This window comes from Musca domestica, unplaced genomic scaffold (genome assembly GCF_030504385.1).
Source record: "Musca domestica strain aabys unplaced genomic scaffold, Musca_domestica.polishedcontigs.V.1.1 55, whole genome shotgun sequence".
Classification (NCBI taxonomy): domain Eukaryota; kingdom Metazoa; phylum Arthropoda; class Insecta; order Diptera; family Muscidae; genus Musca; species Musca domestica.
Window position 1 is genome coordinate 5,652,570 of NW_026712355.1, and position 72,089 is coordinate 5,724,658.

Sequence of the window (72,089 nt, forward strand, 5' to 3'; positions counted from 1 at the left end):
TTGGTCCATTTTAACCCCTAAAAACTTTGCGATCACCTAAAAAAGCCTATAACTAGATCGACTTAGCTTAACAAGATAGGAAGATCCTTATACAGGGTGAGAAGAAAAAACTGCAACCAACATAAGACTGCTGTCATTTCTCAGCCAATCGTCCGATAGCCGTTAAAATTATTCCAATGACAGCTCATTATATTGTTTATAAGCGTACAAAAGCATTTTGGTGAGAATTTTCCAGAAAAAAGTTATTCGTGAAGTAATTCAAGCGTGATGGGTGATTTCTTTATATTTGGCTGGAATTCCACAAGTGCCCATCGTTAGAGCACTCCAGAATTTAAATGTGAATAAATCTTTTGTGTCTCGTACCATCCCTCGTTACCGTGATAGCGTAGCCCGACGTCAAGGAAGTAGACGGAAGAAAACAATATCAGCACAAATGGTTCGAAATGTAAAGAAGCGACTTGATCGAAACCGGCGTCGCAGTGGCCGAAAAATGGCTCGTGAGCGGATCATATCGGAATATTCAATTCCATTGAAATACCAAAATGTGAAAAAACTTACACAGCAATAGAAAGAACAGAAAATAGACACAAAAGAGTTAAAGAGTTGCTTCGCTTGGCAGAAAGTAGTGAACTGCCGAATTTAGTTTTCTCCGATGAGAAAACATTTGTTGATCGTGTCAGCTGAAAATGTGCACCTTCGGTTGGCCACCAGAACTCTAGCGCCGGCTATGGTGGGCCGCCATAACAGCCGATTGTCGCTCTCCGCTCGTATTAATCGACTGTGGCATCAGAATAAATGCCGAATATTATCGCGAAATTATTCTGGAGGGTGTATTAAAGCCTTGGGCGCGCAAACATTTTGGTCGTTCACCTTGGATATTTCGAAAGGACTCAGCACCATCGGACTCAACACGCGCCACCAAGGATGGTTACAAAATTAGTTTCCTCGCTTCATTTCCAGCGCACAATGGTCACAAAAATCTCCGGATACCAATCCGTTGGGCTACTGTGTCTGGAGTATGTTTGAAAGCAAGGTTGGTACTAAAAAATACAAAAGTATCGATCACCTCAAGCAAGCGCTTCGCCGGAAATGGGCCAAAATACGGCATGTTGACATGGAATGTATCGGTCCACTCCTTTTGGTACCTCCCCCACAATGTGTCGAAATTTTTAATACCCATGAAGCTCATAAAACGCCAAATTAACATCCGATTCCATTTAGACTTGGTACATCTCAATATTTCTATCAACACAAGATCTGTTATAAAGGTGGTATAGAACGAACCATTTCTTCTGGTACCTCCCCCATACATAGGGTGCAAGATTTTGAAAAACACAACACTCAAATAAAGCGAAATAAGCATCCAACCCTCTTCAAATTTCACACATACAAATATTTTTGCTAACACAAGATCTGTTGTGAAGTTGATATAGATCTGCGAACCCCTTACCTCACCCACAAAGGGTCAAAATTTTCAATAATTTTATCTGTCATAACTTTCGAAACAATTTAGCAATTCTTTACTACTTGCTATGCTCAGATATTTCTCTCAATAAGAAGCCTGATATGAATATGAAATTTATCGGAATTTATGATTTCGCATAAAATTGGACATTAATATCCAATATTTTGCTCAATATTTTTTATTTGTATCAGATGAAGTATAAAAATGGAATATTTCGGTAGACCCTATCAGATAAATCACGCACATTTTAACATTTTCTTTTTACATATTTCATATAAAGTGAAAGAGTGAGTCGATATAATCCATACCAACAACGTCGGAATATTTATATAATATTTTTGGGTCCGATACGAAATGAACAATATTGGCCCATTCCTTTGGAACCTGCTCCATAGAAGGTCAAACGTTTGAATAATTGTAATACTAGTCAAATATATTCCGATTATTTAATCGAACATAGGCTGAGGGTATATATTTGTCGGCAATGCCGACTGATACTTTTAACTTGTTTTATAAAAACAACAACACAGCCTGACCATTTTGCAACAACAAAACTACAAATTTTAGTGATTTTGAGGATAGTCGTAATGAATTAATGCCACTTTCTTTTGCTTTTTTATTTTAATTATCAGAAAAAATATTAAATATTATAAAATAACAACGTTCAGAAAAAATATTCTTCTACGATTTTTTATTTTAATTATTCCAACGACCATCCATTAAACTCCACATCTTTAAAATTCCATTAAATTATCTGCCATCAAGCAAATGTGTGTAGACGATATTTTATGTGCAGCTTGAAAATGATTTTCATCAGATTCTTAAGTAGCATCTTTATCAAAGAAATTAATCGTCGATAACTTCTTGATGAGCATCTGGTAGTTGCATTTAAACACTTCAATTCTAATCTACAACACCTGATGGCACAAGGAAGGACTGGAGGAGTTAGCGTTGAAGCAGTTTATCATCCAGCAGCGCACACCAAATGCTGCTACACACACACATACATATACGTATAAGCTGATGAAATATGAATTGTGATTTGCCGTTGTCTAAGAAATCACAGGCAATTTAACTTGTGTGTTAAGTGAGTAGGTGAGTGCGGTCGTGTGGCTGTGTGCGTGTGCGAGTGTTTGTGCATTAGATATAAACGCCTCCAGCAAATCATTCAAGAACATCAACAACTCACTAATAATCTAAACAACATCAACGACAACAACATCAACAACAACTACAAGAACATCCATAACTATGAACATGACAACCAGCTAAAGACTGCATAAACTTCCGTTTCCGGATGCATTAAACACTTGTCAAAAGATGCCATGGACAATGGCTTAACGGCCAGACATCCGTAGCAGTCAGCCATCCAACCCAGCCAGCCAACCAACAACTCAGTCATGACATCCGCCTTCACCATAACTTTGTATTGAGAGTTGATGAGAGTGAGAGAGAGAGAGAGAGAGAGAGAGAGAGAAGTGGAAACGGATTATATACCTATTGATGACTGAAACTTGTTGTTGTTGGCCACCCGGATGGCTGGCTGGCTAGGTAAGTGGTAAGGTGTTCCGAAGAAGTGGACGTAGCAATACAAAATTCAAGAGTTACGATTTTATCCGGAGGATATTGTGAAATGCTTGATTGAGTCCATTTGAACTTGATGAGCATAAGGCCATGTTGTGTGTGTGTGCGTGTGTGGGGAAACATCCAAAGCCTACCTTGACATTTTAATGACGACAAACACGACGAATTGAATTGCAACTCTTGGCAACGGAAATAAACATAAACAAAGGCCCTGAAGATGTTGCTGTGCAATGACTAAGTGGCTTAATTATGCTCTCAGCCATTAGGTAGCAATTCAATTCCATTCGAAATGGAAGGATGACAGAGGGTTTGAAGGCGAGATATTAAATTTGGAAATTGTTGGAAATTTGAGAAAATAAGGGAATCTTAAACCAGTAAAGAAATGTCAAAAGTTGGGCTGGTCCGACAATATGATACCCTACACCGCTATGCATAGTTAGTGGGGCTACCCGGAAAACGTTTATATTGGGAATTTATGTGAAGTAGATCATGCCAACTATGAAACTTTTTTGAACGTATATTATGACGGCAGAACAGTTATAACTTAAAATCGAAAGGAAGTAATATATGGGAATTATATTCCACTACGAATCGGTTTTCTTCAAATCTGACGAATACGTATTTAAAATTTTGACCCCCTGTAGATAGCTCCCCCTATCAAAAGGAGAGGATTGAAAATTCCATACTCGCATCAGATCTCAAGTTTAGTTACACATTAACATATTCAAACTTAGTTTAAACAAGTTCATAAGTAGTAAGTTCGGCCGGGCCGAACTTTGAATACTCTCCATCATTTGGAACGAATTTGGAAATTTTCAGAAAATAAAATCATTAATACATTCTGTTAAAATTTTAAAAATACCAAATATTGCCGTTATATCGAGGAGTATACGACGTGGGCCTACATAGGCATTGTTTGCACCGTTATATCGGAGCTGTGCGAAGACCTGGACCTGCATAGACAACTTTCTGTCACAGGCTGTAGCATCCATTACGAACTTCAAATACCACATCTCAAACAATTTCGGTGGGTATTGTACCTAAAATCGTCAAAATACCTAATATAGGGATGTACTGATATATGGGGCCTATACGAAGACCTGGACCAGCATAGACAATTTTGTGTCTTAGGGTGTAGTATCCAATTCGAACTTCAAATACCAAATTTGAATTTGAAAATACCGAATATAGGGGGGTACCGTTATATGGAGGCTATACGAAGACGTGGACGTGGACAAACAAATGCACAAAGACATAATACCCTGACCACCTTGTGGTGTAGGGTATAAAATTGTTATGGATTCCATGTTATGCCTTGGTGGAAATAAGATAACAAATCGGATTAACATAGATATCTCAACCGATTTGCACTAAATTTGACATATTTGTTTCCAAGCTCAATTTGGTTGCAGGTGCCAAATTCCATCTAATATGGCGTAATATTACACATTTGGTGCACAATAAATGTCAAATCGGAAGAGCATATATATTAGCGAATCGAATCGAAATCGATTACCTCCAATTTCAATAGGATTCGTCCTTGGGTCAATCACATGTTCTGTGTAAAATTTTATCCAAATCGTATTATAAATGTAACCTGCATTTTGTTCACAAAAATACATGGACGGACAGCGGGCCGTACATGCAAAAATTGACTCAGAATGTCATTATATGCAGATCATCAAAAGAAACTACAAAACTCCATTCAGAGGATCTTTGGCTACAGCTCATAAAGAATTCCTGAACCTGGACATCGAGGAAGAATCGGATTAATCAGTCAATAAACCACGGAGAACGTAATCACTGTTACAACTACAACAACGGGTCTACCTCGCATCCCTCTCCATATTATAAACAAATGCACAAAGACGTAACACCCTGCAGCACTGTGTGGTCAGAGAGAAGGAATTTTCCTGGGTACAATCTGTGCAAATGTTACCCATTACCTGGTAAGGTAAAAGTATGTCATTTTGTCTTGTAGATTTTATAAGAATTACCTTTTTTAAGCTTACTGGTACCACATGTCCCTCGAAATCCAGCCCATACTTGGTTGTCAGATTTAGACTAAGTTTTCTCCAGAAATTAAATAATAATTTTTACATAAATTTAACAATCGCCCTTTCCATCTGCAAACAAATTTCTACAAGAATAAAACATCCTTACGGCTCCACAGAAATCCATTGTGTTACCTGTCTACGTTGTTTTCAATTATATCGTCTGGAAATTACCTCCAATCTCTTTGCAATATTGATACATTTCAGCCCATTTCTTGGCAGCTATTGAAATTCCATTGTGGATAGATTCAAATGAAAGCTAATTTTCCTCAAGCATTCAAGTCTCATGGCAATTACCTAAACATTCAACAATGTTTCCCCCGCCTCCTCAGGGCAATTGATTTGGAAGGCATGAATTGAATACGATTATATTTTCCAATGTCAATTTCAGTGCGGATTTACTTGAAAACATAAATGATTTAATGTGATTCAACTTTGAACCTGAAAAAGAGAGGGAGAGAGATTTTTAATTGGAAAATTCTAAGAATTTGGGAATTATTTATGGAGAAGATACAGAACAGTTAGCAGAGATAGGTAGGGAGTTGGCAAGAGTCCAATGTGAATTCTCTGTGTTATATATGTGTATAGTCTAAATCTTCCTTAAAAATCTTCCCATAAACTTTAAGGGTTTCTGCTATTCCGAATGATGTGGTCGATTTTATGATACCATTATCCCGTCTAATTATTCCTGTCCATGATTCTGCGAAACCATCTTTTCCATTATTTCGCAACGATTTTACAACAACCTTAAACTCCCATTCTCAATTTAATGACTTTAATAAACTTCTCATCCCATCGCCAGGAGCCCACTCTCTTTCCTCTACATGTTGCCACACAAAAATAACAATACACTCACTCGTCATCAGGTGTAGCGAAAGTGGATAAAAGACATAACGCTTCCTGCATTGCACAAATGCGTATATCTGGCTGACATTCGCTGTAAAAGAAATAATCTTAAATTGTAATCGAAAAGACGTAAATTATTTACGACGTTCTTGTGGCATTTAATTTCATTGATTTTTTTTGTTTTGGTTCGTGTTGATGATGTTGGTGTTGTTTTACGTACGCACGCACACACCGATACATGAGTACTCAATAAAAACAGCCGTATAAAGGAGTTAACTGGTGTGTTGTTATGTCTATGGGAAGAAAATATACGAGGGTAGGTTGCGAAAATTTTCTAAGGCAAATAACTGGCCCAACAACTACAGGCTGCGTGGCCGAACAAATCTGCGATGGAGACTCGCTGGCCCAACATCTCGTCCAAGCTGACAAAGACGCTTGTCTATATAGGCTCGATGACCTGATAGCTCTTTAATAGAGGCTCGCTGATCCAATAGCTTCTCTATGGCGGCACGCTAACCCCATAGCTCCTCCACAGAGACACGCTGACTCAACATCTTCCCAACACCGGTTGGGTGAACCAACACATCGTCTACAGAGGCATGATAGATAACTCCCACAGGGACTCGCTGAATCCCAAGTTGCTCTAAATGGAGGCTCTCTATTTTAAAGATGAGCTGGCAGATCCAATAGCTCTTTCACAAAGTTTCGCTGACCCAACAGCTCTACTACAGAGGATTCCTGACCCAACTGCTCTTCAATGGGGGCTCGCTGATCCACCACCTCTTTTATAGGGGTTAGGTGATTAAACAGCTCCTGCACAAAAAATCTCTGAACCAACAGCAATTCAATAGATGCTCGCCTACCAAACTTCTTCTCTATAGAGGCTCGCTGACCCAACAGCTCATCTATATAGGCACGCTAATCCAACAGCTCCTTCACAGAGACTCGTTGACAAAATAGCTCTTCAATAGAGGTTCGCTTACCCAACAGCTCTCTTTTAGAAGCTCGATGATCCAACAGTTCTGTAGAGGCTGGCTGACCCACTAGCTTCTCCCCAAGGGATCGCTGAACCAATAGCTCTACAATAGAGGCTCGCTGACTCAAAAGCTACTTTACAGATACTCGTAGAACTAATAGTTATTTTGTAGGGGTTAGCTGACCCAACAGCTCCCCCATAAAGTATCGTTGACCCAACAGCTTCTCTATAGAGGCACGATAATCCAGCAGTTCTTCAAAGGCTGGCTGGACCAATAGCTCCTCAACAAAGGATCGCTGTCCCAACAGCTCTTCAATAGAGTCTACAGATCCAACAACTCTTAAGCAAAAGCTCGCAGACCCAACAGTTATTTAAAAGAGACTCGCTGATTCAACAGCTACTCTTCATAGACTCCTTGAACAGCTCTTTCAATAGAAGCTCGCTGACCCAACAGCTATTTAATAGAGACTCCCAGATTCAACAGCTACTCTACATAGACTCGTTGAATAGCTCTTTAAAAAGGGGTTAGCTGACTCAATATCTCCTCCATGAAAAAGGACACAATAATCCATCAGTTCTTGAGGAGAGGCTGGCTGACCAACCAATAGCTTCTCCACAAAGGATCGCTAACTCAATAGCTGATCAATAGAGACTCGCAGATCCATAGCTCTTAAATAGAAGCCCTGATCCAACAGCTACTCTCTTTTATGGAGACTTTCAGACCCAACAGAGACTTATTGACCCAATAGCTCTCTTATAGAAGCTCGCTGACCCAACAGTTCTTCATTGGAGCCCCGCTGATACAACCGATACAAAAGTTGCTGAAACAACAGCTCTTCAATTTAGCTTCGCTGACCCAACTTCTTTTCTACAGAGGCGCACTGTTCCTACAACTCTTCAATAGAGACTGGCTGGCACAATAGCTCCTCCACAAAGGATCACTGACCTAATAGCTCTTCAATAGAGGCTCGTGGAGCAAACAACTCGTTTATAGGGGTTAGCTGACTCAAGAACTCCGCACAAGGGATCACTGATCCAACAGCTTTTCAATAGAGGCTTGCTGACCCAACTTCTTCTCTAAAGAGCCTCGCTGACCCAACAGCTCTTCAGCAGCTGGTTGACCCAAAGCTCTTCAATAGAGGCTCACAGACCCAACAGCTCTTTTATCGGGGCAAGCTGATCCAACAGCTCCTTCACGAAGGATGATACCAGTTTTTCTCTATAGAGCTTCGTTTACACAACTTATTTTCTATAGAGGCTCGCTAACCCAACATTTTTTCAATACGAGTAGAGGCTGGCTGGCACAATTGCTCCTTCCCAGAGGATCGTAAACCCAACAGCTTTCCTATGTAGGCTCGCTGATCCTTCTTCTTCAGAGGCTCGTAGAGCCAACAGCTGTTTTGAAGGCTCAATAACACAAGAGTAGCAGAGACACAAGATTTACAGAGACTAGTGGATCTAACAGTTCCTGTATAGAAGTTCGCTGACCATGTAGGCTACCAACAGCTACCATGTAGGAAATCGCTGGATCAGCAGTTCTACGGTGCAAGTGCTAAAAACTCGTTCAAATTTGTTCAAAGAGTAAAACTCACTCGAGTTCGAGAGAGTGCGTTCCTGGGAGCAGGAAAAAAATTGAGCAAACTCCCCTTTTCGATTTCTATCGAATATGAGTAACCATATTTTCCTCGATTTTGAGTGGGATCAAAATTTATTCAAAAACCGAGCAGATTCTATTCTTGCCGAGAACTTTTGGTATTTGGGTTATATCGTTGTTGTAATTTAATGTTGGTGCATTTTTCTATACAAGAATATATCCCAACATCACCCACTTACCGCCCTCATCCTTCCAACCTCTTCTACAGTACAAAGACAACATCGAAATTCGTCAGAAAACAAACTATTTTTTCCACTCATTTCCACTTTTAGAGCAAATGCTTCGCTCTATTTTGAGCTAATCTGCACTCTAATTTTGCAAACAGAAGTGACTCGGGAGTGCCACCACATAAAACAAAAGAGTGAAGAGTAGAATCTGTAAAAAAAACTCCCACCGTTCAAGAAATCCTGCTCGCGAGTAGGTTTCGCTCCCTAGTGAATGAGCAAATCTTTGCTCTACTATAGACTCATTTTCTTATTAGCACTCCCTATTAATCCTGTACTTAAACACCACCCCCTCTGTTATCCCGTCTTAAGGCATTAAATTTCCTGGAAGTAATTTTTGCTGAGCAGCCTAGCCATAGTTAACGATAATAAACTCTTACGGCGACATTTAAAATATATTAACTGTAAAATGAAAGTAATGTGTGTAACACACCACCGAGCGAACAACCTGCAAGAAAATGTAACACGTAACCAACAGCTGCCAAATGGGAATCCAGTTAAAATCCCATTCGAGCAGAAAATCCTTAAAGTACGTTTGTCCGCCACCTACCTCCTCCTCCTCCTGCTCTCTCACACTTAATGTTATCCCCGCTTTCGTTATACGTTTGGTATTCGTTTGAGTGTTGATGGGTGGTTTGACCAACATAACAGTTGCCAGCCTTCTGTGATTGATGGCTGTGCCGGGTTTGACAAATTGAATTCTTATAAATTAAGTCATATGTTTTACAAAAAAAAGTGAACACGCACACACAACATCACATTCACACACATACACATACACATTTAAACGTTACACACATATGACTGCCAACATATCCTTGTACACACCCATACCGATGTTAACATGACAGTAATGACGACATGAGGGTACACCATAGGACATCAAAAGCAAAAAAAAAGATGGAACGATAATAAACAAAGAGGTTGATAAGTCAGTAAATAGTCCTACCCGATATGCAAAAGTTCAGCTTGTTCTTCTTGTCTTTTTGTCTTGTTTTTTGGCCTTACATTTTGTTGCCATTTATCCTTTGTGTCGTCGAGGCGAAAGACTTACACATGAGGAACTACATTTGAGTGGACACAAAAGTATTATGGAAGACTTTTAGCACAGAAACAGATAAGAATCGATGTCCATAGGCCATTTGACATTAAATAACTTGTAAATTTACCAAATGATTGATATCTATGAAAGGGGTTCTAATTGCGGTTTACGAGAAATTGGTCTTTGAGGAACACCTGATAACTTAATAAAGATAAAAGCCATTGAAAATAGAATAGCCTTTACGCCATACTCTTCAAGTTTTTGGAAAATAAATTTCTTTAATGGAAATTCAACTTAACTGATGTGTATATTCAAATGAAAACTTCGAAAGGATTTGGGTATTATGACCTTAAACATAAGGAGCAAAACCACTTATTGGTATTAATAGTGGGTTTCATCGCTAACAACTTCGAAGGGGGTAGCTGGGATACAAATGTAAGAAAAAAAAAGTAAAAAAGCTATTAGCTTGGCCGTCCGAACTTTGAATACCCTCCAGCATTTGGTACAAATTTGGCAATTTTCAAAAAAAAAAAAAAACCTTTAAAAATTTGTTAAAATCTTAAAAATTCCAAATGTGGCTGTTATATTAGGGTCTATACGACGACATGCACTTGCGAAGGTAACATTTGTCATAATCCATTACAATATTCAAATGCGAAACTTAAAAAAAATCACCGAATAATGTAGCTAAAAACAAATCAAATACCAATATCGTGGTACCGTTATATGGGGGCTATACGAAGACGTGGACCTGCACAGAAAATTTTCTGGCATAAACTGTAGTATCAATTTCGAACTTCAAATGCGTAATTTGAAAAAATCCGTGAATAATGTCGGTAAAATCATCAAAATACCGAATATCGGGGGTACCGTTATATGGGGCTATACAAAGATGTGAGGCTCAAGTCTGGCTTCAGTAAAAATCATAAATTTTCGAGTTCGTTCGATGAAAAAAATTGAGCAAACTCCCCTTTTCGATTTCTATCGAATATGAGTAACCATATTTTCCTCGATTTTGAGTGGGATCAAAATTTATTCAAAAACCGCAGATTCTATTCTTGCCGAGAACTTTTGGTATTTGGGTTATATCGTTGTTGTAATTTAATGTTGGTGCATTTTTCTATACAAGAATATATCCCAACATCACCACTTACCGCCCTCATCCTTCCAACCTCTTCTACAGTACAAAGACCAACATCGAAATTCGTCAGAAAACAAACTATTTTTTCCACTCATTTCCACTTTTAGAGCAAATGCTTCGCTCTATTTGAGCTAATCTGCACTCTAATTTTGCAAACCAGAAGTGACTCGGGAGTGCCACCACATAAAACAAAAGAGTGAAAAGTAGAATCTGTATAAAAAAACTCCCACCGTTCAAGTAATCCTGCTCGCGAGTAGGTTTCGCTCCCTAGTGAATGAGCAAATCTTTGCTCTACTATAGACTCATTTTCTTATTAGCACTCCCTATTAATCCTGTACTTAAACACCACCCCCTCTGTTATCCCGTCTTAAGGCATTAAATTTCCTGGAAGTAATTTTTGCTGAGCAGCCTAGCCATAGTTAACGATAATAAACTCTTACGGCGACATTTAAAATATATTAACTGTAAAATGAAAGTAATGTGTGTAACACACCCACCGAAGCGAACAACCTGCAAGAAAATGTAACACGTAACCAACAGCTGCCAAATGGGAATCCAGTTAAAAATCACTGCTCTCTCACACTTAATGTTATCCCCGCTTTCGTTATACGTTTGGTATTCGTTTGAGTGTTGATGGGTGGTTTGACCCACATAACAGTTGCCAGCCTTCTGTGATTGATGGCTGTGCCGGGGTTTGACAAATTGAATTCTTATAAATTAAGTCATATGTTTTACAAAAAAAAGTGAACACCGCACACCACAACATCACATTCACACACATACACATACACATTTAACCGTTACACACATATGACTGCCAACATATCCTTGTAACACACCCATACCGATTGTTAACATGACAGTAATGACGACATGAGGGTACACCATAAGGACATCAAAAGCAAAAAAAAAGATGGACGATAATAAACAAAGAGGTTGATTAAGTCAGTAAATAGTCCTACCCGATATGCAAAAGTTCAGCTTGTTTCTTCTTGTCTTTTTGTCTTGTTTTTTGGCCTTACATTTTGTTGCCATTTATCCTTTGTGTCGTCGAGGCGAAAGACTACACATGAGGAACTACATTTGAGTGGACACAAAAGTATTATGGAAGACTTTTAGCACAGAAACAGATAAGAATCGATGTCCATGCCATTTGACATTAAATAACTTGTAAATTTACCAAATGATTGATATCTATGAAAGGGGTTCTAATTGCGGTTTACGAGAAATTGGTCCTTGAGGAACACCTGATAACTTAATAAAGATAAAAGCCATTGAAAATAGAATAGCCTTTACGCCATACTCTTCAAGTTTTTGGAAAATAAATTTCTTTAATGGAAATTCAACTTAACTGATGTGTATATTCAAATGAAAACTTCGAAAGGATTTGGGTATTATGACCTTAAACATAAGGGAGCAAAACCACTTATTGGTATTAATAGTGGGTTTCATCGCTAACAACTTCGAAGGGGGTAGCTGGGATACAAATGTAAGAAAAAAAAAGTAAAAAAGCTATTAGCTTGGCCGGGCCGAACTTTGAATACCCTCCAGCATTTGGTACAAATTTGGCAATTTTCAAAAAAAAAAAACCTTTAAAAATTTTGTTAAAATCTTAAAAATTCCAAATGTGGCTGTTATATTAGGGTCTATACGACGACATGCACTTGCGAAGGTAACATTTGTCATAATCCATTACAATATTCAAATGCGAAACTTAAAAAAAATCACCGAATAATGTAGCTAAAAACATCAAAATACCGAATATCGGTGTGTACCGTTATATGGGGGCTATACGAAGACGTGGACCTGCACAGAAAATTTTCTGGCATAAACTGTAGTATCAATTTCGAACTTCAAATGCGTAATTTGAAAAAAATCCTGTGAATAATGTCGGTAAAATCATCAAAATACCGAATATCGGGGGGTACCGTTATATGGGGGCTATACAAAGATGTGGACCTACATGGCTCATTTTCTGTCTTAGGCTGTAGTATCTATTACGAACTTCAAATACCAAATTTGAAACAATTCCGGTAAATAATGTCGCAAAAATCATCAAAATACCGAATATCGCGAGGTACCGTTATATGGGAGCTATACGAAGATGAGAACCTACATGGCTCATTTTATGGCATAGGCAGTAGTATCCATTACTAACTTCAAATACCAAATTTGAAACAATTCCGGTAAATAATGTCGCTAAAATAATCAAAATACCGAATATTGGGAGGTACCGTTATATGGGGGCTATACGAAGACGTGGATCTGCACAGACAATTTTCTGGCATAGGCTGTAGTATCCATTACGAACTTCAAATCCGAAATTTGAAATAATTCCGGTAAACAATGTCGCTAAAATCATCAAAATACCGAATATCGGGGGGTACCGTTATATTGGGGCTACACGAAGACGTATACCTGGCCCATTTTCAATATCAAAAGTCCTGAAGACATAATACACATTTGAGTAAAATTTTATAAATCTATTTCATTTTGTTCGGAAGATAGAGTGATTTCCACAGACGGACAGACGGACGGACATTGCTAAATCGACAGAGAATTTTATGCTGATCAAGAATATATATATACTTTGTGGGGTCTAAAATGTATATTTTGAAGTGTTACAAACGGAATGACAAACTTAATATACCCTCCATATGGTGGAGGTATAAAAACAATAATGCAAAGAAAATGGTCGGGCAAGGCCGATCATATGATACCCCACGACAACACTACCATTTGCGATAAAGTTTCTGCAGATCGGAAACTCTTTTGACTAGAATTAAAATTCCCCTAAGAAACCTCCCCATATAATGAAATCAAATGTTGATGTCCGTTTATCTGTCCGTTTATCACCTTTCGAACAAATTGATATAGAAGGCTAAAATTTTGCACACGTGTGTATTTTGCCAGTAGGCAGACCATTTCGGTTCACGTCATCGTAAAGCCCCTATATAACGGTATTATCATGATTTTAGAGACATCATTTGAAGTTCGGAATCGGCGTGTAGCAAGAAATCACTGATGTATGTCCACGTCTTCGTATAACTCCCATATAACGGTTTTCATTTAAGCGGTGTTTTTCGCCATTGGAGTCGATATTGGATATTTGGAGTCGATCTAATGGTGTCCATCTGTCTGACTAGCTGGGGCGCATGATATCTCTCGAATGAAGTATCCAAATGAGCCCAAACTTGGTACATCGTAATATTATTGTCAAACTTAGATTGAGTTCGCAAATCGACCCACTCCTTTTAGTACCTGTCACACAAAAGGTCAACAATATCATCCAATCCTTAACACACTTTGCAAATCTCAATATTTGTATCAGTGGTAGGTAATTTAACACATTCCAATATTTGTACTAACCCAAGATCTTATGTGAAGATGATAGATATCGGCCCACTCCTTCTGGTACCTATCCCACAACGGGTAAAATTCTTGAATAACCATGAAGATCATAAAAAAGGAAATAAGCATCCAATTCCATTCAAACTCGGCACATCCCAATAGTAATATCACAACACAAGATCTACTGTGAATGCATATTCAATATATCAACCCCACAAGGAATCAATATTTTGAATAATTTTTACTTCCTGTGAAATGTGAAATAAAAGTCCGATTTTCTTCGAAGTTCGCATATCTCAATATTTTTATTCCGTTTGTAACTCCTGGAAATATTCATAATAGACCTTACAAAGTACATATATTCCGAATCAGCGTAAAATTCTAAGACAATCTAGCGATGTCCGTCGGTCTGTCTATTGTAATCACGCTATCTTTCGAACAAATTGAGATAGAAGGCTAAACATTTACATATATGCATAGTTTACCAGTAGGCAGGTTAGGTTCGTAAATGAGCCATGTCGGTCCACGTTTTCTTATATTCGAAACATTATTCACGGGATTCGTTTCAAATTTAGTATTGGGAGATCTTAATGGTTACTACAGCCTACGGCAAAAAATTTCATATGCAGATCCACGTCTTCGTATAGCCTACATAACGATACCTCCCGATACCTCCTGGTATTTTCGTGATTTTTGCGACATTATTTACCGGAATTATTTAAAATTTCGTATTTGAGGTTCGTAACGGATGCTACAGCCTATGATAAACATTTTTATATGCAGGTCCACGTCTTCGTATAGCCCCCATGTGTCGGTACGTCCCGATACTCGGTGTTTTTATGATTTGTGCGACATTATTCGCCGGAATTGTTTCAAAGTTGGTATTTGAAGTTCGTAATGGATACCACAACCTATGACAAAAATTTCGTAAGCAGGACCTCGTCTTCGTATAGTCTCCATACAAAAGTTATCATTTAAGTCGTAGTTTCCGGAAGTTTTTGAAATACCCTCTACCATTTGCAATGCATTTGGAATTTTAAAAAAAAATAAATAAATAAATAAATAAATAAAATAAATGCATTAAAAATTCTGTTAAAATCTTAAAAATACCGAATATAGCCGTTACATCGGGGCTGTACGAAGACCTGTATCTGAATGGACAATTTTTTGTCACAGGCTGTAGTACCTATGTGGAACTACAAGTACGAAATTTCAAATAATTTCTGTGAATATTGAACCTTAAAACGTCAAAATAATAAATACAGGAAGGTACTGATATATGCGAACTATACGAAGACTTGGACCTTCATGGATAATTTTCTATCATAGACTGTAGTTCCAATTGCCTATTCTAAATACGAAATTTGAAACAACTACGGTGAATAATGTCTATAATATCGTCAAAATATCAAATATCGGAGGGTACTGTTGTACGTAGGCTATACGATATATTGGACCTATGTATATAAACATTTCTCTTTCAGGAAGTAAAGTACTCAGAAGGAACACCTTGTGTGGATTTTCAGACAATTTCATGGACAAATTTGGTTACAATCATGAAAATGAAAAAAAAGTTATAAAACCGAATATCGGGGTACCATTTTATGAAGGCAATACGATATCGTGGATCTAATATACCCTTCATGCTATGTATTGTGGAGGGTATAAATGCTTGACTATTTTTATGCTTGACTATTATTTGTAGGTATGTATGGAAGGTGTAATTGGGAAGCGGGGCTCTAAAAAATTGGAAATTTAAGACCGAAAGGGTCAAGGTTGGGCGGACTAAGTGTGGATGTGACTTCCATCAAACATTCCTGTCACCGGTGTATGTGATGTTTGTATTTGTTTGTATGTTTTGGTCCGTTCCATTTTTTATTGGTCTAACAGTTAAAAATGGAACAGATCTTGATCTTTTGGTGTCAGGGTTGGGCAAAATGCTCCCCCTGAGTTAGGTGGATATCCAGCACAGTACCATTTAATTCCATACAAATTTCAGAGCCTCATTTTAGTTAACAATAGCATTTAGTTCATTTTTGCTACCCTCCAAAATTTAGTCGCATTCCAAACATTCAGATTCTAGACTTCAAGTCTATCAACATTTTACAAAACCTTCAGCTACTCCTTCCCACTCCAACTTCAAATTCGCTGACGAAATTAATGCCGGGTTTTCTTTCCTCCTTTTTTTGGTTTCTTAAAAATCTCTGTCATCACCAAATCAAATCGATTTGCAAATAGACATGGAATGACATGACGAAAACCACTTAATTTTATCAATTTCAGCGTGTGAGATAACCAAAGAGCAAATATTTGCAGCAACAGCACACATTGTGGCTGTTCGAAATGAAGCAACGGTTCCTTTGCCATCTTCAACATTTCCGGTACGCCATACACGGCAAAGCACGTTGTGGCGCAATGTCCGCCTAGCCACAAAAGCAAAACAATTTTCAAGTGGGGTATTCATTTCCTTCTTCGACGACTTGCTGTGCTCGCTCTCTCTCTCTCTCTCCTTATCGCATCTAACTCAAATTGCCGTTGCGACATCGGTAGTGGTGGTGGAGAGGGGAATCCGAGACCTTAAGTGGAAATTGATTGCAAGGCATGATGATTGTAATTGTAATTAAATGCTTGCGATATTAAACAAAAGAACGATGGAAACGTTGGGAAAAACGATGAAGAACAAATCTATGGCAGGAAAGATGGAACAGCGAGAAAAAAAAGAAAAACTTAAAACGTCAATGAAACCCAACACAAAACAAATACTCGTGGCATTTAAGGGCTTTTTACCTTCCATATCGAATGCAGGCCAGCAATCACAATCTTTCTTTTAACAGCAGCAATAAAAACAACAACAACAAAATCAACTACGAACGACGACGACAGTGTTGACTAATGTTTTGGTCACAATGACTGTAACTAAGTGTTATATATGTGTGTAAAGTGTAACAACTACAATTGTAGAACGGAAACCGGAAACGGTTCTACTAACAGCCAGTCAACCAGCTAGCCAGTCATTCACTTGAATAGCCCCCTAAACGGCAGCACGGTTGCATTGTATGCCAAACTCATACATGCACACACATCCACACAAAACGGTAAACGTGTTGTACGTGTGTGTAAACGTAAGTTAGCTTACGACGTTACAAATGTTACCCGTAACGAAAATAACTTCGATAGACAATTTAACTGCTTTGAGTGGGGTTGATGTTTTTTCCTTTTTTTTTTGGTTCGTAAGTCCAGTTATCATTCGCCTAGCCTCGTCGAGAACAAGAGAGAGGGGGTGGGAGAGAGAAGATACAATAACAACAATTGTCCCATTTTCGATTTAATAGGCCATCGTAATGATCGTAACGAAACGTGAGGCAGAGATGGGAGTAAGGAAATATTAGGGGTGTCTTTTTATGGGATAATTTTTACAGGCCTAACATGGTATTCTATCGACAAGTGGCCTTCCACAGATATTCTTAAAAAAGTCCTGAATGAAGATTTTTTTTCTGATTTTCCTTGGGCACAGAATTCTAAATATCCTCCACTGGTAAAAAGTCCTTTAGAGGTATTTTATGAACGGGGCACCTCCACTTTACAACTCCTCCTTGGGGAGGGAGAAACTATTAAAGATATATATTAATATATTGTATTTTTTTTGTTGTTGCAAAATGGTCAGGCTTAATCCCATTATTGTTGTTTTTATAAAAACAATGTTTATTTATTAGTGGAGAACGATGGTAACGTATACCATGGGGTAAGGCAGGGAATACCTAGGTTTCGGAAAGAGCCACCAATCCTCATCCGTTCCCTTGTTTTTTGTCTGGGATATTCTCCCCAGAAGTTATTTTTTTTTTAATAACTTCTATGACAAAAAACATTTTTTACCCAGGTGGCGAGATCGTAGGCTCAATAGAAGAGGAACCAAAGAATTAAATAAAACTAAAATTCTTTTGGAAAATCTTCTAAATCTTACAACCGCACTTATGAACATTTACATCTTTCTCCACTTGTTATGCTTTCGTCCTTCCTGAACGAAGTAGGGGAGAATATCCCAGACAAAAAACAAGGGAACTGATGAGGATAGGTGGCTCTTTTCGAAACCCAGGTATTCCCTGCCTTACCCCCTGGTAAACATTACCTTCGGTCTCTACTAATAAACAAACGTTGTTTTTATAAAAACAAGAATAAAGGGATTAAGCCTGACCATTGACGACAACAAAATACTATGGTGTCCCGAACAAACAAGTGAACACTGTTCTATATTGTATTCTAATCTTTACTAGCCACCTACAACTCGCATGTATATTAACCTCTTTTTATAGTTCAAATGTGTATGTTTAGTAAACATTTAGTACTGAAATAATTCGCATTGACTTCGTTGTTCGAATTTAATATAATGCTTAATTCTCCACAAAAAACGAAATATGAATAGCTTCGATGACAAGTACCGCCCGTTCCAAGCTTTTTACAAGCTCCATGCACCTAGCTCCTAGTAACTCCATTTACCAACAGCTATCGTTGTATTAAACATTGACTTATCGTTTATACAACGGAATTATTCCCATTTACTTCGTAAGACAGCCCGAATATAATGGTTTGAGAAGGATGGATGATTCGGCGGCAGTCTCTGTTAGTGGGATCGGTCAAGCTTTCGACCGTCGTTCTGAGCTTTTATTAAGATTTCCGCCTTAAACACAATCTACGCAAGCCCTACGGGCTCAGTAACCTCCAAATCCTTAGTAACTCATCTACTCTTAGCACTCTTCAGTACTCTTTGCATTTTTATACCCTCACCTTGGAAAGGAGGGTATATTAACTTTGTCATTCCGTTTGTAACATCCTTAAATATTCGTCGTAGACCCCATAAAGAATATATATTCATAATTAGCATAAAATTCTAAGTCGATTTAACGATGCCCGATGTCTGTCTGTCCGTCTGTTGAAATCACGATACAGCCCACATTATTTGACGTAGAGCGCCAAAATTTAGCAGAGTAATTTGTATTGTGTCTAGGATGGTTGGTACTGAAAATGAGGTATATCGGTCCACGTTCTGGTACAGTCCCCATATAACGGTACCTCCCTGTATTCGGTATTTTGATGATTTATGCCACATTTTTTCACGGATTTGTCTGAAAATTGGTATTTGTAGGTCATAACGGGTCCCTGTGCGTGTAGCAAAACATTGCATGTATGGGTTCACGTTTTGGTATAGCCCCCATATAAAGGTACCTCCCGATATTCGGTATTTTAATTTTTTTTGCCACATTTTTTCACGGATTTGTCTATAAATTGGTATTCGTTGGTCATAATGGGTTTCAGCTCTGGTGGCGAAACATTGCATGTATAGGTCCCCGTTTTGATATAGTCCCCATATAACGGTACCTCCCAACATTCGGTATTGTGATGACTTTTGACACATTTTTTCAAGAATTTCTCTGAAAATTGGTAGTTGTAGATCATAATGGGTCCTAGTTCATGTGGCGAGTCATTGTAATTATAGGTCCACGTTTTGGTATAGCCCCCATATAACGGTACCTCCCGATATTCGTTAATTTGATGATTTTTGCCACATTTTTTCACGGGTTTGTTTGAAAATTGGTATTTTAGGTCATAATGGGTTCAAGCTCCTTTGGCGAAACATTGTATGTGCAGGTCCACGATTTGGTATAGCCCCAATATAAAGGTACCTGCCGATATTGGGTATTTTATTGTTTTTTGCTACATTTTTTCTAATGTTTACTTTACCCTAAGGTGGAGGGTATTAAAAGTTTGGCCCGAGCGAACTTGATGTTTTTTTAATTGTTCATATTAGCAAGCTCTCTGCGTTTAGTGCGCTCCCAACTCGGCACGAACTCCCAGCTGTATTTACCAACTATTCTCATTTACTTAACATTGGCGAATCGCCATTGTAGTGAAATAATTCTCATTCACTTCGTGTAACGATCCAAATATAGTGTTTTACATTTTCACACCGAATTGGATAACACCTCCGATGATATGCGAATGAGATAGACACGTTGTTCGTCCGTAGTCTCGGTTACTGTTATAAGTCACTCAATCCTTCGATTTTGCGTTTGATACGGCACTATCTCTCAGGAAGCTATATGCTCCTAATAACTTGTCTATGTTTAACAAATTCTAAGCATTAAGAAGCACCATTGTACTCCACGCTTAGCTAGCACACCCCATGGTTATAGTAAAATCCCAGCTCGCTTTACCCAAAATGTTCCTTATACTCAACATTGGCTTATTGTTTCTGTGCTGAATAAATTCTCATTCATTTCGAGGTGCTGTCCGAAAGTAATGTTTTCTTTTCCACCGCCTATGAAATACAAGTGAAATTGACACCTAAATTGTCGATAACTTGGGTTACTGGTATCGGTCGGACAAGTCAACAAGAAGTCTCGACTTCTGGCATAAGTCAATCAAATCCTCGAATTTGCGCTTAGCAAGCTCCAAACTTAGCAAAATGTTATGCAAATGCTATCAAAGCCATTAATACACTAAGGTCCATTTTCCTTGTATTCATCATTAGATTAGGTTTTCCTAATGAAATAATTCTCATTCTCTTTGTGGAACGACCTGAATATAATTTTGTGTTTACCTCAACCGACAAAATGCTAGCGATACAGACGAGTGGTTTATCGGAAGTCACGATTGCTAGTACCAGCCAGTCAAGTTTTCTATGTTCTGCACAACCTAGTATGACAATAGCCCAAAAACTTCTCAGCCGACGGCAACTCAAGTACGACAGAAACTAAAATACATCCGAGTCGACTACAATCCGATTACATCACAGCTGTCTCAATCCGATTACCTCATGGTTGACGGAAAAGGTAATCAACACGACTATACACACACATATCAACGAACCGAAGCAAACCAAGAGATTACCTCTAAATCGACATCCATCCGATTACTTCCGATATGAACGCAACCTTAGTAATTCTGAGCTGACTTCGACCCGGATGCTTCAGACGTCATCTGGGCACGATAACAATCCAAATACTCTCGAGCCGACTAGAACTCGAGTACTCAGCCCAATTATTTCCGAGCTGAAAGCACACCACGAGGTTACCTACACTGATTTCCACTCAATCTTAGCCATCTCTTTAGTTTCTAGCTAACAGCAACCGATGACGACTTCAAACCGGAATACATCCGAGTATCATGACAGGTTCCAATCCAAACTAAACCTTCGGATTGCCTTTAAACCGAAAGCCACCCGGTTACTTCCTAGCCAACTGCAAACCGAAGGAAGGCCCACAAACTGACAATATCTCTGAACCGACAACAACTCGAATACAACAGCAACCCCATACTACCGAGCCAACAGACACAAGGGTAATTCGGAGAATACGGCGAATTGAGTAGACCTTATGCAAATTATTGATAGAGCCAGCGATAATCGAGTACGCAGCAGACCTAGTTTTTTTGAGCCGATAGCTACTTACTAGAGTACGGTAAACCTCAGGGTAACATGTAAATTAATAGCCAGCCGATTACATCAGAGCTAACAACTACCCAGTTACCCCCTCATAAACTGAAACCCAAATATTTTCGAATCGAAAACAACCTGATAATCGGAGATTCGTGATCAAGCCGATTAACATCAGACGACGGCAAGTGTAAACTATTGTATATTTACGAGGCCGACGATTGCTCAATACATAAGTCCGACCAGTTTCAATCCTGGGACAGACCACGAACATCAACCTTAATATGTCCAGCTGAAATTAACCCAATTAATAATTTGGAATCGAGGGCAAACCTCTGAACCGAGAGAAAGCCAAACACATCCGAACCAAGGACTAAAGAAGAAGACGAGTTAACATCTTCCATAATCCAAACACAATCACTCCGTAATACAAACCCAAAAGAGATTTAATATTTATTGAAACAAAAAAAGTTGAGTGTTAGAGAGATCCTTAAGCTAATCCTGGCAGCTATTAAATCCTTAAAAAAACACTAATTTTATCCTTTAATAGATTTTTAATCAGACGAACCCGTTAAAGTGCTCTAAAAGCACGCTATAGTACTCTGTTAAAGGCTCTCTGTTTTCTCAGGTCTTTCTAGTGTGTGTCTCTATTGTAGACTTGTAAAAGGCCTTCAAAATACAAAGGACACCTAAAGGCTACTACTCATCCATTAAAAATCTGTCTATTAACTTTCGGAACGATATTCTTACGTTACAGAGTAGTTGTTGTTTGGATCATCAATCTGTAGATGCCTGGGAAAGTAGTTATTTCTTTCTTCTGTCAACATAAGACCTTTGTTCAGTTGAAGACTCATTAAACCAATAGAAACCCCATTGAAGATCTAATATATGTAAGATCATTTTTTGAACAATCGCGGTTAAATTTCTTACCAAAATATAAACTTTTCCTTTACCCCACGCTTAATATCACCTTATATCTTTCATTAAAAAAAACGTCGAACACATTCCTCTTCGTGTGACTGAGTCACTTTATAATGGATCACCGTGAAGTGAATTGTCACTAATCATATGCTTAGACACTGGCCACTGGCCGGGCACATCTATCGAAATGCAGTCACTCCAGTCCGAGACTATTGGCAGTTCGAGGCATTTGCCTGGCCATTTTGATGGCAGGGTTTAACTTCGACTAACGCCATTTTAATGCCGGTCATTTTGCCATTGATGGTGGTGGTGTTGGTGGTAGTGACGCGTCCCACATGCGTCCAACAAAATGTTAAAGCTGTAAAATAATTTGTGTGTGTGTGCGATTAGACCTGGTGCTCCGCATGATGATGGTCATCAACAAAATGGAGATAGATTGAAATCTTGGATGTTGTGAAAAAATAACAGCAATTGAAGGCCCAACTCAATTGCCCAAATAACATTTAAAGCAATTAAATCTAATTGATTTTGTGTCAGTTAATGTGAAAAGCAACTTCGAATGGTTACGGAACGTGACATGTTGGTGTGTTGTTACTTTACCACAGCAAATCTCGATTAGAAAAACAAACAAAATTTGGGATTAATTTTTTATCTTTTCTTTCAATGCCAAATGTGAGGTGCAATTCGAAAATTATTTTCATATTGAAACTCCAAAAGGCTTTGTTAGTTCTTAATGAAATATGTTTAAGACCTTCGAATAGTGGTTTGCTGATCATTGAAAAAATATGTAACGACAAATCCTCTTGGTACTTGAAAAATAATCCTTAAAAATCCATGTTTTATTGTCTGTTGGCCCTTAAAGATAAATCATTAAAAAAATCCATGCTGGTCTCTGAAGAAAAATGTTAAAGAATACATCCTGGCCCTTGAAGACAAATTCTTAAAAAATCCATTCTGGTCCTTCAAAAAAAAAAAAAAAAAAAAAAATCCTTAAAAAATCAAGGTTCTTGAAGCAAAATCCTTAAAAAATGCAGGGTAATTGATCTGTTGATACTTGAGGAAAAATCCTTAAAAATTCACTTTGCTGGTCAGTTGGCCCTGGAAGTTATATCCTTAAAGAATCCATGATTTTTGGTCAGTTGGCCCTTGAAGAAAAATCCACGCCAATTGGTCAGCTGGTCTTTGAAGAAAAATACATATTAAATCCCAGATTTTTGGTCAGTTTTTCCCTGAAGAAAAATCCTACTATTGATAAACTGGTCCTTGAAAAAAAATTCTTTTAAAGTCCATGCTGATCTTTGAAAAAAATAATTTAAAAAACACTCTTAATAGCGTGCAGCTCTTTAAAGAAAAATCCTAATGAAATCCACGCCTATTGATCAGCTGGTCCTTGAAAAAAATCCTTCTAAAACCCATACTGGTCTTTGAAAAAAAGAATTAAAATACACACTCTTAATAGGTTTCAGGTCCTTGAAGAAAACCCCTTAAAATCCACGTCCAGAGGTCAGTTGGTCCTTGAAGTAAAATCCTTAAAAAAATCCACGCTTATTGGTCTCAGGGTCCTTGAAGAAAACCCCTTAAAAAATTCACGCTTATTGGTCTCTAGGTCCTTGAAGAAAGCCCCTTATTAAATCCCCGAATTTTGGTCCGTTGTTCCTTGAATAAAAATCCTACTATTGGTCAACTTATTCATGAAAAAAAAAAATAAAATAAAAAAACACCCTTAATAGGTTGCAGGTCTTTGAAGAAAAATCCTAATGAAATCCACGCCTATTGGTCAGCTGGTCCTTGAAAAAGATCCTTATAAAATCCATGCTGGTCTTTGAAAAAAAAAACACTCGTCCTTGCACGTCCTGGAAGAAAAACCCTTAAAAACTCTATGTTCAGAGGTCAGTTGATCCTTGAAGTAAAATCCTTAAAAAATCCACGCTTATTGGTCTCAGGGTCAAATTTATTGGTCAGTTGGACCTTAAAAAAAATTCTTTAAAATCCACGATTATTGGTCAGTGGGTCCTTAAAAAAAAAAAAAAAAAATCTTAAAAAGCCACGTTTATTGGTCACTTGGTCCTTGAAGAAAAATTATTAAAAAATCCATCCTTGAAGAAAGATCCTCAAAATCCTTAAAAACCAATCAACGTTTATTGGCCAGTTTTTCCTTGAAGAAAAATCCTTAAAAAAATTCACGTTTATTGGTCAGTTGGTCCTTGAAGAAAAATTTACGCTTATTGGTCGCTGGGTCCTTGAAGAAAAACCCTTAAAAAATCCACGTTCAGTCATCAGATGGTCCTTGAAGTAAAATCCTTAAAAATCCACGGTTATTGGTCTCAGGGTCCTTGAAGTAAAATCCTTAAAAATCCACGGTTATTGGTCTCAGGGTCCTTGAAGAAAACCCCTTAAAAAATTCACGTTTATTAGTCAGTGGGTTCTTGAAAAGAAATTCTTAAAAAATCCACGTTTATTGGTCACTTGGTCCTTGAAGAAAAATCCACGTTTATTGGAAAGTTTGTCCTTAAAGAAAAATCTTTAAAGAATTCACGTTTATTGGCCAGTTGGTCCCTGAAGAAAAATCCTTAAAAATTGATCCGTTGATCCTTGAAGAGAAACCCTCAAAAATCCATTCTTGTTAGTCAGATGGTCCTTAAAGAAAAATCCTTAAAAATACACGTTTATTGGTCACTTGGTCCTTGAAGAAAAATCCTTAAAAAATCCATGTGTATTGGTCACTTGGTCCTTGAAGAAAAATCCACGTTTATTGGAAAGTTTGTCCTTAAAGAAAAATCTTTAAAGAATTCACGTTTATTGGCCAGTTGGTCCCTGAAGAAAAATCCTTAAAAATTGATCCGTTGATCCTTGAAGAGAAACCCTCAAAAATCCATTCTTGTTAGTCAGATGGTCCTTGAAGAAGAATCCTCAAAAATCCACGTTTATTGGTCAGTCGGTCCTTGAGGAAAAATCCTTAAAAAATCCACGTTTATTGGTCAGTTGGTCCTTGGACAAAAATCCTTAAAAAATTCACGTATATTGATCCGTTGGTCCTTGAAAAAAATCATCAAAAAATCCCCTCTTATTAGTCTGTTGGTCCTTAGAGAAAAATCCACGTTTTTCTCCAGTTTGTCCTTGAAGAAAAATCCTCAAAGATCCACGTTTATTGATCAGTTGGTACTTTTAGAAAAATCCTTAAAAATCAACGCCAATTGGTCAGTTGACCCTCAACGAAAAATTATTAAGAATTGGATGCTGGTCTATGAAGAAATATCCTTATAAAATCCTCTCCCATTGGTCAGTTGGTCCTTGAAGAAAAATCCTTAAAAATACATGCTTAATGGGTTGCTGCTCTCTGAAGAAAACCCTTCAAAAATCCACCCCTGTTGGTCGGCTGGTCCTTGAACAAAAATTCTTTAAAAATCCACGCCTATTGGTCAGCTGGTTCTTGAAGAAAAATCTTAAAAAAATCTACGCCTATTGGTCATATGATCCTTGAAGTAAAATCTTTAAAAAATCCAAGCCTAGGGGTCTCTTGGTTCTTAAAAAATGCATACAAAAATCCACGGCTATTGGTCCTTAAAAATATTTTTAAAAATCCTTCAATTTATGTCTTTAATCATCGTTGTGGATGGTGTCCTCCGAAAGGATAATTGACATTTATAAAAAAAGATAATTCACCTCCAAAAACCCCTTTTCTCATGACTCATTGCTACAAATCCTTTTATTTTATCACTCTCTTTAATTGGTCCTTTTTCCCTTCCAGTTGATGTCCTTACGCCAATGTAATTAAAAACGCATTCCAATTCACAGCAATCACTTAAGTGACTGATTTATTCGGACTTTGAAGATCAAATCAAATGGGGGGTACTTAGGTTAAAATAACTAATCTTTGCTCAATTATCTTGCAATTTGCAAAATAAATTATTTCGAAATCATCAGGTAATTGCTACGCAGAGCAACAACCCAAGAGGATTAACCGGACCAGACATGCATAGCTAAACAAGAATTTACTCTGGTCATACACGTACAAACGTTTTTAGAAATTAACTCAAAGGTGCAGAGTAATTTAAGCCAAAAAAAGGTAAAAAGCGAAGGTGAAAGGAATAAGCAAAGGACACAGAATCCAAAGGCACAGACACGCACACACACACAACCATTTGCTGGATGCCGATATGAAGACTACAATTAAGAGCCGAGATAAATTCTCTGGAATTTTTATCTTTTTAACCGGTCGACTGTAAAAGTCAAGTATGTGGCACCATAAGGCCTGTGTAGTGGCATGGAATGAGGGTTTTTTCCGCAACTCCAGTTCAGAGGTGCATATTCTAGTCCTTCTTCATGTGGTTTTAATGTTTTTCTCTCGTTGTTGTTGTTGTTGCTTCTGTTTGGTTGGTTTGGTTGACTTGATTTGTTGCATTGCTCAGAACTAAAAATCAAGCAATGATTGTGGTTTTCTTGATGTTAATGTTCATCACACGATGTTGGGGTGATGGGGAGGGCTGAACTAGTGACTAGATGCAACGACCATGAACATATCCATAAAACCATTTGTATGTGATGGAGTTGCAGAATATGAGTTCTTGCTGAAAAGTTTGTCATTGCTTAACTTGCTCTCAGTGCAAACAGCAAGCGGTCAAAAGTCATAGACAACAGTTGAATGTGCAGGACAATACAGTGGAAATGAGATCAATAAAAGGATGTGTGTGGAATTTTTTAATTTTATGTTTTCAAGGACCAACAGACCAATAATAGCCGAATATAAAAAAAATATATTTTTTCAAGGTCTGTAGTTTTTTAAAACGTATCTTTTCAAGGACCAACAGATCAATAGGCGTGGATTCTTAAAATAAATTTAGAAACATATTTTTTCAATTTTTTTAATATTTTTAAGGACCCACAGATCAATGGGCATGGATATTTTAAGCATATTTCTTGAAGGACCAATAGGTCTATATTTTTTAAAATATTTATCTAAGGACAAACAGATCAATAGGCGTGGAATTTTTAAACATATATTTTTATGGACCAACAGATCAATAGGCGTGGATTTTTGAAACATATATTTTCATGGACCAACAGATCAATAGGCGTGGATTTTTTAAACATATATTTTCATGGACCAACAGATCAATATTTTTTTCCAGAACCCATAGGTCTGTAGTTTTTTAAAACGTATCTTTTCAAGGACCAACAGATCAATAGGCGTGGATTCTTAAAATAAATTTAGAAAAATACTTTTTAAAATTTTTTTTTTCATATTTTTAAGGACCCACAGATCAATGGGCGTGGATATTTTAAGCATATTTTTTTAAAAACCAATAGGTCTGTATTGTTTTAAATATTTATCTAAGGACAAACAGATCAATAGGCGAGGATTTTTAAAACATATTTTTTGAAGGACCAATACGTCTTTATTTTTTTAAATATTTATCTAAGGACAAACAGATCAATAGGCGTGGATTTTTGAAACATATTTTTCCAGAACCAATGGGCGTGGAATTTTTAAACATATATTTTCATGGACCAACAGATCAATAGGCGTGGATTTTTGAAACATATATTTTCATGGACCAACAGATCAATAGGCGTGGATTCTTTAAACATATATTTTCATGGACCAACAGATCAATAGGCGTGGATTTTTGAAACATATTTTTTCAGAACCAATAGGTCTGTAGTTTTTAAAAAAATATTTTTTTACGGACCAACAGATCAATTTGCGTGGATTTTTGAAACATATTTTTGAAGGACCAACATGTCGGTTTTTTATAAATAATTTTTCAAGGATCAACAGATCAATAGGCATGGATTCTTGAAACAAATTTTTCAAGAACCAATAGTTTTATACATGTTAAAAAAATGTTTATAAGCTTTCCTTACTTTCCTTGAAGAAAATCTTTAAAAAATTCAAGCCTATTGGTGAGCTGGTCCTTGAAGAGAAATCCTTAAAATATCCATGCTCGCAATTGAAGAAAAATACTGAAAATATCCATACTCGTCTTTGAAGAAAAAAATTAAAAAATTCACGCCTATTAGTCATCTTGTCCTTGAAGAGAAATCCTTAAAATATCCATGCTCGCCATTGAAGAATAATTCTTAAAAATATCGACGCTTATTGGTCAGCTGGTCCTTGAAGAAAAATTTTTAAAAAAATCGACGCTTATTAGTCTGTCAACATTGAAGAAAAGTCCTTAAAAAAATCCACGACTATTAGTCAGTTTGTCTTAGAAGAAAATCCATGCTCATTTTTCAGTTGGTCCTTGGAGAAAATTCCTTAAAAAATCCACGCTTTTTGATCAATTTGTCCTTGAAGAAGAAATATTGGTCAATTGGTCTATGAAGAAAAATATTAAAGAAATCCACGCTTATTGGTCAGTTGGTACTTGAAGAAAAATCCTTTAAATACCCTTTCTTTTCAAAATCCACGCCTATTGGTCAGCTAATCCTTGAAGAAAAATCCTTAAAATATCCATGCAGGTCATTTAAGAAATATTTAGTCCTTTAAGAAAAATCCTTAAAATCTTCGTTTATTGATCCTTTGGTTGTCATTGAAGAAAAATTCTAAGACATCCTGTTGGTCTTAAATCCTTAAATAATCTACGTTGAATGGTCAGTTGGTCCTTGTAGAAAAATACTTAAAAATCCACGCTTATTGGTCAGTTGATCCTTGAAGAAAAATCCTTAAAAAATACACAATGGGTCGCTTGCTGGCGAAGCTCTTAGCAAGCTCCCTCCTCTCATCGCACTATAAGCAATCTCTAAAAGCTCTCAGCTCGCAACAACTTTTGCAGCTCATACCTAGATCTCATTGCCAGCTCCAAGCTCATAGCCCGCCCCCAGTAATATAAGGCTAGCGCGACATGGAGCAGACGGCAAACCAATACTTCCAAACTGGCATAAAGCCGATAACCCTCAGAGACGATAATAACCCAAATGCACTGAAGCCGATGACAACTCGAGCATGAAGGCAACCTGAATACTTTAAAACAAGCTTATTTATCACCTTCATGGCCTCTTTAAAACCTTCGAACAATTTCGTTTCATACCACTGTTCTTCCCGTCCAGCTCCATCTCAAATGCATCTAAACATTTTGTGGCTTTTGAAGTTGCAAACAGAGGGGAGAGTGAATAACAAAAAAATGCTGTGCTCGGAAAATTTTACAATCCAGGTCGGCAATAGTTACGTACCCACAAAACACTCTGGCATGTTGGAGTCCTTTCAACAGTCCTAAAGTCGTAAAAGTCATGGCAATATTTTTACTAGGAAAAAACCACATGTTCTAAAAAGTAAATACTGCATTGCATTGGATGTCCTTTTGTGTGCCCACGCACACACACACACACAAAACTGCTGATGAAGTGTACAACATCTGTTGTGGAGCAAAGTATTCCCAAAGAGACTGGGATGGTACTCCAGCTAACACTCTGTCTTATTCACATACACATATTACTTATACAAAGGACCAATGTTTTGTTTAGATTCGGGGGCGGGGTTGGGACAGAGAAAAGAACAAAAATTGTAACAGCACTTAGTCATTATTAACAGGATAAACCAGTTCTCATCGGCATCACTGCTTGGAAGTATGCAGATGCACTGGTCCACAATGGCTTTCGCTTCCTCTCCACTCCTCCCTGCCACATTTTGCTATTTTTATCTGTTTTCTGCATCTATTTTCTTTACGAGAGCATCTAACAAAGTATGACCCATCTACCTTCGTCGGATGTCGGATGCCTGGGCACACACAAAGTCGAAGGTGTAACAAATCTCGACATGTCTTTATGCCGCAACAACATCAAACAACTCCAGCCAGGAAATGCATGCGGTTGGTTTACTTATGCATCCAACATTAGAACACCTGAGCTTTGTTGACTAGTACCACCACCCAGACGGCCACCCATAATAATTTCGAGAAAAGATTCATTCGAAAGCAGTACAAATCTCCATAAAACCGCAATTCATCAGCATCCAAAAGAATTTCATAGATCCCTTATTCCTGAATAGATGCACAACAACATGGAATTGAAATCAAAGTCCAATTTCAAACCAAAGGAACATGGATCAGACAAGGTGAAGATATTTGGACACCAAAGGACTACCAGTGCAATTATCACATGTTGATGCCTGATGTCGAGTGCATTTGAGGAGGGATGGAGGGCTGGAGCTTAGTAACCAAAGGAATGTAATTGACTGTGTCAAAGTAGATGACACTGGGAATCACTACTTTATGTCGTATTATTGTGGCCAAGCAAATATTATACTGAGGTTATGTCCGAATGACAATTCATGTTGGAATGGTGGTGGTAATGGCCAAGAGGTTTTAAATAATTTCAAAGAGAATTATTCATCAGGGATGAATGCTATATGAGATATAAGTTCGTCCTGTGTAAAAAAAATTTCTCCCACAAAGGAAATGAACAGCATTTTCCCATATAGGGAAAAATTCATCCCGGGATGAACTCTTTTCCCATATAGGGAAAAATTCATCCCGGGATGAATTCTTTTCCCATGTAGGGAAAAATTCATCCCGGGATGAACTCTTTTCCCATATAAAGAAAAATTCATCCCGGGATGAACTTTCTTCCCATATAGGGAAAAATTCATCTCGGGATGAACTTTCTTCCCATATAGGGAAAAATTCATCCCGGGATGAACTCTTTTCCCATGTATGCAAATATTCATCCCGGAATGAACTCTTTTCCCATATAGGGAAGAATTCATCCCGGGATGCATGTTTTTTCCAATAAAAAAATGCATCCTGGGATGAATTTTTCCCTATATGGGAAAAATTTATCCCGGATGAATCTTTCATATGAAAATAAATCATGGCGGATGAATACATCTTCTATCCCTTTTCTTAATGTCAATCTTTTTTTTTTCTGTTTTTATTTAATTTTATTAAGAAAATTCCATGCATGTACGATGTACGCTCCAAGCGTTTGCTTGACATGTATCCTTTTGTATTTTTTTTTCTTTTTTTTTTTGCAGCTCGCACAAAACCCCCAGCTGACCCGAGCATCATAAAACATAAATTTCATCATGTCACACATAAAAGTGAAGATTTTATTGAGCCATTATAGTTGTGAAACAAAAAACATGAAATTTCACTTAAACTTTTTCCGGTCTTTTTGCCTCTAAGAGAGAAAAGGCTACACGTATGTGTGTGTGTGGGTGTGTGCTGAATGTACAAACTCCAAACATGGATTTTTTGTGACACATGAGAAGCAATATAGTTTCATTCGCCACCCTTTCCCTCCCTCCCGCTCTCTTGTACTTTTGTCTTAAACTATTTTATGTTGAAACTATAAAATATTCCATTTCGTTGTTTAAAAGGATTAAAAGGGGAAGGAAGAAACTGACATCAGGTGAAACAAAGTTTTTGTTTTTTTTTTTAGTTGGTCAACTGTTGGGGCTATGTTATTGCAGTTTCATGAAATAATCTGTCATTTAACTTATTTGAGAGTGGATAATATTGAAAATTGAATTTTGAGAAAAGAAATCACTATTAGGGAAGGAAAAATTAAATATGATTCTTATACATCAAGGGGTTGTAAAACCTTAGTGAAAGTGGAAATTTGAAGTAAATTTCAAAGATGTATTTTATTAGCTGCCAGAACCCGTCTGACCGAGATCATATGAAAGGAACTGTGTACCGCAAAAAGTCTTTTCCAACGGGGCCTTTTCTTTTTCACAATATTGTCCATCGTATTCTAGATTTCTGCACTGGCAGATGGGACCGAAATCGGTTGATATGCAAATGCCGCCATGCTGGCACGAATCGTGGCGTTCGCAGGCGTCTGTCACATTGCTGCCACAACTTCTCCTTGGGCATTTCGCTGTGATCGCATGGCCCAACGCCACACTTGATGTCGCGGGCTGTTTCATTTCTTGGCGCCGCGTCTGGCCACCCTGTTGGTCGGCATAGAAAAGATTCCGAATCGAACCACGAAATCTTGGTTCTGAGATGACACTGGGCAATTCCAACAGAGCCAATTTGGTGCTGTGCCAATTGGGCATGCCGCCGACATAGACATCGGAGTTGGTCAAATTATAAGGGAACACGACGGCAGGATTCGAGTGCGTCTTTGGCATTCCTTCCACAAAAAATGTTAGGAAGACTTCAAGCTACTTATGTACCTACTTTCAAGGCTTTATAAATTATAAAATCTTTTTTCCGAAGGAAAAATAGCAAAATTAATACCTTTTACACCAAAGGTCTTCACAATTGCACAATGGACCCACATCCAATTTTACCGACTAAAACTATGTCAATGTCTCCATATGTAAACCCTAGATACTAAAAGTGAACTTAATATCAACTTGCAGGATTTAAGCTTTATCCACTTACTCAAGGGCAAATTTAGTAACATTAAGTACTTTTCGAACACTCATAGTACGCTTTCCCAAATAACACTCCCTTCTCTCAAAACTATATATACCAACAGTGGCAAACATATCAAGTTTTAGGATTTCAGTATTATCCCTTCAACCAATACCAAATTTCGTAACATTTAGTACTTTTCGTACAGTTAAAGTATTCTCATAACAATTATATAACGTATTTTCATAACAATCTCCAAATATCTACCACAGATACCAACAGTGACTTTAATATTAAATTACGGGATTACAGCTCTTTAATTTCCCCTGTTACCAAATTAAGTACCATTTAGTACAATTACAGTACGCATATCCTCAACCAGCCCCTTCTCTCATCCATCGACAACAAAAGTGACATTCATATCCAATGTGTGGATTTTAGCTCTATTCCTTCATCCAATACCAAACTTAGTACTTTTACTACAATTATAGTAAACATTTTTAAAACCACGTCCATATCTCAATTCCAGATACCAAAAGAGACCTTAATATCAAATAAGAGGATTACACATATATTCCTTCATTCAATAACAAATTTAGTAACATTAAGTAATTATACCCTTAGCCATATCGCTACAGAGGGTATATATCATTTGATACGGTCAAAACGTGCCTAGTCGAAATAAAGGTTTTAGACCCTAGGTCTCTTTGGACCAAATCCGTTTCAGAACATATTTAGTCGATCTAGCGATGTTCGTCCGTCCGTCCGTCTGTCTGTCTGTCTGGTTGGTGCACACGATAACTCTCGAAGGGAGTATCCGATTTGGTCCAAACTTGGTACATCGTAATATTTTTGTCAAACTTAGATCGAGTTCGGAGATGGGCAATATCGGTCCACTGGTACGTCCTTCTGGTACCTCCCCCACATAAGGTCGAAATTTTCAAAAAAAAATATTTTTTGTACAGAAAGAGAAACGATAATCCGATTTTGCTCCAACTTTGCAAATCTTAATATTTGCGTCAGTGCTAGGTCAAGTGTGAAAATGGACAATATCGGTCCACTCCATCAAGTACCTCCCCTACAAATGGTGAAAATTTTGAATAATTACAACTCTTATAAAATGTGATAAAAGAGTCCGATTGTCTTCAAATTTCACACATGCCAATATTTATGTTAACCCAAGGTCTGATGTTAAGATGGAATATATCGGTCCATTCCTTCTGGTACCTCCCCCACAAATGGTCGAAATTTAAAAAAATATATATTTTTTGCACAGAAAGAGAAACGATAATCCAATTTTACTCAAACTTTGTATTTGCCTCAGTACTAGGTCCAGTGTGAAAATGGACAATATCGGTCCACTCCTTCTGGTACCTCCCCCACAAAGGGTCAAAATTTTAATTAACTACAACTCTCATAAAATGTGATGTAAGAGTCCGATTGTCTTGAAACTTCACACATCCAAATATTTATATTAACCCAAGGTCTGGTATTAAGATGGAATATATCAGGCCACTCCTTTTAGTACCGCCCAAACAAATTTTCAAAAATAAAAAAAAAAAAATCTGCACAAAAAGAGAATCGATAATCCTGGCATTTACGTCAGTTCTAGGTCAGGTGCAAAAATGGATAATATCGGTCCACTCCATCCAGTACCTCCCCCACAAAAGGTCGAAATTTTGAATATCCATCAAGCTCTTAAAACACTAAATTAACATCCGATTCCATTCAGACTTGGCATTCTCAATATTTTCATAAACGCAAGATCTTTTATAAAGATGGTAGAGATCGGACCATTCGTTCTGGTACCTCCCACACCCAATATCAAATTTAGTATTATTTAGCACTTTTTGTACTATTATAGTACACATTTTCAAAACCATCTCTATATCTAATTCCGTATACCAAGCTCTTTTCCTTCACTCAATACCCAATATAGTACCATTCAGTACTTATCATACATCTACGGGTGAGATGCAAAAACTGCAAACAACTTCAGACTGCTGTCATTTCTAAGGCACTCGTACGACAGGTGTTAAAATTATTCCAGTGACAGCTCATTATATTGTTTACAGGAGTACAAAGCATTTTGGTGAGAATTTTCCAGAAAAAAGTTATTCCTGATGGAATTCAAGTGTGATAGCGTGATTTCTTTATATTTGGCTGGAAAACCACAAGTGGCTATCGTTAGAGCACTCCAGAATTTAAATGTAAAGCAATCTTTTGAGTCTCGAACTGTCTCGGCTGACCATGCAGTAGCATACACGCCAAATTTTCTCCAAGCTGTATTTCTCCAATGACTTCACGAATATTGTTCTTTAAAGCGGCAATTGTCTAGGGCTTGTCGGCGAAACACAACTTTGACTGCACCCCACAAATAATAGTCCAACGCTGTCAAATCGCAACTTCAAAGTGGCCAACCGACATCAGCTCTGCGGCTGATCGAGTGTATCTTCGGCTGTGTGGCACATAATGCCAACCTGTTGAAACCAAATGTGGGCAATATTCTTCTCATCAAATTTTGTAAACCAAAATTTGTCCAACATGACACGATAATGAAATTACCACTCCTTGCTCATTTTCGAAGATAAATGGCCCAATTATGCCTCTGAAACAGTGACTAGTTTTCGGTGCATCGGCGACAATTTCGCTTTTTTTTACAAAAGGTTGTAAACATGTGTTTCTCATCCGAACTACTCAAAATCACTTTTTTCTTTCATAAAATAAAACTAGAACATATTTTTAAATAAAACTAAGAGATAAAAATTTTATGAGATACTCCTTTTACTTTGACAAAATTCCTTTTATAAATAGTTTCAACTTTAGAACTACGACCTTTGTTTTTTTCTGTTTAAATAACTTGTGTCCTTTTTTGTGTTGATTGAATTTCAAATGGAGTTCACTTTTAAATTTCAACAACATCAATGGTCAACCGAAAAACTTTCTGGGTTTTTAAGTTTTGTCAAAGTTACAACAACTGGTATGAAGTTTTTGTGCGTTCTCAAAAAACTTCGAAAGAGGAAGGTTGCGTTGAGGTAGATGCAGTTGGGAATGCACTCCTTTGAGATGTGGGGTAACAGTGGGGTGTCAAAATGGAATACCTACATTACCAGTTCGTCTGGAGAAAGAACGAATTAAGATAGAAGGCTATAATTTTGCACACATTTTTATTTTACCAATAGGCAGGTTAAGTTCGTAGATGGGACATCTAGGTCCACGTTTTCATATAGCCCCCCATATAACGGTACCTCCCGATATTCGGTATTTTGTTGATTTTAGCGACATTATTCACCGGAATTGTTTCAAATTTGGCATTTGAAGCTCGAAATGGATACTACAGCCTGAGACAGAAAATTGTCTGTGCAAGTCCACGTCTTCGTATAGCCCCCATATGGCGGTACCTCCTTATATTCGGTATTTTCATGATTTTAGCGACATTATTCACCGGAATCGCTTCAAATTTGGCATTTGAAGCTCGAAATGGATACTACAGCCTGAGACAGAAAATTGTCTGTGCAGCTTCACGTCTTCGTATAGCCCCCATATGGCGGTAGCTCCTTATATTCGGTATTTTGATGATTTTAGCGACATTATTCACCGGAATCGCTTCAATTTTGGTACTTGAAGTTCGTAATTGATACTACAGCCTGTGACAGAAAATTGTCTGTGCAGGTTCACGTCTTCGTATAGCCCCCATATAACGGTACCTCCAAATACTCGGTATTTCGATGATTTTAGCGCCATTATTCACTGGAGTAGTTTCGAATTACGTACTTAGAGTTCGTCATGAGAACTACAGTCTGTGACAGAAAATTGTGTATACAGTTCCAGGTCTTCGTATAAGCCCTATATATGAGTTCCTGATTTTAGCTACATTAATCACAGTTTATTTCAAGTTTAGAATTTGAATATGGTAATGGCTTATGGAAAACAAAGCCTATGTATGTTCACGTCGCAGAGACCCCAATATAACGGCTCTTTTTAGGTTTTTAAAAGAATTTTTAACGGATTTTATTTTTTGAAAATGTCCAAATTCATTTCAAATGATGTAGGGTATATTTTATAATGAGATGTAATCTATGAACTTAAATCAGTAACCCTAGACATATGATCTTCTATACACTTAAGAAGTTCCAACCACCACCCCCCGCCCCCGGAACAAGGTTCTTTTTTCCAATAAACATTTTAGTTTTGCTCCCATTTAAAACTTTCCTTACCTCCAATTTCATCCCGTTCGTTTCTTTTTTGTCAGACATTAGCAAAAAGCTGTGTCATGTCACTGTCATCCTCGATTCGTTAGATATTCATCTGCATTTGCTAGCGATGACTATGTGTTAGTGTGCCAGTCCGTTTGTGCATTTTTTGCCAGAAGAAAAAATAGTCTGTGTTTTATTTTTTTTCTCAACTTAAATGTTGTTGTGGCAGATTTGGATGGTGGCGGCAAGGCCAGCCGCCGGCTAAGGGAGTGGGTGGATGGTAAATTCTCATCTGAAATGTTTGGGTGCTGTCATTACCACAACGACCGCTCATTTGTCCATTTTATTCCCATTTCCAGGGATAGCCTCACGCACACAACGGGAAAAAAGTGTTGGATTCAAATTAAATAGCATCCGTATTACTTCCTGTCAACAATTTCCGCTTATTTAGCACAACTCTACTTTCATTTCATTTCGTTTTTTTTTTTTTTTTTTTTTTTTTTGTTAAAATGAATGAACGACGGCAAAAAACTGAAACTCGACAACTGCCAAAGCAACGATAACAATCGGTGGAGAAAAAAACCTGGTTTGGCCTGGGGCTAGAGTGTGTTTAGATCTAGTTTTTTGTGGCACTAGTCTCCCTCAATTCGCTACTGGCCACTTTGCGTTTAGTTATAATGATATTCTCTACCATTTCCGTTTTCATATTAAACATTTGAATGTGATGACATGGCTACCGAGAAAGAGAAGTGAAAGGAGATGAGGAGACCAACAAGTAGTTATAAAATAGAGAACTATATAAGTTTTACCGGACATCGAGGTAATATTTTAATGAACAAAATGGTTCCATTATTTTATTTTGTCAAATAAAACATAGAAAAATACCTCCCAAATGAAACCTTTTATATGGTTATACGAAGACGTTTTCCTTCATAAGTAATTGTTTGTCACAGGTTGCAGTACCGATTACGAGCTTCAAATACGAAATTTGAAACATTTCAGGTGAATAATGCCCCTAAAATCATAAAAATACCGAATATCGGGGAATCGTTATACAGGGGCTAGGCGAAGACGTGGACCTGCATACCCGATATTTTTTTCATAGGCTGAAGTACCTATTACGAACTTTAAATACGAAATTTAAAACAACTCCGGCCAAAAATATATTTAAAATCATCAAAATGCCGAAAATTGGGAGGTACAGTTATTTATATGGGGCCTAAGAACTTACCTACCTACTATAAAAATATATATGTGTGCAAAATTTTACCCTTCTATCTCAATTCGTTCGAAAGATAGCGTTATTACAAGACAGAGCGGCACACAAATCAATTTGAAGATATGGTGCATCCCCTCGAAATAGGTAAAATCAGGATGTACCTTCATATGAACGCAAAACATCGACCCATTTTGAAAATTAATTGCGAAGAGATTTTTTGCACCCTTTGAAGCCAAGACGCCAAATGAGGGCCACATCAATTGAAAAATGTGGTCTTCTGTGGCAAAAATGTAAAAAAAAGTACTTGAAATCGATCTATACCCTGATATGAGGGCTATACCAAAAGCTGTTCAAGTCAGCGAAATAAATGAGGCTATTTGTGAATTGTTCGGCCATGGAACTCGAAACCTTTTTGACACTTTAAACTACTTATCAAATACTACCATTTAGTTTTAAAAGACGAAAAATATAACACATTAAAAAGGGCCATAACTCCTTAAATATTGACATTTCGGGGTTTTTAGCATGCTATTTCATTGAGTTTATTTTAGAACGGTCAGAGGTCCCTAAATATTGACATTTTTGGGGTTATAGCATGCTTTTTCATTCAGTTTTTTAAAGATGAAAGATAGTATACTTTAAAATGGCCATAACTCCTTAAATATTGACATTTCGGGGTTTTTAGCATGCATTTTCATTCAGACTATTTTAGAACGGACAGACGTCCCTAAATATTGACATTTTTGGGGCTATAGCATGATTTTTCATTCAGACTATGTTAGAACGGTCAGTGGTCCCTAAATATTGACATTTTTGGGGTTATAGCATGCTTTTTCATTCAGTTTTTTAAAGATGAAAGATAGTATACTTTAAAATGGCCATAACTCCTTAAATATTGACATTTCGGGGTTTTTAGCATGCTTTTTCATTGAGTTTATTTTAGAATGGTCAGAGGTCCCTAAATATTGACATTTCGGGGTTTTTAGCATGCTTTTTCATTGAGTTTATTTTAGGATGGTCAGAGGTCCCTAAATATTGACAGTTTTGGGGTTATAGCATGCTTTTTCATTCAGTTTTTTAAAGATGAAAGATAGTATACTTTAAAATGGCCATAACTCCTTAAATATTGACATTTCCGGGTTTTTAGCATGCTTTTTCACTGAGTTTATTTTAGGATGGTCAGAGGTCCCTAAATATTGACAGTTTTGGGGTTATAGCATGCTTTTTCATTCAGTTTTTTAAAGATGAAAGATAGTATACTTTAAAATGGCCATAACTCCTTAAATATTGACATTTCGGGGTTTTTAGCATTCTTTTTCATTGAGTTTATTTTAGAAGGGTCAGAGGTCCCTAAATATTGACAGTTTTGGGGTTATAGCATGCTTTTTCATTCAGTTTTTTAAAGATGAAAGATAGTATACTTTAAAATGGCCATAACTCCTTAAATATTGACATTTCGGGGTTTTTAGCATGCTTTTTCATTGAGTTTATTTTAGGATGGTCAGAGGTCCCTAAATATTGACAGTTTTGGGGTTATAGCATGCTTTTTCATTCAGTTTTTTAAAGATGAAAGATAGTATACTTTAAAATGGCCATAACTCCTTAAATATTGACATTTCGGGGTTTTTAGCATGCTTTTTCATTGAGTTTATTTTAGAAGGGTCAGAGGTCCCTAAATATTGACATTTTTGGGGTTATAGCATACTTTTTCATTCAGTTTTTTAAAGATGAAAGATAGTATACTTTAAAATGGCCATAACTCCTTAAATATTGACATTTCGGGGTTTTTAGCATTCTTTTTCATTGAGTTTATTTTAGAAGGGTCAGAGGTCCCTAAATATTGACAGTTTTGGGGTTATAGCATGCTTTTTCATTCAGTTTTTTAAAGATGAAAGATAGTATACTTTAAAATGGCCATAACTCCTTAAATATTGACATTTCGGGGTTTTTAGCATGCTTTTTCATTGAGTTTATTTTAGAAGGGTCAGAGGTCCCTAAATATTGACATTTTTGGGGTTATAGCATACTTTTTCATTCAGTTTTTTAAAGATGAAAGATAGTATACTTTAAAATGGCCATAACTCCTTAAATATTGACATTTCCGGGTTTTTAGCATGCTTTTTCACTGAGTTTATTTTAGGATGGTCAGAGGTCCCTAAATATTGACAGTTTTGGGGTTATAGCATGCTTTTTCATTCAGTTTTTTAAAGATGGAAGATAGTATACTTTAAAATGGCCATAACTCCTTAAATATTGACATTTCGGGGTTTTTAGCATGCTTTTTCATTGAGTTTATTTTAGAAGGGTCAGAGGTCCCTAAATATTGACATTTTTGGGGTTATAGCATACTTTTTCATTCAGTTTTTTAAAGATGAAAGATAGTATACTTTAAAATGGCCATAACTCCTTAAATATTTCAATAAATAAATGTTTCTTTGAGCTTTAGGTCTGGGTTTTTTTCTTTATTTAAATCCGATATTTCGCAATGGGTTACATTGCATCTTCAGGGAGATCTACAAAAATACATTTTGATTTTTATATTTCATGTTATCACAGCATTAAATTATTTAACAAAACAATAAAAGACAAACAGAAAAATATACACAAAAAATAAATATATTGCTTACATGTAAAACATCTATAAAAGTGTCAAGTTTTACTTAAACCTACGATAGAATTTCACTATCATCGTCTGTGGTAAATATTGCACTGAGTTGTTTTACATATTGCACGATCTATTTTTCTGTGTGAGATGGCGGTAGCAATAAGCTGCGTTGTCGGTGTCGCTCTTATAGTTTATTCTCTTTATTGTTGATAGGTTATTAATATGTAACATTTCTAAAGTCAATCTCCTGTTGTAGTTACTCTCCGTTTGTAGTATTTTAATGTTCTCAAAGATTGGTGTGTGGTTATTTCTCCTGCAATGCTCAGCAAGAGCTGTCTTTGTGTCTCATTTTCGTTTCTGGATTTGATGTTTGATTTGTGAGCAGACATTCTCGTTTTAAGTCTGTTTTTTGTTGTCCCAACGTAGAGTTTCCCACATTTTTCGTTGTTGTTTCCCACGCATTCTATTTGGTAAATTACGTTGTGTTTGTATTCGGTGTTTATTTTGCTTTTAGTGTCTCTGAAAAACTTTTTTAGAGTGTTGTTCGTTTTTTGCGCTATTGCAAATGTATTCTTGTCGTATATGTTAGATTTTAAGAACCTTTCTGACATGTGTGGTATGTAAATCATCGACTTGTATGTTTTTTCCTCTTTTTCCTGCTTTGGTTTTGTGGGTCTATATTTAATAAAGTTGTTGATCATGTTCATTGGAAAATTATTCATTGGCAATATTTCTCTGATTTTGTTTTTGTTGCGGCTATGGAATTTTTCGTCACTTATATTCAATACTCTGTGTACAAAATTTTTAGCAGTGTTAATTATTATTTGTTTCGGATGCTTTGAAAAGAAATTAATGATTCTGCCGGAAGCTGTCGGTTTTTGGTACCAATCAAATTCTATTTTCTCATTGTTCCTACAGACTATTGTATCCAAATAGGGTAATCTTCCATGTAATTCTTCCTCCATCGTAAATTTGATATTGTTATTAAAGCTGTTTAACATTGTCAATGTGTCTTGTATTGCACTTGCTTCAAGAATCAATTTTACCAATCAATTTTTAAAAATGTGGGAAACTGTACGTTGGGACAACAAAAAACAGACTTAAAACGAGAATGTCTGCTCACAAATCAAACATCAAATCCAGAAACGAAAATGAGACACAAAAGACAGCTCTTGCTGAGCATTGCAGGAGAAATAACCACACACCAAACTTTGAGAACATTAAAATACTACAAACGGAGAGTAACTACAACAGGAGATTGACTTTAGAAATGTTACATATTAATAACCTATCAACAACAAAGAGAATAAACTATAAGAGCGACACCGACAACGCAGCTTATTGCTACCGCCATCTCACACAGAAAAATAGATCGTGCAATATGTAAAACAACTCAGTGCAATATTTACCACAGACGATGATAGTGAAATTCTATCGTAGGTTTAAGTAAAACTTGACACTTTTATAGATGTTTTACATGTAAGCAATATATTTATTTTTTGTGTATATTTTTCTGTTTGTCTTTTATTGTTTTGTTAAATAATTTAATGCTGTGATAACATGAAATATAAAATCAAAATGTATTTTTGTAGATCTCCCTGAAGATGCAATGTAACCCATTGCGAAATATCGGATTTAAATAAAGAAAAAAACCCAGACCTAAAGCTCAAAGAAACATTTATTTATTGAAATTACATTGGAAAAGGTCGATTAAATGCTTTTTAATTCTGACTATTTTAGAACGGTCAGAGGTCCCTAAATATTGACATTTTTGGGGTTATAGCATGCTTTTTCATTCAGTTTTTTAAAGATGAACGATAGTATACTTTAAAATGGCCATAACTCCTTAAATATTGACATTTCGGGGCTTTTAGCATGCTTTTTCATTAAGTTTATTTTAGAAGGGTAAGAGGTCCCTAAAAATGGACATTTTTGGGGTTATAGCATGCTTTTTCATTCAGTTTTCTAAAGATGAAAGATAGTATACTTTAAAATGACCATAACTCCTTAAATATTGACATTTCGGGGTTTTTAATATGGTTTTGCATTGAGTTTATTTTAGAACGGTCAGAGGTCCCTAAATATTGACATCTTTGGGGTTATAGCATGCCTTTTCATTCAGTTTTTTAAAGATGAAAGATAGTATATTTTAAAATGGCCATAACTCCTTAAATATTGACATTTCGGGGATTTTGGCATGCTTTTTCATTCAGGCTATTTTAGAAGGGTCAGAGGTCCCTAAATATTGACATTTTTGGGGTTATAGCATGCCTTTTCATTCAGTTTTTTAAAGATGAAAGATAGTATATTTTAAAATGGCCATAACTCCTTAAATATTGACATTTCGGGGATTTTGGCATGCTTTTTCATTCAGGCTATTTTAGAAGGGTCAGAGGTCCCTAAATATTGACATTTTTGGGGTTATAGCATGCTTTTTCATTCAGTTTTTTAAAGATGAAAGATAGTATACTTTAAAATGGCCATAACTCCTTAAATATTGACATTTCGGGGATTTTGGCATGCTTTTTCATTCAGGATATTTTAGAAGGGTCAGAGGTCCCAAATATTGACATCTTTGGGGTTATAGCATGCCTTTTCATTCAGTTTTTAAAGATGAAAGATAGTATACTTTAAAATGGCCATAACTCCTTAAATATTGACATTTCGGGGATTTTGGCATGCTTTTTCATTCAGGCTATTTTAGAAGGGTCAGAGGTCCCTAAATATTGACATCTGTGGGGTTATAGCATGCCTTTTCATTCAGTTTTTTAAAGATGAAAGATAGTATATTTTAAAATGGCCATAACTCCTTAAATATTGACATTTCGGGGTTTTTAGCACACTTTTTTATTCTAAAATAGACTCAATTTTAGAACGGTCAGAGGTCCCTAAATATTGACATTTTTGGGGTTATAGCATGCTTTTTCATTCAGTTTCTTAAAGATGAAATATAGTATACTTTAAAATGGCCATAACTCCTTAAATATTGACATTTCGGGGTTTTTAGCATGCTTTTTCATTGAGTTTATTTTAGAACGGTCAGAGGTCCCTAAATATTGACATTTTTGGGGTTATAGCATGCTTTTTCATTCAGTTTTTTAAAGATGAAAGATAGTATACTTTAAAATGGCCATAACTCCTTAAATATTGACATTTCGGGGCTTTTAGCATGCTTTTTCATTGAGTTTATTTTAGAAGGGTCAGAGGTCCCTAAATATTGACATTTTTTGGGTTATAGCATGCTTTTTCATTCAGTTTTCTAAAGATGAAAGATAGTATACTTTAAAATGGCCATAACTAATTAAATATTGACATTTCGGGGTTTTTAGCATGCTTTTTCATTGAGTTTATTTTAGAACGGTCAGAGGTCCCTAAGTATTGACATTTTTGGGGTTATAGCATGCTTTTTCATTCAGTTTTTTAAAGATGAAAGATAGTATACTTTAAAATGGCCATAACTCCTTAAATATTGACATTTCGGGGTTTTTAGCATGCTTTTTCATTGAGTTTATTTAAGAACGGTCAGAGGTCCCTAAATATTGACATATTTGGGGTTATAGCATGCTTTTTCATTCAGTTTTTAAAGATGAAAGATTAGTATACTTTAAAATGGCCATAACTCCTTAAATATTGACATTTCGGGGTTTTAGCATGCTTTTTCATTGAGTTTATTTTAGAACTGTCAGAGGTCCCTAAATATTGACATTTTTGGGGTTATAGCATGCTTTTTCATTCAGTTTTTTAAAGATGAAAGATAGTATACTTTAAAATGGCCATAACTCCTTAAATATTGACATTTCGGGGTTTTTAATATGCTTTTTCATTGAGTTTATTTTAGAAGGGTCAGAGGGCTTTAAATATTGACATTTTTGGGGTTATAGCATGCTTTTTCATTCAGTTTTTTAAAGATGAAAGATAGTATACTTTAAAATGGCCATAACTCCTTAAATATTGACATTTCGGGGTTTTTAATATGCTTTTTCATTGAGTTTATTTTAGAAGGGTCAGAGCGTTATAGCATGCTTTTTCATTCAGTTTTTTAAAGATGAAAGATAGTATACTTTAAAATGGCCATAACTCCTTAAATATTGACATTTCGGAGTTTTTAGCATGCTTTTTCATTCAGTTTTTTAAAGATGAAAGATAGTATACTTTAAAATGGCCATAACTCCTTAAATATTGACATTTCGGAGTTTTTAGCATGCTTTTTCATTGAGTTTATTTTAGAAGGGTCAGAGGGCCCTAAATATTGACATTTTTGGGGTTATAGCATGCTTTTTCATTCAGTTTTTAAAGATGAAAGATAGTATACTTTAAAATGGCCATAACTCCTTAAATATTGACATTTCGGGGTTTTTAATATGCTTTTTCATTGAGTTTATTTTAGAAGGGTCAGAGGGCCCTAAATATTGACATTTTTGGGGTTATAGCATGCTTTTTCATTCAGTTTTTTAAAGATGAAAGATAGTATACTTTAAAATGGCCATAACTCCTTAAATATTGACATTTCGGGGTTTTTAATATGCTTTTACGTTGAGTTTATTTAAGAACGGTCAGAGGTCCCTAAATATTGACATTTTTGGGGTTATAGCATGCTTTTTCATTCAGTTTTTTAAAGATGAAAGATTAGTATACTTTAAAATGGCCATAACTCCTTAAATATTGACATTTCGGGGTTTTAGCATGCTTTTTCATTGAGTTTATTTTAGAATGGTCAGAGGTCCCTAAATATTGACATTTTTGGGGTTATAGCATGCTTTTTCATTCAGTTTTTTAAAGATGGTAGATAGTATACTTTAAAATGGCCATAACTCCTTAAATATTGACATTTCGGGGTTTTTAATATGCTTTTACATTGAGTTTATTTAAGAACGGTCAGAGGTCCCCAAATATTGACATTTTTGGGGTTATAGCATGCTTTTTCATTCAGTTTTTTAAAGATGAAAGATAGTATACTTTAAAATGGCCATAACTCCTTAAATATTGACATTTCGGGGTTTTTAATATGCTTTTACGTTAAGTTTATTTAAGAACGGTCAGAGGTCCCCAAATATTGACATTTTTGGGGTTATAGCATGCTTTTTCATTCAGTTTTTTAAAGATGGTAGATAGTATACTTTAAAATGGCCATAACTCCTTAAATATTGACATTTCGGGGTTTTTAATATGCTTTTACGTTGAGTTTATTTAAGAACGGTCAGAGGTCCCTAAATATTGACATTTTTGGGGATATAGCATGCTTTTTCATTCAGTTTTTTAAAGATGAAAGATAGTATACTTTAAAATGGCCATAACTCCTTAAATATTGACATTTGGGGTTTTTAATATGCTTTTACGTTGAGTTTATTTAAGAACGGTCAGAGGTCCCTAAATATTGACATTTTTGGGGTTATAGCATGCTTTTTCATTCAGTTTTTTAAAGATGAAAGATAGTATACTTTAAAATGGCCATAACTCCTTAAATATTGACATTTCGGGGTTTTTAGCATGCTTTTTCATTAAGACTATTTTAGAATGGTCAGGGGTCCCTAAATATTGGCATTTTTGGGGTTATAGCATGCTTTTTCATTCAGTTTTTTAAAGATGGTAGATAGTATACTTTAAAATGGCCATAACTCCTTAAATATTGACATTTCGGGGTTTTTAGCATGCTTTTTCATTAAGACTATTTTAGAATGGTCAGAGGTCCCTAAATATTGGCATTTTTGGGGTTATAGCATGCTTTTTCATTCAGTTTTTTAAAGATGGTAGATAGTATACTTTAAAATGGCCATAACTCCTTAAATATTGACATTTCGGGGTTTTTAATATGCTTTTACGTTGAGTTTATTTAGATTAGTAAGAGGTCCCTAAATATTGGCATTTTTGGGGTTATAGCATGCTTTTTCATTCAGTATTTTAAAGATGGTAGATAGTATACTTTAAAATGGCCATAACTCCTTAAATATTGACATTTGGGGTTTTTAATATGCTTTTACGTTGAGTTTATTTAAGAACGGTCAGAGGTCCCTAAATATTGACATTTTGGGGTTATAGCATGCTTTTTCATTCAGTTTTTTAAAGATGAAAGATAGTATACTTTAAAATGGCCATAACTCCTTAAATATTGACATTTCGGGGTTTTTAATATGCTTTTCATTGAGTTTATTTTAGAAGGGTCAGAGGGCTTTAAATATTGACATTTTTGGGGTTATAGCATGCTTTTTCATTCAGTTTTTTAAAGATGGTAGATAGTATATTTAAAATGGCCATAACTCCTTAAATATTGACATTTCGGGGTTTTTAATATGCTTTTACGTTGAGTTTATTTAAGAACGGTCAGAGGTCCCCAAATATTGACATTTTTGGGGTTATAGCATGCTTTTTTATTCAGTTTTTTAAAGATGAAAGATAGTATACTTTAAAATGGCCATAACTCCTTAAATATTGACATTTGGGGTTTTTAATATGCTTTTACGTTGAGTTTATTTCAGAGCGGTCAGAGGTCCCTAAATATTGACATTTTTGGGGTTATAGCATGCTTTTTCATTCAGTTTTTTAAAGATGAAAGATAGTATACTTTAAAATGGCCATAACTCCTTAAATATTGACATTTCGGGGTTTTTAATATGCTTTTACGTTAAGTTTATTTAAGAACGGTCAGAGGTCCCCAAATATTGACATTTTTGGGGTTATAGCATGCTTTTTCATTCAGTTTTTTAAAGATGGTAGATAGTATACTTTAAAATGGCCATAACTCCTTAAATATTGACATTTCGGGGTTTTAATATGCTTTTACGTTAAGATTATTTAAGAACGGTCAGAGGTCCCCAAATATTGACATTTTTGGGGTTATAGCATGCTTTTTCATTCAGTTTTTTAAAGATGGAAGATAGTATACTTAAAAATGGCCATAACTCCTTAAATATTGACATTTCGGGGTTTTTAGCATGCTTTTTCATTAAGACTATTTAGAATGGTCAGAGGTCCCTAAATATTGGCATTTTTGGGGTTATAGCATGCTTTTTCATTCAGTTTTTTAAAGATGGTAGATAGTATACTTTAAAATGGCCATAACTCCTTAAATATTGACATTTCGGGGTTTTTAATATGCTTTTACGTTAAGATTATTTAAGAACGGTCAGAGGTCCCTAAATATTGACATTTTTGGGGTTATAGCATGCTTTTTCATTCAGTTTTTAAAGATGAAAGATAGTATACTTTAAAATGGCCATAACTCCTTAAATATTGACATTTCGGGGTTTTTAGCATGCTTTTTCATTAAGACTATTTAGAATGGTCAGAGGTCCCTAAATATTGGCATTTTTGGGGTTATAGCATGCTTTTTCATTCAGTTTTTAAAGATGGTAGATAGTATACTTTAAAATGGCCATAACTCCTTAAATATTGACATTTCGGGGTTTTTAGCATGCTTTTCATTGAGTTTATTTCAGAGCGGTCAGAGGTCCCTAAATATTGACATTTTTGGGGTTATAGCATGCTTTTTCATTCAGTTTTTAAAGATGAAAGATAGTATACTTTAAAATGGCCATAACTCCTTAAATATTGACATTTCGGGGTTTTTAATATGCTTTTTCATTGAGTTTATTTTAGAAGGGTCAGAGGGCTTTAAATATTGACATTTTTGGGGTTATAGCATGCTTTTTCATTCAGTTTTTTAAAGATGAAAGATAGTATACTTTAAAATGGCCATAACTCCTTAAATATTGACATTTCGGGGTTTTTAGCATGCTTTTTCATTAAGACTATTTTAGAATGGTCAGAGGTCCCTAAATATTGGCATTTTTGGGGTTATAGCATGCTTTTTCATTCAGTTTTTTAAAGATGGTAGATAGTATACTTTAAAATGGCCATAACTCCTTAAATATTGACATTTCGGGGTTTTTAGCATGCTTTTTCATTAAGACTATTTTAGAATGGTCAGAGGTCCCTAAATATTGGCATTTTTGGGGTTATAGCATGCTTTTTCATTCAGTTTTTTAAAGATGGTAGATAGTATACTTTAAAATGGCCATAACTCCTTAAATATTGACATTTCGGGGTTTTTAGCATGCTTTTTCATTGAGTTTATTTCAGAGCGGTCAGAGGTCCCTAAATATTGACATTTTTGGGGTTATAGCATGCTTTTTCATTCAGTTTTTTAAAGATGAAAGATAGTTACTTTAAAATGGCCATAACTCCTTAAATATTGACATTTCGGGGTTTTTAATATGCTTTTTCATTGAGTTTATTTAGAAGGGTCAGAGGGCCCTAAATATTGACATTTTTGGGGTTATAGCATGCTTTTTCATTCAGTTTTTTAAAGATGGTAAGATAGTATACTTTAAAATGGCCATAACTCCTTAAATATTGACATTTCGGGGTTTTTAGCATGCTTTTTCATTGAGTTTATTTCAGAGCGGTCAGAGGTCCCTAAATATTGACATTTTTGGGGTTATAGCATGCTTTTTCATTCAGTTTTTTAAAGATGAAAGATAGTATACTTTAAAATGGCCATAACTCCTTAAATATTGACATTTCGGGGTTTTTAATATGCTTTTTCATTGAGTTTATTTTAGAAGGGTCAGAGGGCCCTAAATATTGACATTTTTGGGGTTATAGCATGCTTTTTCATTCAGTTTTTTAAAGATGAAAGATAGTATACTTTAAAATGGCCATAACTCCTTAAATATTGACATTTCGGGGTTTTTAGCATGCTTTTCATTGAGTTTATTTTAGAAGGGTCAGAGGTCCCTAAATATTGACATTTTTGGGGTTATAGCATGCTTTTTCATTCAGTTTTTTAAAGATGAAAGATAGTATACTTTAAAATGGCCATAACTCCTTAAATATTGACATTTCGGGCTTTTTTCATTCAGACTATTTTAGAATGGTCAGAGGTCCCTAAATATTGACATTTTTGGGGTTATAGCATGCTTTTTCATTCAGTTTTTTAAAGATGAAAGATAGTATACTTTAAAATGGCCATAACTCCTTAAATATTGACATTTCGGGGTTTTAGCATGCTTTTCATTAGACTATTTTAGAATGGTCAGAGGTCCCTAAATATTGGCATTTTTGGGGTTATAGCATGCTTTTTCATTCAGTTTTTTAAAGATGGTAGATAGTATACTTTAAAATGGCCATAACTCCTTAAATATTGACATTTCGGGGTTTTTAGCATGCTTTTTCATTGAGTTTATTTCAGAGCGGTCAGAGGTCCCTAAATATTGACATTTTTGGGGTTATAGCATGCTTTTTCATTCAGTTTTTTAAAGATGAAAGATAGTATACTTTAAAATGGCCATAACTCCTTAAATATTGACATTTCGGGGTTTTTAATATGCTTTTTCATTGAGTTTATTTTAGAAGGGTCAGAGGGCTTTAAATATTGACATTTTTGGGGTTATAGCATGCTTTTTCATTCAGTTTTTTAAAGATGAAAGATAGTATACTTTAAAATGGCCATAACTCCTTAAATATTGACATTTCGGGGTTTTTAGCATGCTTTTTCATTAAGACTATTTTAGAATGGTCAGAGGTCCCTAAATATTGGCATTTTTGGGGTTATAGCATGCTTTTTCATTCAGTTTTTTAAAGATGTAAGATAGTATACTTTAAAATGGCCATAACTCCTTAAATATTGACATTTCGGGGTTTTTAGCATGCTTTTTCATTAAGACTATTTTAGAATGGTCAGAGGTCCCTAAATATTGGCATTTTTGGGGTTATAGCATGCTTTTTCATTCAGTTTTTTAAAGATGGTAGATAGTATACTTTAAAATGGCCATAACTCCTTAAATATTGACATTTCGGGGTTTTTAGCATGCTTTTTCATTGAGTTTATTTCAGAAGCGGTCAGAGGTCCCTAAATATTGACATTTTTGGGGTTATAGCATGCTTTTTCATTCAGTTTTTAAAGATGAAAGATAGTATACTTTAAAATGGCCATAACTCCTTAAATATTGACATTTCGGGGTTTTTAATATGCTTTTCATTGAGTTTATTTTAGAAGGGTCAGAGGGCCCTAAATATTGACATTTTTGGGGTTATAGCATGCTTTTTCATTCAGTTTTTAAAGATGAAAGATAGTATACTTTAAAATGGCCATAACTCCTTAAATATTGACATTTCGGGGTTTTAGCATGCTTTTTCATTGAGTTTATTTTAGAAGGGTCAGAGGTCCCTAAATATTGACATTTTGGGGTTATAGCATGCTTTTTCATTCAGTTTTTTAAAGATGAAAGATAGTATACTTTAAAATGGCCATAACTCCTTAAATATTGACATTTCGGGTTTCGGGCTTTTTCATTCAGACTATTTTAGAATGGTCAGAGGTCCCTAAATATTTGCATTTTTGGGGTTATAGCATGCTTTTTCATTCAGTTTTTTAAAGATGAAAGATAGTATACTTTAAAATGGCCATAACTCCTTAAATATTGACATTTCGGGGTTTTTAGCATGCTTTTTCATTCAGACTATTTTAGAATGGTCAGAGGTCCCTAAATATTGGCATTTTTGGGGTTATAGCATGCTTTTTCATTCAGTTTTTTAAAGATGAAAGATAGTATACTTTAAAATGGCCATAACTGCTTAAATATTGACATTTCGGGCTTTTTTCATTCAGACTATTTTAGAATGGTCAGAGGTCCCTAAATATTGCATTTTTGGGTTATAGCATGCTTTTTCATTCAGTTTTTTAAAGATGGTAGATAGTATACTTTAAAATGGCCATAACTCCTTAAATATTGACATTTCGGGGTTTTTAGCATGCTTTTTCATTAAGACTATTTTAGAATGGTCAGAGGTCCCTAAATATTGGCATTTTTGGGGTTATAGCATGCTTTTTCATTCAGTTTTTTAAAGATGGTAGATAGTATACTTTAAAATGGCCATAACTCCTTAAATATTGACATTTCGGGGTTTTTAGCATGCTTTTTCATTAAGACTATTTTAGAATGGTCAGAGGTCCCTAAATATTGGCATTTTTGGGGTTATAGCATGCTTTTTCATTCAGTTTTTTAAAGATGGTAGATAGTATACTTTAAAATGGCCATAACTCCTTAAATATTGACATTTCGGGGTTTTTAGCATGCTTTTTCATTGAGTTTATTTAGAAGCGGTCAGAGGTCCCTAAATATTGACATTTTTGGGGTTATAGCATGCTTTTTCATTCAGTTTTTTAAAGATGAAAGATAGTATACTTTAAAATGGCCATAACTCCTTAAATATTGACATTTCGGGGTTTTTAGCATGCTTTTTCATTGAGTTATTTAGAAGGGTCAGAGGTCCCTAAATATTGACATTTTTGGGGTTATAGCATGCTTTTTCATTCAGTTTTTTAAAGATGAAGATAGTATACTTTAAAATGGCCATAACTCCTTAAATATTGACATTTCGGGGTTTTTAGCATGCTTTTTCATTGAGTTTATTTTAGAATGGTCAGAGGTCCCTAAATATTGACATTTTTGGGGTTATAGCATGCTTTTTCATTCAGTTTTTAAAGATGAAGATAGTATACTTTAAAATGGCCATAACTCCTTAAATATTGACATTTCGGGGTTTTTAGCATGCTTTTTCATTGAGTTTATTTAGAAGGGTCAGAGGTCCCTAAATATTGACATTTTGGGGTTATAGCATGCTTTTTCATTCAGTTTTTTAAAGATGAAAGATAGTATACTTTAAAATGGCCATAACTCCTTAAATATTGACATTTCGGGGTTTTTAGCATGCTTTTTCATTGAGTTTATTTAGAATGGTCAGAGGTCCCTAAATATTGACATTTTTGGGGTTATAGCATGCTTTTTCATTCAGTTTTTTAAAGATGAAAGATAGTATACTTTAAAATGGCCATAACTCCTTAAATATTGACATTTCGGGGTTTTTAATATGCTTTTTCATTGAGTTTATTTTAGAAGGGTCAGAGGTCCCTAAATATTGACATTTTGGGGTTATAGCATGCTTTTTCATTCAGTTTTTAAAGATGAAAGATAGTATACTTTAAAATGGCCATAACTCCTTAAATATTGACATTTCGGGGTTTTTAGCATGCTTTTTCATTCAGACTATTTTAGAATGGTCAGAGGTCCCTAAATATTGACATTTTTGGGGTTATAGCATGCTTTTTCATTCAGTTTTTTAAAGATGAAAGATAGTATACTTTAAAATGGCCATAACTCCTTAAATATTGACATTTCGGGGTTTTTAGCATGCTTTTTCATTCAGACTATTTTAGAATGGTCAGAGGTCCCTAAATATTGACATTTTTGGGGTTATAGCATGCTTTTTCATTCAGTTTTTTAAAGATGAAAGATAGTATACTTTAAAATGGCCATAACTCCTTAAATATTGACATTTCGGGGTTTTAGCATGCTTTTTCATTAGAGCTTATTTTAGAAGGGTCAGAGGTCCCTAAATATTGGACATTTTTGGGGTTATAGCATGCTTTTTCATTCAGTTTTTTAAAGATGAAAGATAGTATACTTTAAAATGGCCATAACTCCTTAAATATTGACATTTCGGGGTTTTTAGCATGCTTTTCATTGAGTTTATTTAGAAGGGTCAGAGGTCCCTAAATATTGACATTTTTGGGGCTTATAGCATGCTTTTTCATTCAGTTTTTAAAGATGAAAGATAGTATACTTTAAAATGGCCATAACTCCTTAAATATTGACATTTCGGGGTTTTAGCATGCTTTTTCATTGAGTTTATTTTAGAAGGGTCAGAGGTCCCTAAATATTGACATTTTGGGGTTATAGCATGCTTTTTCATTCAGTTTTTTAAAGATGAAAGATAGTATACTTTAAAATGGCCATAACTCCTTAAATATTGACATTTCGGGGTTTTTAGCATGCTTTTTCATTGAGTTTATTTAGAACGGTCAGAGGTCCCTAAATATTGACATTTTTGGGGTTATAGCATGCTTTTTCATTCAGTTTTTTAAAGATGAAAGATAGTATACTTTAAAATGGCCATAACTCCTTAAATATTGACATTTCGGGGTTTTTAGCATGCTTTTTCATTGAGTTTATTTTAGAAGGTCAGAGGTCCCTAATATTGACATTTTTGGGGTTATAGCATGCTTTTTCATTCAGTTTTTTAAAGATGAAAGATAGTATACTTTAAAATGGCCATAACTCCTTAAATATTGACATTTCGGGGTTTTTAGCATGCTTTTTCATTGAGTTTATTTTAGAAGGTCAGAGGTCCCTAAATATTGACATTTTTGGGGTTATAGCATGCTTTTTCATTCAGTTTTTTAAAGATGAAAGATAGTATACTTTAAAATGGCCATAACTCCTTAAATATTGACATTTCGGGGTTTTTAGCATGCTTTTTCATTGAGTTTATTTTAGAAGGGTCAGAGGTCCCTAATATTGACATTTTTGGGGTTATAGCATGCTTTTTCATTCAGTTTTTTAAAGATGAAAGATAGTATACTTTAAAATGGCCATAACTCCTTAAATATTGACATTTCGGGGTTTTTAGCATGCTTTTTCATTGAGTTTATTTTAGAAGGGTCAGAGGTCCCTAAATATTGACATTTTTGGGGTTATAGCATGCTTTTTCATTCAGTTTTTTAAAGATGAAAGATAGTATACTTTAAAATGGCCATAACTCCTTAAATATTGACATTTCGGGGTTTTTAGCATGCTTTTTCATTGAGTTTATTTTAGAACGGGTCAGAGGTCCCTAAATATTGACATTTTTGGGGTTATAGCATGCTTTTTCATTCAGTTTTTTAAAGATGAAAGATAGTATACTTTAAAATGGCCATAACTCCTTAAATATTGACATTTCGGGGTTTTTAGATGCTTTTCATTGAGTTTATTTAGAAGGGTCAGAGGTCCCTAAATATTGACATTTTTGGGGTTATAGCATGCTTTTTCATTCAGTTTTTTAAAGATGAAAGATAGTATACTTTAAAATGGCCATAACTCCTTAAATATTGACATTTCGGGGTTTTTAATATGCTTTTCATTGAGTTTATTTTAGAAGGGTCAGAGGTCCCTAAATATTGACATTTTGGGGTTATAGCATGCTTTTTCATTCAGTTTTTTAAAGATGAAAGATAGTATACTTTAAAATGGCCATAACTCCTTAAATATTGACATTTCGGGGTTTTTAGTATGCTTTTTCATTGAGTTTATTTAGAAGGGTCAGAGGTCCCTAAATATTGACATTTTTGGGGTTATAGCATGCTTTTTCATTCAGTTTTTTAAAGATGAAGATAGTATACTTTAAAATGGCCATAACTCCTTAAATATTGACATTTCGGGTTTTTTAGTATGCTTTTTCATTGAGTTTATTTTAGAAGGGTCAGAGGTCCCTAAATATTGACATTTTTGGGGTTATAGCATGCTTTTTCATTCAGTTTTTTAAAGATGAAAGATAGTATACTTTAAAATGGCCATAACTCCTTAAATATTGACATTTCGGGGTTTTTAATATGCTTTTTCATTGAGTTATTTTAGAAGGTCAGAGGTCCCTAAATATTGACATTTTTGGGGTTATAGCATGCTTTTTCATTCAGTTTTTTAAAGATGAAAGATAGTATACTTTAAAATGGCCATAACTCCTTAAATATTGACATTTCGGGGTTTTTAATATGCTTTTTCATTGAGTTTATTTTAGAAGGGTCAGAGGTCCCTAAATATTGACATTTTGGGGTTATAGCATGCTTTTTCATTCAGTTTTTAAAGATGAAAGATAGTATACTTTAAAATGGCCATAACTCCTTAAATATTGACATTTCGGGGTTTTTAATATGCTTTTTCATTGAGTTTATTTTAGAAGGGTCAGAGGTCCCTAAATATTGACATTTTTGGGGTTATAGCATGCTTTTTCATTCAGTTTTTTAAAGATGAAAGATAGTATACTTTAAAATGGCCATAACTCCTTAAATATTGACATTTCGGGGTTTTTAGCATGCTTTTCATTGAGTTATTTTAGAAGGGTCAGAGGTCCCTAAATATTGACATTTTTGGGGTTATAGCATGCTTTTTCATTCAGTTTTTTAAAGATGAAAGATAGTATACTTTAAAATGGCCATAACTCCTTAAATATTGACATTTCGGGGTTTTTAATATGCTTTTTCATTGAGTTTATTTAGAAGGGTCAGAGGTCCCTAAATATTGACATTTTTGGGGTTATAGCATGCTTTTTCATTCAGTTTTTTAAAGATGAAGATAGTATACTTTAAAATGGCCATAACTCCTTAAATATTGACATTTCGGGGTTTTTATATGCTTTTACATTGAGTTTATTTTAGAAGGGTCAGAGGTCCCTAAATATTGACATTTTTGGGGTTATAGCATGCTTTTTCATTCAGTTTTTTAAAGATGAAAGATAGTATACTTTAAAATGGCCATAACTCCTTAAATATTGACATTTCGGGGTTTTTAGTATGCTTTTTCATTGAGTTTATTTTAGAAGGGTCAGAGGTCCCTAAATATTGACATTTTTGGGGTTATAGCATGCTTTTTCATTCAGTTTTTTAAAGATGAAAGATAGTATACTTTAAAATGGCCATAACTCCTTAAATATTGACATTTCGGGGTTTTTAATATGCTTTTCATTGAGTTTATTTTAGAAGGGTCAGAGGTCCCTAAATATTGACATTTTTGGGGTTATAGCATGCTTTTCATTCAGTTTTTTAAAGATGAAAGATAGTATACTTTAAAATGGCCATAACTCCTTAAATATTGACATTTCGGGGTTTTTAATATGCTTTTTCATTGAGTTTATTTTAGAAGGGTCAGAGGTCCCTAAATATTGACATTTTTGGGGTTATAGCATGCTTTTTCATTCAGTTTTTTAAAGATGAAAGATAGTATACTTTAAAATGGCCATAACTCCTTAAATATTGACATTTCGGGGTTTTTAATATGCTTTTTCATTGAGTTTATTTAGAAGGGTCAGAGGTCCCTAAATATTGACATTTTTGGGGTTATAGCATGCTTTTTCATTCAGTTTTTTAAAGATGAAAGATAGTATACTTTAAAATGGCCATAACTCCTTAAATATTGACATTTCGGGGTTTTTAATATGCTTTTTCATTGAGTTTATTTTAGAAGGGTCAGAGGTCCCTAAATATTGACATTTTTGGGGTTATAGCATGCTTTTTCATTCAGTTTTTTAAAGATGAAAGATAGTATACTTTAAAATGGCCATAACTCCTTAAATATGACATTTCGGGGTTTTTAATATGCTTTTTCATTGAGTTTATTTTAGAAGGGTCAGAGGTCCCTAAATATTGACATTTTTGGGGTTATAGCATGCTTTTTCATTCAGTTTTTAAAGATGAAAGATAGTATACTTTAAAATGGCCATAACTCCTTAAATATTGACATTTCGGGGTTTTTAATATGCTTTTTCATTGAGTTTATTTTAGAAGGGTCAGAGGTCCCTAAATATTGACATTTTTGGGGTTATAGCATGCTTTTTCATTCAGTTTTTTAAAGATGAAAGATAGTATACTTTAAATGGCCATAACTCCTTAAATATTGACATTTCGGGGTTTTTAATATGCTTTTTCATTGAGTTTATTTAGAAGGGTCAGAGGTCCCTAAATATTGACATTTTTGGGGTTATAGCATGCTTTTTCATTCAGTTTTTTAAAGATGAAAGATAGTATACTTTAAAATGGCCATAACTCCTTAAATATTGACATTTCGGGGTTTTTAATATGCTTTTTCATTGAGTTTATTTTAGAAGGGTCAGAGGTCCCTAAATATTGACATTTTGGGGTTATAGCATGCTTTTTCATTCAGTTTTTTAAAGATGAAAGATAGTATACTTTAAAATGGCCATAACTCCTTAAATATTGACATTTCGGGGTTTTTAATATGCTTTTTCATTGAGTTTATTTTAGAAGGGTCAGAGGTCCCTAAATATTGACATTTTTGGGGTTATAGCATGCTTTTTCATTCAGTTTTTAAAGATGAAAGATAGTATACTTTAAAATGGCCATAACTCCTTAAATATTGACATTTCGGGGTTTTTAATATGCTTTTTCATTGAGTTTATTTTAGAAGGGTCAGAGGTCCCTAAATATTGACATTTTTGGGGTTATAGCATGCTTTTTCATTCAGTTTTTTAAAGATGAAAGATAGTATACTTTAAAATGGCCATAACTCCTTAAATATTGACATTTCGGGGTTTTTAATATGCTTTTTCATTGAGTTTATTTTAGAAGGGTCAGAGGTCCCTAAATATTGACATTTTTGGGGTTATAGCATGCTTTTTCATTCAGTTTTTTAAAGATGAAAGATAGTATACTTTAAAATGGCCATAACTCCTTAAATATTGACATTTCGGGGTTTTTAATATGCTTTTTCATTGAGTTTATTTTAGAAGGGTCAGAGGTCCCTAAATATTGACATTTTTGGGGTTATAGCATGCTTTTTCATTCAGTTTTTTAAAGATGAAAGATAGTATACTTTAAAATGGCCATAACTCCTTAAATATTGACATTTCGGGGTTTTTAGTATGCTTTTTCATTGAGTTTATTTTAGAAGGGTCAGAGGTCCCTAAATATTGACATTTTTGGGGTTATAGCATGCTTTTTCATTCAGTTTTTTAAAGATGAAAGATAGTATACTTTAAAATGGCCATAACTCCTTAAATATTGACATTTCGGGGTTTTTAGTATGCTTTTTCATTGAGTTTATTTTAGAAGGGTCAGAGGTCCCTAAATATTGACATTTTTGGGGTTATAGCATGCTTTTTCATTCAGTTTTTTAAAGATGAAAGATAGTATACTTTAAAATGGCCATAACTCCTTAAATATTGACATTTCGGGGTTTTTAATATGCTTTTTCATTGAGTTTATTTTAGAAGGGTCAGAGGTCCCTAAATATTGACATTTTTGGGGTTATAGCATGCTTTTTCATTCAGTTTTTTAAAGATGAAAGATAGTATACTTTAAATGGCCATAACTCCTTAAATATTGACATTTCGGGGTTTTTAGTATGCTTTTTCATTGAGTTTATTTTAGAAGGGTCAGAGGTCCCTAAATATTGACATTTTTGGGGTTATAGCATGCTTTTTCATTCAGTTTTTTAAAGATGAAAGATAGTATACTTTAAAATGGCCATAACTCCTTAAATATTGACATTTCGGGGTTTTTAATATGCTTTTTCATTGAGTTTATTTTAGAAGGGTCAGAGGTCCCTAAATATTGACATTTTTGGGGTTATAGCATGCTTTTTCATTCAGTTTTTTAAAGATGAAAGATAGTATACTTTAAAATGGCCATAACTCCTTAAATATTGACATTTCGGGGTTTTTAATATGCTTTTTCATTGAGTTTATTTTAGAAGGGTCAGAGGTCCCTAAATATTGACATTTTTGGGGTTATAGCATGCTTTTTCATTCAGTTTTTTAAAGATGAAAGATAGTATACTTTAAAATGGCCATAACTCCTTAAATATTGACATTTCGGGGTTTTTAGTATGCTTTTTCATTGAGTTATTTTAGAAGGGTCAGAGGTCCCTAAATATTGACATTTTTGGGGTTATAGCATGCTTTTTCATTCAGTTTTTTAAAGATGAAAGATAGTATACTTTAAAATGGCCATAACTCCTTAAATATTGACATTTCGGGGTTTTTAGTATGCTTTTTCATTGAGTTTATTTTAGAAGGGTCAGAGGTCCCTAAATATTGACATTTTTGGGGTTATAGCATGCTTTTTCATTCAGTTTTTTAAAGATGAAAGATAGTATACTTTAAAATGGCCATAACTCCTTAAATATTGACATTTCGGGGTTTTTAATATGCTTTTTCATTGAGTTTATTTTAGAAGGGTCAGAGGTCCCTAAATATTGACATTTTTGGGGTTATAGCATGCTTTTTCATTCAGTTTTTTAAAGATGAAAGATAGTATACTTTAAAATGGCCATAACTCCTTAAATATTGACATTTCGGGGTTTTTAGTATGCTTTTTCATTGAGTTTATTTTAGAAGGGTCAGAGGTCCCTAAATATTGACATTTTTGGGGTTATAGCATGCTTTTTCATTCAGTTTTTTAAAGATGAAAGATAGTATACTTTAAAATGGCCATAACTCCTTAAATATTGACATTTCGGGGTTTTTAATATGCTTTTTCATTGAGTTTATTTTAGAAGGGTCAGAGGTCCCTAAATATTGACATTTTTGGGGTTATAGCATGCTTTTTCATTCAGTTTTTTAAAGATGAAAGATAGTATACTTTAAAATGGCCATAACTCCTTAAATATTGACATTTCGGGGTTTTTAATATGCTTTTTCATTGAGTTTATTTTAGAAGGGTCAGAGGTCCCTAAATATTGACATTTTTGGGGTTATAGCATGCTTTTTCATTCAGTTTTTTAAAGATGAAAGATAGTATACTTTAAAATGGCCATAACTCCTTAAATATTGACATTTCGGGGTTTTTAATATGCTTTTTCATTGAGTTTATTTTAGAAGGGTCAGAGGTCCCTAAATATTGACATTTTTGGGGTTATAGCATGCTTTTTCATTCAGTTTTTTAAAGATGAAAGATAGTATACTTTAAAATGGCCATAACTCCTTAAATATTGACATTTCGGGGTTTTTAGTATGCTTTTTCATTGAGTTTATTTTAGAAGGGTCAGAGGTCCCTAAATATTGACATTTTTGGGGTTATAGCATGCTTTTTCATTCAGTTTTTTAAAGATGAAAGATAGTATACTTTAAAATGGCCATAACTCCTTAAATATTGACATTTCGGGGTTTTTATATGCTTTTTCATTGAGTTTATTTTAGAAGGGTCAGAGGTCCCTAAATATTGACATTTTTGGGGTTATAGCATGCTTTTTCATTCAGTTTTTTAAAGATGAAAGATAGTATACTTTAAAATGGCCATAACTCCTTAAATATTGACATTTCGGGGTTTTTAGTATGCTTTTTCATTGAGTTTATTTTAGAAGGGTCAGAGGTCCCTAAATATTGACATTTTTGGGGTTATAGCATGCTTTTTCATTCAGTTTTTTAAAGATGAAAGATAGTATACTTTAAAATGGCCATAACTCCTTAAATATTGACATTTCGGGGTTTTTAATATGCTTTTTCATTGAGTTTATTTTAGAAGGGTCAGAGGTCCCTAAATATTGACATTTTTGGGGTTATAGCATGCTTTTTCATTCAGTTTTTTAAAGATGAAAGATAGTATACTTTAAAATGGCCATAACTCCTTAAATATTGACATTTCGGGGTTTTTAATATGCTTTTTCATTGAGTTTATTTTAGAAGGGTCAGAGGTCCCTAAATATTGACATTTTTGGGGTTATAGCATGCTTTTTCATTCAGTTTTTTAAAGATGAAAGATAGTATACTTTAAAATGGCCATAACTCCTTAAATATTGACATTTCGGGGTTTTTAATATGCTTTTTCATTGAGTTTATTTTAGAAGGGTCAGAGGTCCCTAAATATTGACATTTTTGGGGTTATAGCATGCTTTTTCATTCAGTTTTTTAAAGATGAAAGATAGTATACTTTAAAATGGCCATAACTCCTTAAATATTGACATTTCGGGGTTTTTAGCTATGCTTTTTCATTGAGTTTATTTTAGAAGGGTCAGAGGTCCCTAAATATTGACATTTTTGGGGTTATAGCATGCTTTTTCATTCAGTTTTTTAAAGATGAAAGATAGTATACTTTAAAATGGCCATAACTCCTTAAATATTGACATTTCGGGGTTTTTAGTATGCTTTTTCATTGAGTTTATTTTAGAAGGGTCAGAGGTCCCTAAATATTGACATTTTTGGGGTTATAGCATGCTTTTTCATTCAGTTTTTTAAAGATGAAAGATAGTATACTTTAAAATGGCCATAACTCCTTAAATATTGACATTTCGGGGTTTTTATATGCTTTTTCATTGAGTTTATTTTAGAAGGGTCAGAGGTCCCTAAATATTGACATTTTTGGGGTTATAGCATGCTTTTTCATTCAGTTTTTTAAAGATGAAAGATAGTATACTTTAAAATGGCCATAACTCCTTAAATATTGACATTTCGGGGTTTTTAGTATGCTTTTTCATTGAGTTTATTTTAGAAGGGTCAGAGGTCCCTAAATATTGACATTTTTGGGGTTATAGCATGCTTTTTCATTCAGTTTTTTAAAGATGAAAGATAGTATACTTTAAAATGGCCATAACTCCTTAAATATTGACATTTCGGGGTTTTTAGTATGCTTTTTCATTGAGTTTATTTTAGAAGGGTCAGAGGTCCCTAAATATTGACATTTTTGGGGTTATAGCATGCTTTTTCATTCAGTTTTTTAAAGATGAAAGATAGTATACTTTAAAATGGCCATAACTCCTTAAATATTGACATTTCGGGGTTTTTAGTATGCTTTTTCATTGAGTTTATTTTAGAAGGGTCAGAGGTCCCTAAATATTGACATTTTTGGGGTTATAGCATGCTTTTTCATTCAGTTTTTTAAAGATGAAAGATAGTATACTTTAAAATGGCCATAACTCCTTAAATATTGACATTTCGGGGTTTTTAGTATGCTTTTTCATTGAGTTTATTTTAGAAGGGTCAGAGGTCCCTAAATATTGACATTTTTGGGGTTATAGCATGCTTTTTCATTCAGTTTTTTAAAGATGAAAGATAGTATACTTTAAAATGGCCATAACTCCTTAAATATTGACATTTCGGGGTTTTTAGTATGCTTTTTCATTGAGTTTATTTTAGAAGGGTCAGAGGTCCCTAAATATTGACATTTTTGGGGTTATAGCATGCTTTTTCATTCAGTTTTTTAAAGATGAAAGATAGTATACTTTAAAATGGCCATAACTCCTTAAATATTGACATTTCGGGGTTTTTAGTATGCTTTTTCATTGAGTTTATTTTAGAAGGGTCAGAGGTCCCTAAATATTGACATTTTTGGGGTTATAGCATGCTTTTTCATTCAGTTTTTTAAAGATGAAAGATAGTATACTTTAAAATGGCCATAACTCCTTAAATATTGACATTTCGGGGTTTTTAATATGCTTTTTCATTGAGTTTATTTTAGAAGGGTCAGAGGTCCCTAAATATTGACATTTTTGGGGTTATAGCATGCTTTTTCATTCAGTTTTTTAAAGATGAAAGATAGTATACTTTAAAATGGCCATAACTCCTTAAATATTGACATTCGGGGTTTTTAGTATGCTTTTTCATTGAGTTTATTTTAGAAGGGTCAGAGGTCCCTAAATATTGACATTTTTGGGGTTATAGCATGCTTTTTCATTCAGTTTTTTAAAGATGAAAGATAGTATACTTTAAAATGGCCATAACTCCTTAAATATTGACATTTCGGGGTTTTTAGTATGCTTTTTCATTGAGTTTATTTTAGAAGGGTCAGAGGTCCCTAAATATTGACATTTTTGGGGTTATAGCATGCTTTTTCATTCAGTTTTTTAAAGATGAAAGATAGTATACTTTAAAATGGCCATAACTCCTTAAATATTGACATTTCGGGGTTTTTAGTATGCTTTTTCATTGAGTTTATTTTAGAAGGGTCAGAGGTCCCTAAATATTGACATTTTTGGGGTTATAGCATGCTTTTTCATTCAGTTTTTTAAAGATGAAAGATAGTATACTTTAAAATGGCCATAACTCCTTAAATATTGACATTTCGGGGTTTTTAATATGCTTTTTCATTGAGTTTATTTTAGAAGGGTCAGAGGTCCCTAAATATTGACATTTTTGGGGTTATAGCATGCTTTTTCATTCAGTTTTTTAAAGATGAAAGATAGTATACTTTAAAATGGCCATAACTCCTTAAATATTGACATTTCGGGGTTTTTAGTATGCTTTTTCATTGAGTTTATTTTAGAAGGGTCAGAGGTCCCTAAATATTGACATTTTTGGGGTTATAGCATGCTTTTTCATTCAGTTTTTTAAAGATGAAAGATAGTATACTTTAAAATGGCCATAACTCCTTAAATATTGACATTTCGGGGTTTTTAGTATGCTTTTTCATTGAGTTTATTTTAGAAGGGTCAGAGGTCCCTAAATATTGACATTTTTGGGGTTATAGCATGCTTTTTCATTCAGTTTTTTAAAGATGAAAGATAGTATACTTTAAAATGGCCATAACTCCTTAAATATTGACATTTCGGGGTTTTTAGTATGCTTTTTCATTGAGTTTATTTTAGAAGGGTCAGAGGTCCCTAAATATTGACATTTTTGGGGTTATAGCATGCTTTTTCATTCAGTTTTTTAAAGATGAAAGATAGTATACTTTAAAATGGCCATAACTCCTTAAATATTGACATTTCGGGGTTTTTAGTATGCTTTTTCATTGAGTTTATTTTAGAAGGGTCAGAGGTCCCTAAATATTGACATTTTTGGGGTTATAGCATGCTTTTTCATTCAGTTTTTTAAAGATGAAAGATAGTATACTTTAAAATGGCCATAACTCCTTAAATATTGACATTTCGGGGTTTTTAGTATGCTTTTTCATTGAGTTTATTTTAGAAGGGTCAGAGGTCCCTAAATATTGACATTTTTGGGGTTATAGCATGCTTTTTCATTCAGTTTTTAAAGATGAAAGATAGTATACTTTAAAATGGCCATAACTCCTTAAATATTGACATTTCGGGGTTTTTAGTATGCTTTTTCATTGAGTTTATTTTAGAAGGGTCAGAGGTCCCTAAATATTGACATTTTTGGGGTTATAGCATGCTTTTTCATTCAGTTTTTTAAAGATGAAAGATAGTATACTTTAAAATGGCCATAACTCCTTAAATATTGACATTTCGGGGTTTTTAGTATGCTTTTTCATTGAGTTTATTTTAGAAGGGTCAGAGGTCCCTAAATATTGACATTTTTGGGGTTATAGCATGCTTTTTCATTCAGTTTTTTAAAGATGAAAGATAGTATACTTTAAAATGGCCATAACTCCTTAAATATTGACATTTCGGGGTTTTTAGTATGCTTTTTCATTGAGTTTATTTTAGAAGGGTCAGAGGTCCCTAAATATTGACATTTTTGGGGTTATAGCATGCTTTTTCATTCAGTTTTTTAAAGATGAAAGATAGTATACTTTAAAATGGCCATAACTCCTTAAATATTGACATTTCGGGGTTTTTAGTATGCTTTTTCATTGAGTTTATTTTAGAAGGGTCAGAGGTCCCTAAATATTGACATTTTTGGGGTTATAGCATGCTTTTTCATTCAGTTTTTTAAAGATGAAAGATAGTATACTTTAAAATGGCCATAACTCCTTAAATATTGACATTTCGGGGTTTTTAGTATGCTTTTTCATTGAGTTTATTTTAGAAGGGTCAGAGGTCCCTAAATATTGACATTTTTGGGGTTATAGCATGCTTTTTCATTCAGTTTTTTAAAGATGAAAGATAGTATACTTTAAAATGGCCATAACTCCTTAAATATTGACATTTCGGGGTTTTTAGTATGCTTTTTCATTGAGTTTATTTTAGAAGGGTCAGAGGTCCCTAAATATTGACATTTTTGGGGTTATAGCATGCTTTTTCATTCAGTTTTTTAAAGATGAAAGATAGTATACTTTAAAATGGCCATAACTCCTTAAATATTGACATTTCGGGGTTTTTAGTATGCTTTTTCATTGAGTTTATTTTAGAAGGGTCAGAGGTCCCTAAATATTGACATTTTTGGGGTTATAGCATGCTTTTTCATTCAGTTTTTTAAAGATGAAAGATAGTATACTTTAAAATGGCCATAACTCCTTAAATATTGACATTTCGGGGTTTTTAGTATGCTTTTTCATTGAGTTTATTTTAGAAGGGTCAGAGGTCCCTAAATATTGACATTTTTGGGGTTATAGCATGCTTTTTCATTCAGTTTTTTAAAGATGAAAGATAGTATACTTTAAAATGGCCATAACTCCTTAAATATTGACATTTCGGGGTTTTTAGTATGCTTTTTCATTGAGTTTATTTTAGAAGGGTCAGAGGTCCCTAAATATTGACATTTTTGGGGTTATAGCATGCTTTTTCATTCAGTTTTTTAAAGATGAAAGATAGTATACTTTAAAATGGCCATAACTCCTTAAATATTGACATTTCGGGGTTTTTAGTATGCTTTTTCATTGAGTTTATTTTAGAAGGGTCAGAGGTCCCTAAATATTGACATTTTTGGGGTTATAGCATGCTTTTTCATTCAGTTTTTTAAAGATGAAAGATAGTATACTTTAAAATGGCCATAACTCCTTAAATATTGACATTTCGGGGTTTTTAGTATGCTTTTTCATTGAGTTTATTTTAGAAGGGTCAGAGGTCCCTAAATATTGACATTTTTGGGGTTATAGCATGCTTTTTCATTCAGTTTTTTAAAGATGAAAGATAGTATACTTTAAAATGGCCATAACTCCTTAAATATTGACATTTCGGGGTTTTTAGTATGCTTTTTCATTGAGTTTATTTTAGAAGGGTCAGAGGTCCCTAAATATTGACATTTTTGGGGTTATAGCATGCTTTTTCATTCAGTTTTTTAAAGATGAAAGATAGTATACTTTAAAATGGCCATAACTCCTTAAATATTGACATTTCGGGGTTTTTAGTATGCTTTTTCATTGAGTTTATTTTAGAAGGGTCAGAGGTCCCTAAATATTGACATTTTTGGGGTTATAGCATGCTTTTTCATTCAGTTTTTTAAAGATGAAAGATAGTATACTTTAAAATGGCCATAACTCCTTAAATATTGACATTTCGGGGTTTTTAGTATGCTTTTTCATTGAGTTTATTTTAGAAGGGTCAGAGGTCCCTAAATATTGACATTTTTGGGGTTATAGCATGCTTTTTCATTCAGTTTTTTAAAGATGAAAGATAGTATACTTTAAAATGGCCATAACTCCTTAAATATTGACATTTCGGGGTTTTTAGTATGCTTTTTCATTGAGTTTATTTTAGAAGGGTCAGAGGTCCCTAAATATTGACATTTTTGGGGTTATAGCATGCTTTTTCATTCAGTTTTTTAAAGATGAAAGATAGTATACTTAAAATGGCCATAACTCCTTAAATATTGACATTTCGGGGTTTTTAGTATGCTTTTTCATTGAGTTTATTTTAGAAGGGTCAGAGGTCCCTAAATATTGACATTTTTGGGGTTATAGCATGCTTTTTCATTCAGTTTTTTAAAGATGAAAGATAGTATACTTTAAAATGGCCATAACTCCTTAAATATTGACATTTCGGGGTTTTTAGTATGCTTTTTCATTGAGTTTATTTTAGAAGGGTCAGAGGTCCCTAAATATTGACATTTTTGGGGTTATAGCATGCTTTTTCATTCAGTTTTTTAAAGATGAAAGATAGTATACTTTAAAATGGCCATAACTCCTTAAATATTGACATTTCGGGGTTTTTAGTATGCTTTTTCATTGAGTTTATTTTAGAAGGGTCAGAGGTCCCTAAATATTGACATTTTTGGGGTTATAGCATGCTTTTTCATTCAGTTTTTTAAAGATGAAAGATAGTATACTTTAAAATGGCCATAACTCCTTAAATATTGACATTTCGGGGTTTTTAATATGCTTTTTCATTGAGTTTATTTTAGAAGGGTCAGAGGTCCCTAAATATTGACATTTTTGGGGTTATAGCATGCTTTTTCATTCAGTTTTTTAAAGATGAAAGATAGTATACTTTAAAATGGCCATAACTCCTTAAATATTGACATTTCGGGGTTTTTAGTATGCTTTTTCATTGAGTTTATTTTAGAAGGGTCAGAGGTCCCTAAATATTGACATTTTTGGGGTTATAGCATGCTTTTTCATTCAGTTTTTTAAAGATGAAAGATAGTATACTTTAAAATGGCCATAACTCCTTAAATATTGACATTTCGGGGTTTTTAGTATGCTTTTTCATTGAGTTTATTTTAGAAGGGTCAGAGGTCCCTAAATATTGACATTTTTGGGGTTATAGCATGCTTTTTCATTCAGTTTTTTAAAGATGAAAGATAGTATACTTTAAAATGGCCATAACTCCTTAAATATTGACATTTCGGGGTTTTTAGTATGCTTTTTCATTGAGTTTATTTTAGAAGGGTCAGAGGTCCCTAAATATTGACATTTTTGGGGTTATAGCATGCTTTTTCATTCAGTTTTTTAAAGATGAAAGATAGTATACTTTAAAATGGCCATAACTCCTTAAATATTGACATTTCGGGGTTTTTAGTATGCTTTTTCATTGAGTTTATTTTAGAAGGGTCAGAGGTCCCTAAATATTGACATTTTTGGGGTTATAGCATGCTTTTTCATTCAGTTTTTTAAAGATGAAAGATAGTATACTTTAAAATGGCCATAACTCCTTAAATATTGACATTTCGGGGTTTTTAGTATGCTTTTTCATTGAGTTTATTTTAGAAGGGTCAGAGGTCCCTAAATATTGACATTTTTGGGGTTATAGCATGCTTTTTCATTCAGTTTTTTAAAGATGAAAGATAGTATACTTTAAAATGGCCATAACTCCTTAAATATTGACATTTCGGGGTTTTTAGTATGCTTTTTCATTGAGTTTATTTTAGAAGGGTCAGAGGTCCCTAAATATTGACATTTTTGGGGTTATAGCATGCTTTTTCATTCAGTTTTTTAAAGATGAAAGATAGTATACTTTAAAATGGCCATAACTCCTTAAATATTGACATTTCGGGGTTTTAGTATGCTTTTTCATTGAGTTTATTTTAGAAGGGTCAGAGGTCCCTAAATATTGACATTTTTGGGGTTATAGCATGCTTTTTCATTCAGTTTTTTAAAGATGAAAGATAGTATACTTTAAAATGGCCATAACTCCTTAAATATTGACATTTCGGGGTTTTTAATATGCTTTTTCATTGAGTTTATTTTAGAAGGGTCAGAGGTCCCTAAATATTGACATTTTTGGGGTTATAGCATGCTTTTTCATTCAGTTTTTAAAGATGAAAGATAGTATACTTTAAAATGGCCATAACTCCTTAAATATTGACATTTCGGGGTTTTTAGTATGCTTTTTCATTGAGTTTATTTTAGAAGGGTCAGAGGTCCCTAAATATTGACATTTTTGGGGTTATAGCATGCTTTTTCATTCAGTTTTTTAAAGATGAAAGATAGTATACTTTAAAATGGCCATAACTCCTTAAATATTGACATTTCGGGGTTTTAATATGCTTTTTCATTGAGTTTATTTTAGAAGGGTCAGAGGTCCCTAAATATTGACATTTTTGGGGTTATAGCATGCTTTTTCATTCAGTTTTTTAAAGATGAAAGATAGTATACTTTAAAATGGCCATAACTCCTTAAATATTGACATTTCGGGGTTTTTAATATGCTTTTTCATTGAGTTTATTTTAGAAGGGTCAGAGGTCCCTAAATATTGACATTTTTGGGGTTATAGCATGCTTTTTCATTCAGTTTTTTAAAGATGAAAGATAGTATACTTTAAAATGGCCATAACTCCTTAAATATTGACATTTCGGGGTTTTTAGTATGCTTTTTCATTGAGTTTATTTTAGAAGGGTCAGAGGTCCCTAAATATTGACATTTTTGGGGTTATAGCATGCTTTTTCATTCAGTTTTTTAAAGATGAAAGATAGTATACTTTAAAATGGCCATAACTCCTTAATATTGACATTTCGGGGTTTTTAGTATGCTTTTTCATTGAGTTTATTTTAGAAGGGTCAGAGGTCCCTAAATATTGACATTTTTGGGGTTATAGCATGCTTTTTCATTCAGTTTTTTAAAGATGAAAGATAGTATACTTTAAAATGGCCATAACTCCTTAAATATTGACATTTCGGGGTTTTTAGTATGCTTTTTCATTGAGTTTATTTTAGAAGGGTCAGAGGTCCCTAAATATTGACATTTTTGGGGTTATAGCATGCTTTTTCATTCAGTTTTTTAAAGATGAAAGATAGTATACTTTAAAATGGCCATAACTCCTTAAATATTGACATTTCGGGGTTTTTAGTATGCTTTTTCATTGAGTTTATTTTAGAAGGGTCAGAGGTCCCTAAATATTGACATTTTTGGGGTTATAGCATGCTTTTTCATTCAGTTTTTTAAAGATGAAAGATAGTATACTTTAAAATGGCCATAACTCCTTAAATATTGACATTTCGGGGTTTTTAGTATGCTTTTCATTGAGTTTATTTTAGAAGGGTCAGAGGTCCCTAAATATTGACATTTTTGGGGTTATAGCATGCTTTTTCATTCAGTTTTTTAAAGATGAAAGATAGTATACTTTAAAATGGCCATAACTCCTTAAATATTGACATTTCGGGGTTTTTAGTATGCTTTTTCATTGAGTTATTTTAGAAGGGTCAGAGGTCCCTAAATATTGACATTTTTGGGGTTATAGCATGCTTTTTCATTCAGTTTTTTAAAGATGAAAGATAGTATACTTTAAAATGGCCATAACTCCTTAAATATTGACATTTCGGGGTTTTTAGTATGCTTTTTCATTGAGTTTATTTTAGAAGGGTCAGAGGTCCCTAAATATTGACATTTTTGGGGTTATAGCATGCTTTTTCATTCAGTTTTTTAAAGATGAAAGATAGTATACTTTAAAATGGCCATAACTCCTTAAATATTGACATTTCGGGGTTTTTAGCTATGCTTTTTCATTGAGTTTATTTTAGAAGGGTCAGAGGTCCCTAAATATTGACATTTTTGGGGTTTATAGCATGCTTTTTCATTCAGTTTTTTAAAGATGAAAGATAGTATACTTTAAAATGGCCATAACTCCTTAAATATTGACATTTCGGGGTTTTTAATATGCTTTTTCATTGAGTTTATTTTAGAAGGGTCAGAGGTCCCTAAATATTGACATTTTTGGGGTTATAGCATGCTTTTTCATTCAGTTTTTTAAAGATGAAAGATAGTATACTTTAAAATGGCCATAACTCCTTAAATATTGACATTTCGGGGTTTTTAGTATGCTTTTTCATTGAGTTTATTTTAGAAGGGTCAGAGGTCCCTAAATATTGACATTTTTGGGGTTATAGCATGCTTTTTCATTCAGTTTTTTAAAGATGAAAGATAGTATACTTTAAAATGGCCATAACTCCTTAAATATTGACATTTCGGGGTTTTTAATATGCTTTTTCATTGAGTTTATTTTAGAAGGGTCAGAGGTCCCTAAATATTGACATTTTTGGGGTTATAGCATGCTTTTTCATTCAGTTTTTTAAAGATGAAAGATAGTATACTTTAAAATGGCCATAACTCCTTAAATATTGACATTTCGGGGTTTTTAATATGCTTTTTCATTGAGTTTATTTTAGAAGGGTCAGAGGTCCCTAAATATTGACATTTTTGGGGTTATAGCATGCTTTTTCATTCAGTTTTTTAAAGATGAAAGATAGTATACTTTAAAATGGCCATAACTCCTTAAATATTGACATTTCGGGGTTTTTAATATGCTTTTTCATTGAGTTTATTTTAGAAGGGTCAGAGGTCCCTAAATATTGACATTTTTGGGGTTATAGCATGCTTTTTCATTCAGTTTTTTAAAGATGAAAGATAGTATACTTTAAAATGGCCATAACTCCTTAAATATTGACATTTCGGGGTTTTTAGTATGCTTTTTCATTGAGTTTATTTTAGAAGGGTCAGAGGTCCCTAAATATTGACATTTTTGGGGTTATAGCATGCTTTTTCATTCAGTTTTTTAAAGATGAAAGATAGTATACTTTAAAATGGCCATAACTCCTTAAATATTGACATTTCGGGGTTTTTAGTATGCTTTTTCATTGAGTTTATTTTAGAAGGGTCAGAGGTCCCTAAATATTGACATTTTTGGGGTTATAGCATGCTTTTTCATTCAGTTTTTTAAAGATGAAAGATAGTATACTTTAAAATGGCCATAACTCCTTAAATATTGACATTTCGGGGTTTTTAGTATGCTTTTTCATTGAGTTTATTTTAGAAGGGTCAGAGGTCCCTAAATATTGACATTTTTGGGGTTATAGCATGCTTTTTCATTCAGTTTTTTAAAGATGAAAGATAGTATACTTTAAAATGGCCATAACTCCTTAAATATTGACATTTCGGGGTTTTTAGTATGCTTTTTCATTGAGTTTATTTTAGAAGGGTCAGAGGTCCCTAAATATTGACATTTTTGGGGTTATAGCATGCTTTTTCATTCAGTTTTTTAAA